This window comes from Salmo trutta, chromosome 23, assembly GCF_901001165.1.
Source record: "Salmo trutta chromosome 23, fSalTru1.1, whole genome shotgun sequence".
NCBI lineage: Eukaryota > Metazoa > Chordata > Actinopteri > Salmoniformes > Salmonidae > Salmo > Salmo trutta.
The window spans coordinates 2,638,852-2,710,940 of NC_042979.1; the positions used below are offsets into that span (position 1 = coordinate 2,638,852).

General features: G+C 41.8%; 1 protein-coding gene across 1 annotated transcript; it reads left to right on the forward strand.

Annotated features, from left to right (window-relative positions):
• Nucleotides 1-44,126: 44,126 nt before the first annotated feature.
• LOC115159095 (zinc finger protein 3-like) lies at nucleotides 44,127-47,511 on the forward strand (the record flags this gene model as incomplete). Its single annotated transcript, XM_029708483.1, has 1 exon — nucleotides 44,127-47,511. A coding segment is annotated over one exon (603 nt), but the record flags the coding sequence as incomplete, so codon positions are not given.
• Nucleotides 47,512-72,089: the final 24,578 nt, after the last annotated feature.

A 72,089-nucleotide genomic window follows, 5' to 3' on the forward strand; every position in this document is an offset into this window, starting at 1 on the left:
ACTGAAGAGATAAGTCTTCAGTAAAGACTTAAAGGTTGAGACTGAGTCTGCGTCTCTCACATGGGTAGGCAGACCATTCCATAAAAATGGAGCTCTATAGGAGAAAGCCCTACCTCCAGCCGTTTGCTTAGAAATTCTAGGGACAATTAGGAGGCCTGCGTCTTGTGACCGCAGCGTACGTGTAGGTATGTACGGCAGGACCAAATCGGAAAGATAGGTAGGAGCAAGCCCATGCAATGCTTTGTAGGCTAGCAGTAAAACCTTGAAATCAGCCCTTGCCTTAACAGGAAGCCAGTGTAGGGAAGCTAGCACTGGAGTAATATGATCAAATTTTTTGGTTCTAGTCAGGATTCTAGCAGCCGTATTTAGCACTAACTGAAGTTTGTTTAGTGCTTTATCCGGGTAGCCGGAAAGTAGAGCATTGCAGTAGTCGAGCCTAGAAGTAACAAAAGCATGGATTAATTTTTCTGCGTCATTTTTGGACAGAAAGTTTCTGATTTTTGCAATGTTACGTAGATGGAAAAAAGCTGTCCTTGAAGCAGTCTTGATATGTTCTTCAAAAGAGAGATCAGGGTCCAGAGTAACGCCGAGGTCCTTCACAGTTTTATTTGAGACGACTGTACAACCATCCAGATTAATTGTCAGATTCAACAGAAGATCTCTTTGTTTCTTGGGACCTAGGACAAGCATCTCTGTTTTGTCCGAGTTTAAAAGTAGAAAATTTGCAGCCATCCACTTCCTTATGTCTGAAACACAGGCTTCTAGCGAGAGCAATTTTGGGGCTTCACCATGTTTCATTGAAATGTACAGCTGTGTGTCGTCCGCATAGCAGTGAAATTTAACATTATGTTTTCGAATGACATCCCCAAGAGGTAAAATATATAGTGAAAACAATAGTGGTCCTAGAACGGAACCTTGAGGAACACCGAAATTTACAATTGATTTGTCAGAGGACGAACCATTCACAGAGACAAACTGATATCTTTCCGACAGATAAGATCTAAACCAGGCCAGAACTTGTCCATGTAGACCAATTTGGGTTTCCAATCTCTCCAAAAGAATGTGGTGATCGATGGTATCAAAAGCGGCACTAAGATCTAGGAGCATGAGGACAGATGCAGAGCCTCGGTCTGACGTCATTAAAAGGTCATTTACCACCTTCACAAGTGCAGTCTCAGTGCTATGATGGGGTCTAAAACCAGACTGAAGCGTTTCGTATACATTGTTTGTCTTCAGGAAGGCAGTGAGTTGCTGCGCAACAACTTTTTCTAAAATTTTTGAGAGGAATGGAAGATTCGATATAGGCCGATAGTTTTTTATAATTTCTGGGTCAAGATTCGGCTTTTTCAAGAGAGGCTTTATTACTGCCACTTTTAGTGAGCTTGGTACACATCCGGTGGATAGAGAGCCGTTTATTATGTTCAACATAGGAGGGCCAAGCACAGGAAGCAGCTCTTTCAGTAGTTTAGTTGGAATAGGGTCCAGTATGCAGCTTGAGGGTTTGGAGGCCATGATTATTTTCATCATTGTGTCAAGAGATATAGTACTAAAACACTTTAGTATCTCCCTTGAGCCAAGGTCCTGGCAGAGTTGTGCAGACTCTGGACAATGAAGCCCTGGAGGAATACCCAGATTTAAAGAGGAGTCCGTAATTTGCTTTCTAATGATCATGATCTTTTCCTCAAAAAAGTTCATAAATTTATTACTGCTGAAGTGAAAGCCATCCTCCATTTGCGAATGCTGCTTTTTAGTTAGCTTTGCGACAGTGTCAAAAAGAAATTTCGGATTGTTCTTATTTTCCTCAATTAAGTTGGAAAAATAGGATGATCGTGCAGCAGTGAGGGCTCTTCGATACTGCACGGTACTGTCTTTCCAAGCTAGTCGGAAGACTTCCAGTTTAGTGTGGCGCCATTTCCGTTCCAATTTTCTGGAAGCTTGCTTCAGAGCTCGTGTATTTTCTGTATACCAGGGAGCTAGTTTCTTATGACAGATGTTTTTAATTTTTAGGGGTGCAACTGCATCTAGGGTATTGCGCAAGGTTGAATTGAGTTCCTCGGTTAGGTGGTTAACTGATTCTTGTCCTCTGACGTCCTTGGGTAGGCAGAGGGAGTCTGGAAGGGCATCAAGGAATCTTTGGGTTGTCTGAGAATTTATAGCACGACTTTTAATCTTCCTTGGTTGGGGTCTGAGCAGATTATTTGTTGCAATTGTAAACGCAATAAAATGGTGGTCCGATAATCCAGGATTATGAGGAAAAACATTAAGATCCACAACATTTATTCCATGGGACAAAACTAGGTCCAGAGTATGACTGTGGCAGTGAGTAGGTCCAGAGACATGTTGGACAAAACCCACTGAGTCGATGATGGCTCCGAAAGCCTTTTGGAGTGGGTCTGTGGACTTTTCCATGTGAATGTTAAAGTCACCAAAAATTAGAATATTATCTGCTATGACTACAAGATCCGATAGGAATTCAGGGAACTCAGTAAGGAACACTGCATATGGCCCAGGAGGCCTGTAAACAGTAGCTATAAAAAGTGATTGAGTAGGCTGCATAGATTTCATGACTAGAAGCTCAAAAGACGAAAACGTCATTGTTTTTTTTTTTGTAAATTGAAATTTGCTATCGTAAATGTTAGCAACACCTCCGCCTTTGCCGGATGCACGGGGGGTTTGGTCACTAGTGTAACCAGGGGGTGAGGCCTCATTTAACACAGTAAATTCATCAGGCTTAAGCCATGTTTCAGTCAGGCCAATCACATCAAGATTATGATCAGTGATTAGTTCATTGACTATAACTGCCTTGGAAGTGAGGGATCTAACATTAAGTAACCCAATTTTGAGATGTGAAGTATCACAATCTCTTTCAATAATGGCAGGAATGGAGGAGGTCTTTATACTAGTAAGATTACTGAAGCGAACACCGCCATTTTTAATTTTGCCCAACCAAGATCGAGGCACAGACACGGTCTCAATGGGGAAAGCTGAGCTGACTACGCTAACTGTGCTCGTGGCAGACTCCACTAAGCTGGCAGGCTGGCTAACAGCCTGTTGCCTGGCCTGCACCCTATTTCATTGTGGAGCTAGAGGAGTTAGAGCCCTGTCTATGTTCGAAGATAAGATGAGAGCACCCCTCCAGCTAGGATGGAGTCCGTCACTCCTCAGCAGGCCAGGCTTGGTCCTGTTTGTGGGTGAATCCCAGAAAGAGGGCCAGTTATCTACAAATTCTATCTTTTGGGAGGGGCAGAAAACAGTTTTCATCCAGCGATTGAGTTGTGAGACTCTGCTGTAGAGCTCATCACTCCCCCTAACTGGGAGGGGGCCAGAGACAATTACTCGATGCCGACACATCTTTCTAGCTGATTTACACGCTGAAGCTATATTGCGCTTGGTGACCTCTGACTGTTTCATCCTAACATCGTTGGTGCCGACGTGGATAACAATATCTCTATACTCTCTACACTCGCCAGTTTTAGCTTTAGCCAGCACCGTCTTTAGATTAGCCTTAACGTCGGTAGCCCTGCCCCCTGGTAAACAGTGTATGATCGCTGGATGATTAGTTTTAAGTCTAATACTGCGGGTAATGGAGTCGCCAATGACTAGGGTTTTCAATTTGTCAGAGCTAATGGTGGGAGCCGTCGGCGTCTCAGACCCCACAACGGGAGGAGCAGAGACCAGAGAAGTCTCGGCCTCCGACTCCGACTCGCTTAACGGGGAGAACCGGTTGAAAGTTTCTGTCGGCTGAATAAGCGACACCGGTTGAGCATTCCTACAGCGTTTCCCTCCAGAAGCCATGAGAAAGATGTCCGGCTGCGGGGACCGTGCGAGGGGGTTTATACTAACGTTACTATCTGTACTTGCTGGTGGCACAGACGCTGTTTCATCCTTTCCTACACTGAAATGACCCTTGCCTAACGATTGCGTCTGAAGCTGGGCTTGCAGCACAGCTATCCTTGCCGTAAGGCGATCGTTCTCCTGTATATTATGAGTACAACGACTGCAATTAGAAGGCATCATGTTAATGTTACTTAGCTTCGGCTGTTTGAAGTCCTGACGAACCATGTCCAGATAAAACCTCCGGGGTAGGAAAGTTGAATGAAAAAAAAAGTTGAGTGAGGGAAAAAGTAAAAATATACGGTAATGAAAAAGTAAAAACCGTCAGGTAGCAAAGTAAAAACGGCAACAAAAACGCACAACAGCGTAAACAAGTCTGCAAGTTGTGACCGGAAACAGGAAACCAACGCGTTCAATGCTTCCTTCAATGCTCCTTTGTCAGTACTGTGTCTGGTGTCGACTACTCAATGCATGCATCCTACTGAATATGCATTCACCTGTATTGTGAATACTATTGTGAATAACTATTCCAAAGGCACAATGGCGAGCGCAAAACCATAGACGAAAAGTAAAAAAGTTCCATTACCATTCGTAGAAACATGTCAAACCATGTTTACAATCAATCCTTAGGGTCTTTTTAAGATAAATCATCGAAAATATTCCAACCGGAAAATAGCGTATTCATTACAGAGGAAAAATAAGAAAGGCGCGCCTTGCGTGATCGCGCAGTACCCAGCTCAATGACCTCAGCTAGTCCACTGGTTGACCCGGCTGTCAACCAGCAGTTGGTTAGGATGATATCTATGAGGAAGTTCCTTCAGGGAAGTGTAATTATAATCAAAGTTACATTCCCTTTCAGTCAGTCAACTTCGGTACAACATACTATGGGGAAATAAAATCATTCCCCAACAGACCCAAATGGATACTAAATAAAACGGCCCCTGGCAGACCACCCAGACCTGACCCTACAAGATGCGTCAGTTTGTCAATTAAAGATTATACTCAACATTTTGCTGTGTGGCAATACTGTGTTTGGATTCTGAAGGGCATTTCTACAAAAGAGGTAATCTAGACACTGTATTAATACCATTATGCATTTGAATCCCATCTACAGCTACCATCTAAGCTATTAATTTCCCTCCACAAGGGTGCGGACATGTAACGTTTCCAAAATGGGATAGTATTGTACATGAAACGTTTCAAAAATGGGATAGTATTGTACATGTAACGTTTCCAAAATGGGATAGTATTTCTTTTATTTATTTTTATTTTTTCACCTTTATTTAACCCGGTAGGCAAGTTGAGAACAAGTTCTCATTTACAGTTGCGACCTGGCCAAGATAAAGCAAAGCAGTTCGACACATACAACAACACAGAGTTACACATGGAGTAAAACAAACATGCAGTCAATAATACAGTAGAAAAATAAGTCTATATACAATGTGAGCAAATGAGGTGAGATAAGGAAGGTAAAGGCAAAAAAGGCCATGGTGGCAAAGTAAATACAATATATCAAGTAAAACACTGGAGTGGTAGATTTGTAGTGGAAGAAAGTGCAAAGTAGAAATAGAAATAATGGGGTGCAAAGGAGCTAAATAAATAAATAAATACAGTAGGGGAAGAGGTAGTTGTTTGGGCTAAATTATAGATGGTCTATGTACAGGATGGGCTATGTATTACCTATATAGAAGTAGGATTAATCTAGGATTAATCTACCTGGCCTGCACACAAATGTAGGCCTATAAATGTGCCCATTTGGGGATGTCTGATAGTATTTATCATGGTCTTAACGCACCACCACTAATGAGCTGTGGAGCTTCTCAAAGTAATTTTTTCTTCACCTCAAACAGCAAGTAAACAAAATCAATTGCGAATGACAATAGTTCCTCAAAGTATTTTCGTAAAATATTTCCAGCTCTCACCCTTTCGACAACCACAGCATAAAAGGGAAAAATGTAATGCTCTGATCCAGTGGAAATATCATAAAATACCTGATTACTTCTTATCCTTTGCACAAATAGCCTACAGCTGTGTCTGTCCAGAACTCACTGGAGCAGGAAACTGAGGGCCTAGAATATTTTATACAATGTTGCAAGCTTGCTATCTGAGTTTCCTGACCCAGTTGATACAATGTTTCAAGTTTGTTGTAGACAGGCCATGTGCAGCCAATGTGATTTCTAGGATATTTATTTTTCTCAGGATATTTTCTACCTGCAGTCTGCAATGTCTTTTATTTGTTGGCTTTATGGAGGCTATTTTTTTACAAAGTTGGCAATGGCAATAACAGTTACTTTTAGATTTGTATAATTTTCATTGAGATAGAATGTAGATTAATCACAGACAATGATTTTGAGATACTGTTATAAATTAAATGAAACTGTTCCACGAAAATGTGCATATGAAAATCATAACTGGCACACAGACTGGTAGAAATGGTCAGATAAATTGGCACTCCAACTGGAAAAGGTTGCCGACTGCTGGTGAAGTCGATTACTGAAAATTTCAGGAGCAGAACGGCAGAATTTATGAAGTCCAGCAGCAGAGGGGACGACTGGCTCCGTCCCTCTAGTCAGGTTATGTTGACGACTGGCTCTGTCCCTCTAGTCAGGTTATATTGCTGATTTAATCAAACAGCGTGCTTAAAGCATCAGACAAGTTCAGTACATATAGATTTTATAAAAACACATGGGGTGATTGGTAGAAAGAACAGATGACTCTTGGTTGACCAAGATGTATTTAAGTTGGGGACAGCACTAGAACATGATTTTGGGGCTCCCGAGTGGCGCAACGGACACTGCATCTCAGTGATTGAGGTGTCACTACAGACTCCCTGGTTCAAATCCAGGCTGTATCACAACCGGCCGTGATTGGGAGTCCCATAGGGCGGCGCACAATTGGTCAAGCGTCGTCCGGGGTAGGCAGTCATTGTAAATTAAAAATGTTTCTTAATTGACTTGCCTAGCTAAATAAAGGTTACGTTGAAATAAAAAAAATAAAAAAGTGTTTTATGACAAACCATTTTTTACACATCCGTCAAGGCACCAACTTTGAGAAGGGTTTAAAACAAAGGTTTCAAACCAATTCATGAATGTAATTGAAACTAGGCATGTCTTGCTTTTAATGTAATGGCATTAAAAAAAATAGGCTGAATATTATACAATGACTTATCAACAGCCCTAATAATTTCACCCCCACAGGAAATCGACACTGGCAATTCTAGAATATACTATATATCCTAGAAACCTGGTTAAATAAATGTGCTGTAGTAAACATTTTTTACTCGCACTAATCAATCAACACATTCCTGTCTTCGTATGTCTCAATATAATAGTTTTATTTAATTAAATCCATTTAAAATAATCTTTGTCTGAAAATAAAATATGATCCTCAACTGCGTTTCCCTCCAGTCAGCAGACGGCGGTGTGAGTCTTTCAGGCGATGCTTCCAGCGTGACGTATAATCTAGTGGACGGTTCCTCATAAACAGCTCGTCAACCACCTCGGTAGCTTGCTAGCCAACATAGCCGAAAGATTCAAGCTATTTATACGCTTTCGGTGTATATTACCTACTGTGTTTTAGACACACATCTGCCGTATCTACTTGTTCACCTATTTAATTTAATATTACATTATTTTTTATTAGTCAGCTATAGTAGCTGGCTGGTTAAGTTAGCACTAGCCTGGTCGCTAATGATAGCTAGCTAGCTAACATCCCGAACATGAGCTCCCTAAACTACTCCCCTCCTGTTAAAGAAGAGGAAGTCTGCTGGACGGAGAAAAAAGCTCAGGGGCTGAACATTGTCGTGAAAGAGGAGAAGGAAGAGGAGGATGTTACAGTAAAACAAGAAGTAGAAGGTGAGGCTGTTACAGTGAAAGAAGAGAAAGACGTTTCAGTTAAAGAAGGGGAAGATGCGTTCAGAGTGAAAGAGGAGGAGGATGTAGTTTTTGGAGTGAAGAAGGAAGGGGAGATTACTGTCACATTGGAAGATGAAGAGGTGGAGATAGGAGATCTGATTAACACCAGTAAGTACCGCCTTAAATCGTTTTTTAACTTTGGATATTCGGAGTTGGCTCGTCAATACCTCTTCAACGGAGGGCCCTGGGATGATGACTGATATGTCTAGAATCAGACGACGTAAAGAGCAAGCTACCCCTTGTTTTCTCCGTCCCGTTTCCAAAAAGTGACTTAACATATATATTTGAGAAGGGTCTATCTGGGGGGGCACGGCATGTAGTGATTTTCATGTAGTGATGTTTTACTACACACCGTGCCCCCCAATAGTGCCATGTGAGAGTTGGGTTGACCACACACAACATTATGGATATACTGACAAGAAGTCTCTCCGCCCTAACAAGGGGAGTCGTTGTCCACAAAGCTGCACTGCGGGTTGTCTCGCTCCCACCTACCCTTTCTTTGGATTGGTGGATTCATCTTATTATTGTAATCTATTGTTTATATTCTATGAGGGTTGTTATCGTCAACCGCCTGTATTCAATGGAGAGAGATGCTAAGCTACTAGCATGAATATGCATAGCGATCTGGAGACAACTCCTAAAGTGTTTTTATCAAAGTTGCCGGGGTGGCAGGTAGCCTAGTGGTTAGAGCTAGACTAGTAACCGAAAAGTTGCAAGATCGAAGCTCCCCGAGCTGACAAGGTAAAAATCTGTCGTTCTGCCTGAACACTGTTCCTAGGCTGTCATTGAAAATAAGAATTTGTTCTTAACTGACTTATTAAATAAAGGTAAAATAAAAAAATACAAAATGTCACGTGTCCACATAACTTAATCATTACAAAACTTCTGTTGAATCAGGTAAACCTAGTTGCAAATAAGCCATTCATTTGGTTGTTGACCATATTCGACACTTTCCACATTGGGTTGCTAATTGTTTCCACTTGGATACAACCTACTGTAGCCTACTGGCTTGACCTAGAGAGATACAACCTACTGTAACCTACCGGCATGACCTAGAGAGATACAACCTACTGGAACCTACTGGCATGACCTAGAGAGGTACAACCTACTGTAGCCTACTTGCATGATCTAGAGAGATACAACCTACTGTAACTTACTGGCATGACCTAGAGAGATACAACCTACTGTAGCCTACTGGCATGACCTAGAGAGATACAACCAACTGTAGCCTACTGGCATGACCTAGAGAGATACAACCTACTGTAGACTACTGGCATGACCTAGAGAGATACAACCTACTGTAACCTACTGGCATAATCTACAGCGATACAACCACTGGTATGCAAGCATTTCTAAACTTTCTCACTTTTATGGGGTGTTGTGATGTCATTATGAGGTATTGTCTGAATGACATAACAAAATGTTTAAAAAGGGAAGGGGTCTGAATGCATGTATCTTGTATGTCCCAGATTATTATTATTTTTTTGTATTTTCTTTCTACCAGTTGATTGGTTGAAATGTTATGATGTGTATTTTTTCGTAGACACACCCCATGTGTTAAATAAAATCAACTGTATGTGCGGAACTTGAACTGATGCTTCAAGCGTTTGATTAAATAATTAACACACACAAATGACTTGAGGAAGCCAGAGATCAATATAACCAGAAGAAAATAACTAACTCCCGACCTGCTGCTGACCTTTGTAAATTCTGACGTTATGCTGCTGAAGTTTTCGGCAAACCTTTTCCATATCCATTTGGAGTGCCAAATTTGGCCCCTCCCCTTCCTGGGTCGGTGAAGTGCGGTATTAAATTTAAGGAATATATCCGAGTCTCATGCTCATCACCTGTGGAAGGCGGGGCTTCCAGCGAGGCGTGGATTTAATAGTATGTTGTACCTAGTTTCCCTCCTTCAGGGAACAGTAGTTATAGTTATAACGTTACGCTTGTCATATGATAAACTTAAATACTGGATCTTGCTGTCGGACAGATTTTTGTATTCAGATCTCTGAAATGCTCTCTAACTACGTAACATTTAGTGTCTCCTTATGTTACGCTGGGAAAACAGTTTTCATGGGCACAGAAATCCTAAATCATTTCAGAGTTTGCTAAATCCAATGGTTCTAACCTAGAGTCACCTTAACTTCATTGACAACACCCAAATGGATACTGTCAATAATGCGGTTCTTCAATAATTACATAAAATACTTAATACTGTAGCTGTTTAGTTACATGTTCAACTATCATCAGATGACCTAGGAAATCATTTCCGCATGCCAGTCAAATGTGCTTCTTCATTCATTACTCTGGTAAAGCAAGTTATGCCGTGCTCCACGTTGGATCCAACATCCCTAACAAATTTATGTTTTATAATGTGTTATTGTCTGCTTGATTAACTGTAGGGTCTCGTTAGTCTGTTTGGAAACAGAGATACTTAGCTCATAATGTGTAGAGAACTGTTCCTTGATGGATAGGCTATTGCACGACACACAGAGATATTTTCCTTTATTCAGGACATTTAGAATGACAACACATTACAGAGTAGCCTAGTAGGATTATTCACAAAATTATCTAGTGATCAGGTTATGAAATGTCATGACAAATACATTTTAGTTTCCTTGTTTCACCTGAAATATTAAATGATTTATCGTCCTAGGTCTATGTTATTGTTAGGTGAAGTTATGGGTCCTACAGTAGGTCTATGTTATTGTTAGGTGAAGTTATGGGTCCTACAGTAGGACTGTTATTGTTAGGTGAAGTTATGGGTCCTACAGACATTTTACATTTAGTCATTTAGCAGACGCTCTTATCCAGAGCGACTTAGTCGTGAATGCATACATTTCATACATTTTATTTCCATACTGGTCCCCCGTGGGAATCGAACCCACAACCCTGGCGTTGTAAACACCATGCTCTACCAACTGTTGTTAGGAGAAGTTATGTTAAACACTTAGTGGACAAACACTTAGTGGACAAACCCTCATTGTCAGGCTGATGGCAAAGCTAGCCAAATAGCATTTTAAGTGTTCTTTTATAAGTATAAAGCAGTTGATTTGCAACAATAACACAAACGTTATATTAAGCAGGACATTCAAACGAGCCTTGCAATTATAATCCAAAAGTAGTGTGAAATGCACTCATAAGCAACCTGGAAATGGAGGCTATTTTTGCTGTCAGCCTATGAGAACTCCCCTGAGTTTTCCCCACAGTGGTGAATTAGTAAATAGACACAGAGGTTAATGTGAGTTTCCTTGAGTAGCACTCCTGATCTTGCGCGGTAATATTCAGAATACATTGTGAAAAACTAAAATCTTCACTCACCATTTTTGCTCCAGGCAGATATACCACATCCATAACTAGTGGTTTCCTCATTAGCATGGAGGAGTTTCTGCAATCAAATTGTGTGTGAATTGCCCTCGTACCGCAATTTTATCAAACACAGAAAATAGCCTATATTGGAGACCAAAAGTCATCTGGCACACTGCTTAGGATTTCAACATGAATAACTTATTTCTAGCCTACAATCATTGATGTTACTACTAATTTGAGAACAAGACAAAATATGACTTGTTGCAAGCTTGACTGTCTTAATTGTCAAATTTAAGATTGTTGTACAACGTCATGGGTACGCTCTAGGCATCACCTTTTACCTCAAATAAACAGTGGATTTCTGCTGTTGTGGGCCTTTAACCATCTGTCTGACTTTGTCATTCACACAGGAGAGAGACAGGACTATTGTGGATCCTCTGGGGAGCCTCAACATCATCATGATGCTGATGAGGCAGAGAAAAGTCTCTCCAGATCAGAACTCCTAAAGAAACACCAGCAGAGACCCACAGGGAAGAAATCTCACTGCTGCTCTGACTGTGGGAAAAGATTCAACTCTTCATCAGACCTTAAAATACATCAAAGAATTCACACGGGAGAGAAACCTTATAGCTGTGATCAATGTGGGAAGAGTTTTACTCTGCTACAAACCCTGAAATCACACCAGAGAACACACACAGGAGAGAAACCTTATGACTGTTATCAATGTGGGAAGAGTTTTACTCAGCTAAGCAGCCTGATAGTACACCAGCGGGGACACACAGGAGAGAAACCTTATAGCTGTGATCAATGTGGGAAGAGTTTTACTACATCTAGCTATCTAACTACACACCAGAGAACACACACTGGAGAGAAACCTTATGGCTGTGATCAATGTGGGAAGAGTTTTACTCATCTAAACAGCATGATAGTACACCAGCGGGGACACACAGGAGAGAAACCGTTTAGCTGTGATCAATGTGGGAAGAGTTTTACTACATCTAACTATCTAACTATACACCAGAGAACACACACAGGAGAAAAACCTTTTGGCTGTGATCACTGTGGGAAGAGTTTTATTCGGCTACAAACCCTGAAATCACACCAGAGAACACACACTGGAGAGAAACCTCATAGCTGTGATCAATGTGGGAAGAGATACTCTGATAAAAGATCTCTGATTAAACATCAGATAATACATGGAGTTGTTTCATGATATCAATGACAATAAATAAAATCTCAAAATGTAGAATGTTTTAACATTGTAGTAGGAGTATTTTAATGATGTCAGAATGTAGAACCCTAAACGTTTGCCCCCTGTTCTATTGATTTCAACATGATATGGATATTAGCCTACGGGGGAAAATCCAGGCTCTGAAATGGATGAGTACTATTTATGTGATTTAACAAAAAGTTACTAACAAAAAAAGAGTTGTTACACTTACCACGTTGGTGAACCACTTGAATCAAAATGTAGCTAGCTGTTTTCTACAAGTTGTCCTCTAACCAGTGATTTACACATTAATCCCTGATTCCGTGTGTTTTTTTTAGCTGTTCATTTTAACAGGACGTGCAACTTGGGCTGGTCCAGGTTCTATTTAAGAGTGTCTGGCCCAGTGCTCCAGTTGTCTTGATAGATGTAGAGTCAACACCTTTAGTTGCGCTACCTTTTTGGTTTACTTCCTGTCTTTAAGTTTGGTGTGGGTTTTTCTTTTGTTTGCCTCTTCTTGGGCAGATTTAGTGGGTCTCGTGGTGGGTGTCTTTTAGGTCCTAGTTGTTACTAGTCAACTTTCAGTGGACACCCCCAGTGTCTTTCAGAGCCCCTCCTAAAAATCAAGCTTATATTTTGGGTTGATATTGCATCCGATTTAATATTTTAATCAATGGAATTTCCTTAGGGTGCTCATTAGTCTTTCGGTTGTTAGTCTTCTGTTTGTTGTGTACTAAATATATGTTTATTTTTGTCTTTTATTTGTTTTTTCCTGTGAAGCCATTGTGTTGCATCCATGTCTGAAATGTGCTGTATAAATAAAGCTTGATTTGATTTCAACGACAAAATGTTTTTCTTTTTTAACCAGGTAGGCCAGTTGAGAACAAATTCTAATTTACCTGGCCAAGGTAAAGATAAAGCAGTGCGACATAAACAACACAGAGTTACACATGGGATAAACAAAAGTACAGTCAATAGCACAACAGAAAAATCTATACAGTGTGTGCAAATGGAGTAAGGAGGTAAGGCATAGCGGCGAAATAATTACAATTTAGCAATTAAACACTGGCGTGATAGATGTGCAAGAATCAAATCAAATTTATTTATATAGCCCTTCTTACATCAGCTGATATCACAAAGTGCTGTACAGAAACCCAGCCTAAAACCCCAAACAGCAAGCAATGCAGGTGTAGAAGCACGGTGGCTAGGAAAAACTCCCTAGAACTCTCTAGAAGTAGGGATACTGGGATGCAAAGGAGCAAAAATAAATAAATAATACGGGGATGAAGTAGTTGGGTGTGGCTATTTACAGATGGGTTGTGTACAGGTGCAATAATCAGTAAGCTGCTCTGACAGCTGATGCTTAAAGTTAGTGAGGTAGATATATATATATATGAACCCAATGGCCGACCAATCGAAAGACTCTTGGTCCCTCTTAGTGTGAAAATCAGTATCAATCCCATGTCAAAGGATTCAACTACTGAAATCAGAAACAAACAAATGGATCAAACAGATCAATCCCACATTTCAAGCCTGTTGAAGGCGTGGTGGAGTGGTAAACACCACCCCCGGCTCTACCAGGGGCTTGAGGTGGTCTCCCACAGCTCTGCTTATGTCATGTTCTGTGACCTTGCCGTTCCATTTCTTGACTGTCCCTGCAACACAGAAATAAAACACATTTAGTCATTTTATATATAAACACTCAAAGTAATGGATATGGAGCATCTACGGCCTCAGTTACACCTGGCACCTAAATGTGACTTCTGTCATCTGATCACTCCAAGCTGCATTAGGTTCAGATCTACCAGGATTGGCCTTTGACATAGTCTGGACGCAGTCAGGCCACTGAAATTAAAGAGATGGGGTGAATGAGTGGGGAAAAGTACATTTGACACAAATTACCTTCATAATATCAAAGAACAAATGTGTGTGTCTTGAGGGGAAATTAACTTTCATACAGCCAAATGGGGTGTGAAATTACACCAATATCAGTGGACAATTTGCACTAATGCAAATTAACACGGATTAAGGAACATATTCCCGTTTGCTTACGTGATGAACCGCTAAGGGAACATAAATATTTATCATCTAAACCATGTGTGACCTCTCACCTCTCTGGCTGTAGAAGTGTTCTTCCTAACCAGTCCCTCAACAGCTCTCTGACTGAGCTCCATCCTCACTGGGTCTTCAGAGGAGAGGAAGGCTGAGGAGGGATGGAAGGATGAATGGATCAGTCAGTCAATAAAGTATAGAGCTGCTGTCTATGCTGTCTGACAAAATCACTATTTTAGTAGTTCATTAAAGTAAATAAGGCTTTATGACTGCTGAATGCCAACTATCAATCATTTAGATAATGTATTTTTAGGTAGAGATACATCCTTGGGACGTCACTAGCCCGTTGAAGTTGACATTTAAAATGGTTAAGGTAGGTGTTAAGGTTAGGGTTTATGGTAGGGATGTCCCAAGGATCCCAGATAGAATAATGCACAATGGTCAATGCTGTCTCTTTTACATAGCAGGTGATGGGTTCTGACTTCTGAACTTGAAAATATGAAATTGAATGAAACAGTAATGTATGTTGATGCTAATATGATGTACAATATTCCATGATGTTTCTATATGATAACAATAGCGTAATATATTTAATATGACATATACTCTTTTTTAACAGTTTCACTAATTAATCTGAATTAACTTAATCATTATGACATGCCCCTCACTATTGTCATTGGTTACACTAATTGCACTGTTTGTCTACATAACCTGGTTCAAGTATTCATGACATCACCCTGAGGAAGGCACAGTGATGCCGAAACGTTGGTAAATACCCATTAAATTGCTGGGAGTTTATACATGGAGTGTGCGACTTTATTTTGATAGTTTATAGTTTATTCGCGGTTAGTCAGCACCTCCACACAAACTATTTTTCTGGGTGTGCGCCTGCTCATGTTTTTTAGGGGTAGGTAACAACACAGCCGCCACGCTGGGGCCCCTCAAGGGTGCGTGCTAAACCCCCTCCTGTACTCCCTGTTCACTCATGACTGCACAGCCAGGCACGACTCCAACAGCATCATTAAGTTTGCCGATGCCACAACAGTGGTAGGCCTGCTCACCAACAACGACGAGACAGCCTATAGGGAGGAGGTCAGAGACTTGGCCGTGTGGTGCCAGGAAAACAATCTCTCCCTCAACGTGATCAAGACAAAGGAGATGATTGTAGACTACAGGAAAAAGAAGACTGAGCACGCCCCCATTCTCATCGACGGGGCTGTAGTGGAGCAGGTTGAGAGCTTCAAGGTCCTTGGTGTCCACATCACTAACAAACTATCATGGTCCAAGCACACCAAGACAGTCTTGAAGAGGGCACGACAAAACCTATTCCCCCTCAGGAGACTGAAAAGATTTAGCATGGGTCCTCAGATCCTCAAAAGGTTCTACAGCTGCACCATCGAGAGCATCCTGACTGGTTGCATCCCTGCCTGGTATGGCAACTGCTCTGCCTCCGACTGCAAGGCACTACAGAGGGTATTGCGTACAGCCCAGTACATCACTGGGGCCAAGCTTCCTGACATCCAGGACCTCTATACCAGGTGGTGTCAGAGGAAGCCCCCCAACCCCCACACTCTGTTATCATCTATGCATAGTCACTTTAATAACTCTACCTACATGTACATATTACCTCAATTATCTCGACTAACCGGTGCCCCAGCACATTGATTTTGTACCAGTACCCCCTTTATATAGTTTAGCTTTTGTTATTTAACTTCTGCTCGTTAATTACTTGTTTCTTTTACTTCTTATTCTTATTTGTACTTTTTTAAACCTCATTGTTGGTTTGGGGCTTGTAAGTAAGCATTTCACTGTAAGGTCAACTTCAATTTGATTTGATAGACTCAGTACAGACTGAATGACTGCCCAGTTCAACATCAGTTCACCGTCTCACCTCATACTGTATTGGAGCAGCAGAATCTGACTGCCCAGTTCAACATCAGTTCACCGTCTCACCTCATACTGTATTGGAGCAGCAGCAGCTGACTGCCCAGTTCAACGTCAGTTCACCATCTCACCTCATACTGTATTGGAGCAGCAGCAGCTGACTGCCCGGTTCAACGTCAGTTCACCGTCTCACCTCATACTGTATTTACAATTGCGACCTGGCCAAGATAAAGCAAAGCAGTGCGACAAAAAACAACAGAGTTACATGTGGGATAAACAAATGTACAGTCAATAACACAATAGAAAAATCTATATACAGTGTGTGCAAATGGAGTACGGAGGAAAGGCAATAAATAGGCCATAGTAGCGAAGTAATTACAATTTAGCAAATTAACACTGGAGTGATAGATGTGCAAGTAGAAATACTGGTGTGCAAAAAAGTAAATAAAAACATGGGGATGAGGTAGGCAGTTGGATGGGCTATTTACAAATGGACTATGTACAGCTGCAGCAATCGGTAAGCTTCTCAGATAGCTGATGCTTTAAGTTAGTGAGGGAGATATAAGTCTCTAACTTCAGCGATTTTTGTAATTCGTTCCACTCATTGGCAGCAGAGAACTGGAAGGAAATGCGGCCAAAGTAGGTGTTGGCTTTGGGGATGACCAGCGAGATATACCTCCTGGAGCGCGTGCTATGGGTGGGTGTTGCTATGGTGACCAGTGAGCTGAGTGAAGGCGGCCTAGCAAAGAAATATAGATGACCCGGAGCCAGTGGGTTTGGCGATGAATATGTAGCGAGGGCCAGCCGACGAGAGCATTCAGGTCGCAGTGGTGGGTGGTATATGGGGCTTTGGTGACAAAAATGGATGGCACTGTGATAGACTGCATCCACTTTGCTGAGTAGAGTGTTGGAGGCTATTTTTAAAATGACATCGTCAAACTCAAGGATCGGTAGGATAGTCAGTTTTACGAGGGTATGTTTGGCAGCATGAGTGAAGGAGACTTTGTTGCGAAATAGGAAGCCGATTCTAGATTTAATTTTGGATTGGAAATGCTAGTCTGGAAGGAGAGTTTACAGTCTAACCAGACACCTAGGTATTTATAGTTGTCCACATATTCTAAGTCAGAACCGTCCAGAGTAGTGATGCTGGACGGGCGGGTGCGGGCAGCGATCGGTTGAAGAGAATACATTTAGTTTTACTAGCGTTTAAGAGCAGTTGGAGGCCACGGATGGAGTGTTGTATGGCATTGAAGCTCGTTTGGAGGTTAATTAACACAGTGTCCAAAGAAGGGCCAGATGTATACAGAATGGAGTAGTCTGCGTATAGGTGGATCAAGGAATCACCAGCAGCAAGAGCAACATCATTGGTATATACAGAGAAAAGAGTTGGTCCGAGAATTGAACCCTGTGGTAGCTCCATAGAGACTGCTAGAGGTCCGGACAACAGGCCCTCTGATTTGACACACTGAACTCTGTCTGAGAAGTAGTTGGTGAACCAGGCGAGGCAGTCATTTGAGAAGCCAAGGCTATTGAGTCTGCCGATAAGAATACGGTGATTGACAGAGTCAAAAGCCTTAGCCAGGTTGATGAAGACGGCTGCAGAGTACTGTCTTTTATCGATGGCGGTTATGATACAGTGAGGGAAAAAAGTTTTTGATCCCCTGCTGATTTTGTACGTTTGCCCACTGACAAAGAAATGATCAGTCTATAATTTTAATGGTAGGTTTATTTGAACAGTGAGAGACAGAATAACAAAAAAATCCAGAAAAACGCATGTCAAAAATGTTATAAATTGATTTGCATTTTAATGAGGGAAATAAGTATTTGACCCCTCTGCAAAACATGACTTAGTACTTGGTGGCAAAACCCTTGTTGGCAATCACAGAGATCAGATGTTTCTTGTAGTTGGCCACCAGGTTTGCACACATCTCAGGAGGGATTTTGTCCCACTCCTCTTTGCAGATCTTCTCCAAGTCATTAAGGTTTCGAGGCTGACGTTTGGCAACTCGGACCTTCAGAATTCAAAACGGTCAGTGATCTGTTTGTTAACTTGACTTTCGAAGACTTTAGAAAGGCAGGGCAGGATGGATATAGGTCTGTAACAGCTTGGGTCTAGAGTGTCACCCCCTTTGAAGAGGGGGATGACCGCAGAAGCGTTCCGATCTTTAGGAATCTCGGACGATACGAAAGAGAAGTTGAACAGACTAGTAATAGGGGTTGCCACAATGGCGGTGGATAATTTTAGAAAGAGAGTGTCCAGATTGTCAAGCCCAGCTGATTTGTACGGGTCCAGGTTTTGCAACTCTTTCAGAACATCAGCTATCTGGATTTGGGTGAAGGAGAAGCTGGGGAGGCTTGGGGAAGTATCTGTGGGGGGTGGGGAACTGTTAGTGCAGCACACCACAGGATGTTTTTGTGCTGGTCGAGGGCAGTCAGGTCTGGAGTGAACCAAGGGCTATATCTGTTCTTAGTTCTACATTTTTTGAAAGGGGCATGCTTATTTAAGGTGGTGAGGAAATTATAATTAAAGAACAACCAGGCATCCTCTACTGACGGGATGAGGTCAATATCCTCCCAGGAGACCTGGGCCAGGTCGATTAGAAATGCCTGCTTGCAGAAGTGTTTTATTGAGCTTTTGACAGTGATGAGGGGTGGTCGTTTGACCGCGGACGCATAACGGATGCAGGCAATGAGGCAGTGATCGCTGAGACCCTGATTGAAAACAGCAGAGGTGTATTTGGAGGGCCATGTTTACAGATTTAGGGTTGTACCTGGTGGGTTCCTTGATAATTTGTGTGAGATTGAGGGCATCTAGCTTGGATTGTTGGACGGCCGGAGTGTTAAGCATATCCCAGTTTAGGTCACCTAACAGAATGAACTCTGAAGATAGATGGGGGGCAATCAATTCACATATGGTGTCCAGAGCACAGCTGGGAGCTGAGAGGGGGTCTGTAACAGGCGGCAACAGTGAGAGACTTATTTCTGGAGAGATTAATTTTAAAATTAGAAGCTCGAACTGTTTGGGCTTAGACCTGGAAAGTATGATAGAACTTTAAGGCCATCTCTGCAGTAGATTGCAACTCCTCCCCCTTTGGCAGTTCTATCTTGATGGAAAATGTTGTTGTTGGGAATGGAAATTTCAGAATTTTTGGTGACCTTCCAAAGCCAGGATTCAAACATGGCAAAGACATCAAGGTTGATAGACCTACTGTAGGACCCAAAACTTCACCTAACAACAATAACATAGACCTACTGTAGGACCCATAACTTCACCTAACAACAACCTAGACCAAGGACTATAAATCAATTAATATTTCAGGTGAAACATGGAAACTAAAATGTATTTGTCATGACATTTCATAACCTGATCACCAGATAATTTTGTGAATAATCCCACTAGGCTACTCTGTAATGTGTTGTCATTCTAAATGTCCTGAATAAAGGAAAATAGCTCTGTGTGTTGTACAATAGCCTATCCATCAAGGAACAGTCCTCTACACATTATGAGCTAAGTATCTCCGTGTCCAAACAGACTACCGAGACCCTACAGTAAATCAAGCAGACAATGACATTATAAAACACTCTTCCAACCAGAGTAATGAATGAAAAAGCACTTTGGTTGTTGTCATTTGACTGTCATTCAGAAAATAATTTCCTGGATCAGCTGATGAACATGTGACTGTAACTAAACAGCTACAGTATTAAGAATTATGTGTAATTATTGAAGAACCACGTTAATGACAGTATCCATTTGGGTGGTGTCAATAAAGTTAAGGTGACTCTCGGTTAGAACCATTGGATTTAGCAAACTCTGAAATGATTTAGGATTTCTGTGCCCATGAAAACTATTTTCCCAGCGTAATATAAGGAGAAACTAAATGTGACGTAGGTAGAGTGCATTTCAGAGATCTGAATACAAAAAACTGTAGGAACAGGAAAATAACCTAAACCACAAGGCCAAATCTACACTGGAGGAGCTTACCAAGATGACATTGAATGTTCCTGAGTGGCCTAGTTACAGTTTGGACTTAAATCGTCTTTAAAGTCTATGGCAAGGCTTGAAAATGGCTTTCTAGCAATGATCAACAACCAACTTGACAGAATATGAAGGATTTTAAAAAGAATAATGAATATTCACATGAAGATCAGTCGCCTATTGGATGACATCACAATTTCCCATCAAGCCAACTCCTTGAATGTCTTACTATGACATCACTCATTCCTTTTAGTTTGCAGTTGTCTAAAAAAAACACTATTTTGCTTAAAACATTTATTTGTTTCCCTTTAGTGTGTTTATACTTTACTGTATTTATATATCACTTTTCAACAGGAAAGTTTTTTTTTTAAATCACTGGAGGACGTCATGAACAATTCATACAGTACAAAAACATATTCAAGTGTAGAATGCAGTTCAACAACTGCAGAGTTTGTGTACCTGTTTTATTAGATAGTACTCACTGTATTTACTGGTGTTAATCAGTTCTCCAGTCTTCTCTTCTTCGTCCTCCTCTAATGTGACAGTAATCTCCCCCTCTTCATCCTTCGTTCCAAAAACGTCTTCATCTTCTTTCACTTCATCCTCCACTCCAAAAACTGCATTCTCCTCTTCTTTCACAGTAACATCCTCCTCCTCTTTCACTCTGAAGGCGTCTTTCTCTGTAACGTCTCTCTTCTTCTTTCACTGTAACAGCCTCACCCTCTACTTGTCTTTGTAGTGTGACATCCTCCTCTTCCAATTTCATGACAACGTTCAGCCACAGACCCTCTTTCTCCGTCCAGCAGACCTCCTCTTCTTTAGCAGGAGGAGAGTAGCTTGGTAACCTCATGGTCGGGGATAATAGCTAGTTAGCATTAGCGACTAGACTAGTGTCAACTAACTTAACCAGCCAGCTAGTTGACTTACAACGTAAAAATGTGGTCGCTAGTTGTTTCCACATAAGTATGTTTATATCACAGTGGCAATTAAACCACGAAATCGTATAAAGAAATTGAATGTTCCGACTTTGTTGGCTACCGAGGTGGCTGCAGTTGTTGAAGAAACGTTCCGTCCACTAGATCATACGTCACACTAGAAACATCACCTGAAAGACACATATCGCCATCTGCTGTCTGGAGGGAGTAAACGCAGTTGAGGAGAGAACTTTTTTTTTGCTTCATTGTATTATATTATAAAGCAGTTTAGGGAAACTTTTTTTCTCCATTAAATATGAATATTATATCAACACGTACAAAGAGCAACAAGTGTTGTTTGATTTGTTCAGATTTTTTATGAGAATTTAAAACAAACTCTACATCTACTCCACATCTGTATTTCTGATTCAGTCAAATAACTAGATATCAAAATAAGCACCTAGTTATTGATACCCTTGATAAAGATGAGCAAAAATTACTGTATAAAATAAATAAATAAACTTTACCCATTACCAGGATATTTTTAGCCCAAAACCTGGTTACCTCTCTGCTAGGAGGCTGAAACTTGGCCATAAGTGGATCTTCCAGCAAGACACATCAACATCCACAAAGAAATGGTTAATTGGGCACAAAATCAACATTTTCAATGGCCATCTCAGTCTTCGGACATGAACTCCATTGAAAACCTGTGGTTTGAATTGAACAGGGCAGTCCACAAGCGCAGACAAAATAAATCAAGGACCTGGAGAGATTCTGTTTGGAGGAATGGTCTAAGATCCCACCCAATGTGTTCTCTAATCTCATAAAACACTTCAGTGTCGTTAGTCTCCCAAGGGGAAGGTGCTGCAGTATTGAAAACATGGTGGTTGGCAATAATTCAGACCCCTACCTTTTGAGAATTACATGTTAAACTAAATCTCTTTCTCTGAGCAATTGTATTAGTATAAAATAATATAATTTCCCTGTATTTTTGACACAAAATAGCTCAGTATTTTAATTCTTTATTTTATAGAGTCATTTTTGCTCATCTTTATCAAGGGTGTCAACAATTTTGTCCCCCACTGTACCTCCATACTGCTCCTACATGGTGTAGCAATACATCATGTAGATGTATATAATGAACAGACTAGGTCCATACTGCTCCTACATGGAGTAACAATACAGTGCATTCGGAAAGTATTCAGACCCCTTCACTTTTTCCACATTTTGTTACGTTACAGCCTTATTCTAAAATTATTTAAAAAAAAATTAAATACTCAATCGACACACAATACCCCATAATGACAAAGCAAAAACACTATATATATTTGTTTGCTAATTTATTAAAATAATAAACTGAAAAATCTACATAAGTATTGTGATCGTTTACTACTACTTTGTTGAAACATCCTTGGCAGCGATTACAGCCTCCAATTTTTATGGGTATGACGTTACAAACTTGGCATACCTGGATTTCAGGAGTTTCTACCATTCTTCTCTCAAACTCTGTCAGATTGGATGGGGAGCTTTGCTACACAGCTATTTTCAGGTCGCACCAGAGATGTTAGATTGGGTTCAAGTCCGGGCTCTGGCTGGGCCACTCAAGGTTATTCAGAGACTTGTCCCAAAGCCACTCCTACGCTGTCTTGGATGTGTGCTTAGGGTCTTGTCCTGTTGGAAGGTGAACCTTCACCCCAGTCTGAGGTCCTGAGCGCTCTGGAGCAGGTTTTCATCAAAGAGCTCTCCGTACTTTGCTCCGTCCATCTTTCATCAGACCAGGGAATCTTGTTTTTCATGGTCTGAGATTCTTTAGGTGCCTTTTGGCAAACTCCAAGCAGGTTGTAATGTGCCTTTTACTGAGGAGTGGCTTCCGTCTGGCCACCCTACCATAAAGGCCTGATTGGTGGAGTGCTACAGAGATGGTTGTCCTTCTAGAAGGTTCTCCCATCCCCAGAGAGGAACTCTGTAGCTCTGTCAGAGTGACCATCAGGTTCTTGGTCACCTCCTTGACCAATGCCCTTCTCCCCCATTTGCTCAGTTTGGCCAGGTGGCCAGCTCTGGGAAGAGTCTTGGTGGTTCCAAACTTCTTCCATGAAAGAATGATGGTGACCACTGTGTTGATGCTACAGATATTTTTTGGTACCCTTCCCCAGATCTGTGCCTTGACACAATCCTGTCTCGGAGCTCTATGGACAATTTCTTCGACCTCATTGCTTGGTGTTTGCTCTGATGTGCATTGTCAACTGTGGGACCTTATATAGACAGGTATAATCATAAACAATATGATTTCATGTGGCATAAACAAAAACACAAAAATATAAGTCAGAACACAGCGCCTTTATTCTCTCATGTGATTTCAGGTTCTGTGACTGGGAAAATGTCCTTCCACACAGAGAGAGAGCAGTGGTAGGGCTTTTTTTGGTGTGTGTCTTCTTATGCTCCTTCAGGCTCCTTAACCAGGTAAAACTCTTTCCACACTGGGAGCATTGGAAAGGCTTTTCTCCTGTGTGTATTCTCTCATGCTCTTTTAATGGCCCTTTCTTAGTAAAACTCTTTCCACACTGGGAACAATGAAAAGGCTTTTCTCCTGTGTGTATCCTCTCATGAGCTTTCAGGTGCCCTGTCTGAGTAAAACTCATTCCACAGTGGGAACAGTGATAAGGCTTTTCTCCAGTGTGTATTCTCTCATGCCTTTTCAGGTTAGCTAAAATGGTAAAAGTATTTTCACAATGGGAACATTGATAAGGCTTTTCTCCTGTGTGTGTCCTCTCATGAGCTTTTAGGTACCCTAAATGAATAAAACTCTTTTCACAGTGGGAACAGTGGTAAGGCTTTTCTCCTGTGTGTATTCTCTCATGTCTTTTCAGGTTAGCTGACACAGCAAAACACTTTTCACACTGGGAACACTGGAAAGGCATTTCTCCGGTGTGTAGTCTCGCATGCTTTTTTAGGTTTCCTATTAGGGTAAAACTCTTTCCACAATGGGAACATTGGAATGGCTTTTCATCTTTGTGTATTCTCTCATGCTCTTTTAATTGCCCTTTCTTAGTAAAACTTTTTCCACACTGGGAACATTGGAAAGGCTTTTCTCCTGTGTGTATCGTCTCATGAGATTTTAGGTGCCCTGACCAGCAAAAACTATTTTCACAGTGGGAGCAGTGGTGTTGTCTTGCATTTTAGTCATTTACATTTTAGTCATTTAGCAGACGCTCTTATCCAGAGCGACTTACAGTAGTGAATGCATACATCTCATTTTCATTTCATACATTTTTTTTTTTTCGTACTTGGCCCCCCGTGGGAATCGAACCCACAACCCTGGTGTTGCAAACACCATGCTCTACCAACTGAGCTACGGGGAAGGCTGCTGGTTTGGGCGTCTCTGTGTCTGGTTCCCCTGAAGGACTCTTCCCGCTGTCAGAGTCTGGTTTCTCTCCTGCCAAAGACAGGAGAGAAACAGAGACCTGAATGAAACCTGCACATGATAAAACTGTCTTCCTATGAGGTTTAATCTAGACTAGATCCCTCAATAAAAGAGCAGAACTGGTCATCACAGAGTGGCTGTAGTGCTTTGTAGGCTGGGTAAATCCATTTGTATTCAATACATTTTTAACAGCATCCCTTTTAATAAAAAAAAAGCTTTCCTTACATGTTTGACTATGGAAGAAGTGGTAAGAAAGTTACTTTTTGTAACTGAATGCAAAAACATCCATGAGATATACAGTATCAGTCAAAAGTCTGGACACACCTAGTCATTCAAGGGTTATTCTTATATAAAAAATTATATTTTCTACATTGTAGAATAATAGCGAAGACATCAAAACTATGAAATAACACATATGGAATCATGTAGTAACCAAAAAAAGTGTTAAACAATTCCAAATATATTTTAGATTTTTCAAAGTAAGCACCCTTTGCCTTGATGACAGTTTTGAACACACTTGGTATTCTCTTAACCAGCTTCACCTGGAATGCTTTTCCAACAGTCTTGAAGGAGTTCCCACATATGCTGAGCACTTGTTGGCTGCTTTTCCTTCACTCTGTGGTCCAACTCATCCCAAACCATCTCAATTGGGTTGAGGTCGGGTGATTGTGAAGGCCAGGTCCTCTGATGCAGTACTCCATCACTCTCCTTTTTGGTCAAATTGCCCTTACACAGCCTGGAGGTGTGTTGGGAGATTGTCCTGTTGAAAAACAAATCATAGTCCCACTAAGCGCAAACCAGATGGGATGGCTTATCGCTTCAAAATGCTGTGGTAGTCAGACAGGTGTGTGCCTTTCCAAATCATGTCCAATCAATTGAATTTACCACAGGTGGACTCCAATCAAGTTGTGGAAACATCTCAACAGTGATCAACGGAAACAGTATGCACCTGAGCTCAATTTCAAGTCTCATAGCAAAGGGTCTGAATACTTATGTAAATAAGGTATTTCTGTTTTTTATTTTTAATAAATGTGAAATTTTTTCTCCAAACCTATTTTCTCTTTGTCATTATGGGGTATTGTGTGTAGATTGATGAGGATTTTTATTTATTTAATCCATTGTAGAATAAAGCTGTAACGTAACAAAATGTGGAAAGACTTCAGTGACAATAAAAGGGGGTTGAAGACGTAAAAAATATAGATATCATTTTTTATATCACTCAGATACAGGACAGACACTTCAGAACAAACTTCCTTTAGATGTTTTTGGGGAAACAATGTTACTATAGTTACTGTTGTTCCATGTTGTGAATGTTATGCAATGCATTAGTATAAGGGTTATAGCAGTATGGCCAAATATTTTTTGTTGATACTTCCATGGGTCTTACAGTTCAAAATCAAATAGCAAAATTATCCTTGGTATAACCTTCTTAAACCATTACTGTACTTGGGAATCCCTTCATGTTGTTTAAACCTTCTTTTAAAAATAATTCCATATAGCTTAGAAGGACCCTCCCCCTCAGACAGGGCTTAGACTGTAATGGGTTAAAACTATCTGAGACTTACATTACCCTGAAACTAGTTATCCTGGGGTCTAACATCTTACATTACTCAGACTAGTTATCCTGGGGAATAGTTTTAATAAATTTGCAAAAAATCTAAACCTGTTTTTGTGATGTCATTATGGGGTATTGTGATGTCATTATGGGGTATTGTGATGTCATTATGGGGTATTGTGTGTAGATTGATGAGGAAAAAAATGCATAATATAATCAATTTTAGAATAAAGGGATGCACCGATATGACATTTTTGGCCAATATTTTCCTTGACCCAAAAAACAATACCGATAACCGATATACATTTTTTTTGTTGCCTTTTAAGCATTCTAGTACAGTTAAATAGTTAACACACACGGACGCAGCGGTCTAAGCCACTGCATCTCAGTGCAAGAGGCATCACTACAGTCCCTGGTTCGAATCCAGTCTGTATCACATCCGGCTGTGATTGGGAGTCCCACAGTAGTTGTCTGTTACTGGTGTAGAGAGGACGACAAGGAAGACACAAATTATCATTATTATGGAAAATATTCATTTAAAATCCAGGAATTTTAAAACTTTAGCTTTCTAGGTCATGCCAATAGGTTACAGTAGGTTGTATCTCTCTAGGTCATGCCAGTAGGCTACAGTAGGTTGTATCTCTCTAGGTCATGCCAGTAGGCTGCAGTAGGTTGTATCTCTCTAGGTCATGCCAATAGGTTACAGTAGGTTGTATCTCTCTAGGTCATGCCAGTAGGCTACAGTAGGCTGTATCCAAGTGGAAACAATTATCAACCCAATGTGGAAAGTGTCGAATTTGGTCAACAACAAAATGAATGGCTTATTTGCTACATGAGTTTTACTTGATCTAACAGAAGTTTCGTAATGATTAAGTTGTTATGTGGACACGTGAAATACCGACAACTTTGATAAAAACACTATAGTAGTTGTCTCCAGATCGCTATGCATATTCATGCTAGTAGCTTAGCATCTCTCTCCATTGAATACAGGCGGTTGACGACAACAACCCTCATAGAATATAAACAATAGATTACAATAATAAGATGAATCCACCAATCCAAAGACAGGATAGGCGGGAGCGAGACAACACGCAGTGCCGCTTTGTGGACAACGACTCCCCTTGTTAGGGCAGAGATACATCTTGTCAGTATATCCATAATCTTTGGTGTAGCCAACCCAACTCTCACATGGCACTATTGGGGGGCACGGTGTGTAGTAAAACATCACCGTGCCCCCCAATGCCTTTTATGAACTAATGAGCATAACATTTGAGATACTAACAAAAATAAAAAAGGTGAAATTGTACAACCTTGTCGTATTCCTTTGTAAATGTTAAACCTCGAGGATGTTCCATGACAGTTTGATACAGCTATAGCCACCATTATACAAAGTTCTAATAGCATCAACAAAAAAATGACCAAATTTCAAATGCTTAAGACAATCAAAGATAAAATTGTGACTTACTGTATCAAATGCTTTCTGAAAACCCAAAAATAGGATAACAGGGAAGTCATCTAATAGATCACAATACTCAACCAAGTCTAACACCAGCCTCAGATTATTAGATATATGGCGCCCTTTCATAAACCCTGATTGACATTCATCAATCAGATCATTTAAGCAAGACTTTAACCTTTTTGCAAAGATTAAGGCTATAATTTTGTAGTCGTTGTTTAGGAGTGTGATTGGACGCCAATTATCAATACTTAGGAGATCCTTGTGTGGTTTAGGTATAAGAGTAATAACCCCTTGCTTCAGAGAGGCAGGTAGTTCTCCCTTCTTTATAGCCTCCTTAAAGGTTTCAAGTAAAACAGGTGCTATTTCTTCAAAGAAGGTTTTGTAAAATTCAGAGGTTAATCCATCACAACCTGGAGATTTGTTATTTTTTTAACTGAGCAACCCCGTACTGGATGTCCATAATGGATAAATCTTGGCAACAAGACTGATTGAGTTCTTCACTAACCGAATTAACATTCTCTATAGAATCAAGGAGATCCTTAGAGTCACTCAAATTGTTATCTAAGGAGTAAAGATTCTCATAAAACTTAGTGGTAAAGTCTGATAACAACTCTCTATCCTCAGTGGTAACCCCATTGTGTTGAGTTCCCCTCTCCTCTTCTCCAAATTAAAAAGTATCTACTGTTCTTTTCACCTTTTTCAAGCCATTGTTTTCTGGATCTTATGAAAGCTCCTCTAGCCTTTTCCTCATACAATGTATCTAGTTGATTCTGTAAATCATTCAATTTAGCTTTCTCATTAAGATCAAGATGCTCAATCTCTGTGATATCGGCAATTGTTTTAGAGAGTTCAGCTACCTCACATCTCCTTCTTAAAGCAAGCCTTTTTCCATAAGTAATACAGGCTGAGCAGATTTTAAATTTCAGCAGTTCCCAATATTTCCCATATTCTGCATTAGATGTAGCTAAACTCCAGTAAACAGAAATTAGATTCTTAATCACATTTTTTTAAATCATCATGCAATAACAATGAGTTATTTAATTTCCAGTTACCACCAGAGAATTTCTTACCATCATTAATGCACATTCTTACAGTCAACCATATGACTTTATGATCCGTCAGGACTGCAGGCAGTATTTTTACCTCTACAGTGTTGGGCTCAAGACTAGAGGTTATCACCCACAAATCAATTCTTGATTGTAAGGGACGATCTCTATTACTCCATGTGTATTGTATCTCTCCAGGGGTTTTTACTCTCCATATGTCAATTAAGTCCAGGCTTTGGCAGAAATTCACCAACTTGTTCACACCAATGTTAGGCCTATGAGGCAATCTATCAGTCTCATTACAATAAACCATATTAAAATCTCCACCAACTATAATCTGACTGGATGGATATTTTCTCAGAAGATTTTTAAGAATTTCTTCATTCCTCCGGATGTCGTACTAAATTCACCAAAATATGACGTAAATACGCAGTTCGTTAGGGCCCATAATGCAATTCTTCAGGAAATGGGGGTGGCTTCACATTGTTTTTAGATTTGAAGAAAATGGCGGAAAATATTCAGCCGAAGTCCAACGAGAGCCGATACAAATTCATTGTTTTATCTAATTATGACAAATGTTAAGAAAATGTTGAGCAATGTAATAAAGTAATGACTTTCCAAATAAGTTACCTTACACGTTTTTTTGGCTGACAATTTGTTAGCATGTTATTACAGCGGTATGTACCGGTATGTTAACTAGCTACCTAACGTTAGTTGGCTACTTATTCATCAAACTTGCCAGTATATGTACTATATTCTAGCTAACTAACTACCCAACGTTTATTGACTTAATCCCATCTTTCTTAGCTTAGCTTTAGAGTCTATGTTATTAGGTCTATGTTGTTGTTAGGTGAAGTTATGGGTCATACAGTAGGTCTATGTTATTGTTAGGTAAAGTTATGGGTCCTACAGTAGGTCTATGTTGTTGTTAGGTAAAGTTATGGGTCCTACAGTAGGTCTATGTTGTTGTTGTTAGGTGAAGTTATGGGTCCTACAATAGGTCTATGTTGTTAGGTGAAGTTATGGGTCCTACGTTGTTGTTAGGTAAAGTTATGGGTCCTACAGTAGGTCTATGTTGTTGTTGTTGTTGTTAGGTGAAGTTATGGGTCATACAGTAGGTGTGTGTTACTGTTAGGATCTTCCAGTAGTTATTGATGTTACTACTAATGTGAAAACAAGACAAAATATGACTATTGTTGCTCACTTGACTGTATTAAGACAATTGTCAAATAATTTAACAGACGTCAATTGTTGTGCAACTTCATGGGTATGCTCTGGGCATCACCTTTGACCTCAAATAAACAGTGGATTTCTGCTGTTGTGGGACTTAAACCATCTGTTTAACTTTGTTGTTCACACAGGAGAGAGATGTGACTATCCTGGGTCCTCTGGGGAGTCTCAACAACATCGTGATGCTGAAGAGGCAGAGAAGAGTCTCTCCAGATCAGAACACCTCAAGAAACACGAGCAGAGACCCACATTGAATAATCCTTACTGCTTCTCTGACTGTGAGAAGAACTGCAAATCTAAATCAGAACTTGAAATACACCGGAGAATCCACACAGGAGAAAAGCCGTACCACTGCTCTCATTGTGGAATGAGTTTCTCTAGATCATATTCATTGAAAACACACCTGCTAATTCACACAGGAGAAAAATCTTATAGCTGTACTTAATGTGGGAAGAGTTTTACTACATCTTCCAATCTGACTAAACATCAGAAAACACACACAACAGAGAAACCTTATAGCTGTGATCAATGTGGGAAGAGTTATGTTACATCTAGATATCTGACTTTACACCAGAGAACACACACAGGAGATAAATCTTATAGCTGTGATCAATGTGGGAGGAGTTATGTTACATCTAGCTATCTGACTTTACACCAGAGAACACACACAGGAGAGAAACCATATAACTGTAATCAATGTGGGATGAGTTTTACTCAGCCAAATGGACTGATATTACACCAGCGGACACACACAGGAGAGAAACCGTATAGTTGTACTCAATGTGGGAAGAGTTTTATTCAGGCAAGCTGCCTGAAAGTACACCTGAGAACGCACACAGGAGAGAAATCTTAACGTCTTACGGCTCATTGGGACACCACTGTCCCACCTGGCCAATATCCGGTGAAATTGCAGAGCGCCAAATTCAAATTTCAGAAACCGTAATATTAAACATTCATGAAAATACAAGTGTCAGACATCATTTAAAAGCTTAACTTCTTCTCAATCCTGCAGCGTTGTCAGATTTCAAAAATGTTTTACGGCGAAAGCACAGCATGCAATTATCTGAGGACAGTGCCCCGCACACAAAAGCATTCCATACATTTTACAACCAAGCAAATGCGTCACGAAAGTCAGAAGTAGCGATAAAATAAATCACTTACCTTTGAAGATCTTCATCTGGTTGTAATCACAAGGGTCCCAGGTACATAACAAATGGTCCTTTTGTTCGATAAAGTCCTTCTTTATATCCAAAAAAAGTCAGTTTCAATGGCGCGCTTGACTCAGTAATCCACCGGTTTCCCTCGTTCAAAATGCATACAAATGAATCCTGTAAGTTACCAATAAACTTCTTCTAAACAAGTCAACCAATGTTCCTAATCAATCCTCAGGTACCCTATTATGTAAATAAACTATCAAATTTAAGACGGAGAATAAAGGAGACCATTACCGGAGATAAATAACGAAGTACGCACACTCACTCAATACCAATCGGGACAAGTTCTTCCAGTTTAAAAGTATTTTGTAAGGCATTCCAAGACGATGGCGCAGAGTACATAAAAGCTCTTTTACCAAATTCAGTTCGGACATTTGGAACAATTAGCAGGATAAAGTCCCGTGAACGAAGAGAGTACCCACCACATTTCTGAACAATAAAAATGCCCAAATAAAAAGGTAGTAAACCCAAAATGGCTTTGTAAATAAAAGTATACCAGTGACTGAGCCTACGAGTGACTAGAGAAGGCCAGCCAACCCTGGTATACAAAGTGCAGTGGTGCGTAAGGGTTTTGCAATTTAAAATAAATCTCAAAGTGCCATGGTAAAGGGTGTCAATTGATCTCAAACACTGAGCGGAAGCATTCATATATAAAATATCCCCATAGTCTAGTAAAGGCATAAATGTAGCTGATACTAGCCTCCTTCTGGCTTCAAAAGAAAAACAAGCCTTATTCCTAAAATAAAATCCTAATTTCAGCTTCAATTTTTTTGTAAGTTGTTGAATATGCATTTTAAAAGAGAGGCCATCATCAATCAAAATTCCAAGATATTTATATGAGTGTCATGACGTTGGCCTCTTTGGGTACAGGAAGGACAGTTGACCCCCTCCCCTTTGTACCATCACCCAACCTACCTTCCCCCCCAACCCAGGGTTGTAAAAATTCCAAGAGGAGAATCTACTACAACATGTTTCATAGAGAGACAAAGTAAATTCTTCCAACTCATAGAATTGGAGAACCTAGCGACATGTGTGTTCTGGAGAAGATATGGAAGATTGATGAAGACTCCAGCTACGAACTGATCCGCTTGGTACAATTTTGTGATACTCAGAAGAGACAATATAGCCATATTACCCTAAAACGGTCTACATGATAGCCTCAGCGATGAGACTGAATCCACATGGGTGTATACAATGTATTATTAAGGATAAAGCTATTTGTAATACATTGAGATGCTATGTACTGATGTTAATGTGATAGAATTATATTTCTGTAACCAAGTCTAGCTCAGTCATAGGCATGCCCCCAGGGACACATACAGGACCAGGCGTCATTTGACAAGCCTGTTCTCTGGGTACTATAAAAGACCCCCTGATTTACATTTCTACAGACCAGGCCTACACTCCATCGTGAGTTTGGCCCAGAGGTTTGACCAGCCAAGTACTCTACTGAAAGTGAACTATACCACGTGGTTAACTTTTACTATCGAGACCGACAGAATAAGAACAAGTCTTTGATATTAATTATTAGTCTGCAGCTAAGTAAATTATATCATCGAACGCGAAGACCAACCACATCCATTCTATGACGACATTCATGAATGTCGCTCTGACAGATCCATTCTAACCGAGAGAGAGAGAGAGAGAACGCTGACAAACTCTCCATCAGAACAAAACTCTCCAACACGAATCCCGACGACACATGAGCGTAAATATATATTGATATTACAATTGTTCCCGAATGAGTGAGCCTTCAATTGTTAATATTAATGAACTCTGTGTAACTTCTCAGCTTACCGTTTTATGACCCATTGTCTAACAGACCAGCCATGCTTGTTAGCCAGTAGGGCACATTCCCCTACCAATCCTGTGTGACGATAATTACTGTTTGTATGTTTTCTGTTAATTACTTAGTGTAGTAAATAAATGATTTTAAGACAATTGATGTATGGATGATTTTAGTAAAGACTGGGTTCGTGCAGATAACCAAGAATTACAACTTTCATGATGAGACTGAAACAACATACGGGTTAAGATTGACTGCTATTGATGTAAAATATTACTAAGTATTTTAAGAGTTTATTCAGAGGATAACAGCTCTATAAACGTTCTTCTGTGGTGCCCCGACTTTCTAGTTAATTACATTTACATGATTAGCTTAATCAGGTAATATCAATTACAGAGAAATAATTGTATAAATTAGCATGTCATATCACTTAATCCGGCATAGCCAAAGACACGACATGAGGTTACAACCTCAATCTCCTTGCCCTGACAGGTAGTAATAGGTGAAAGGTTCAGAGGTCTATTTTTTGTAGAATGTTTTAACATTGTAGTAGGAGTATTTTAATGATGTCACAATGTAGAACCCTAAACGTTTACCCCCTGATCTATTGATTTCAGCATGATATGGATATTAGCCTCAGGGGAAAAATCCAGGCTCTGAAATGGAAGAGTACTATTTATGTGATTTAACAAAAAGTGACTAACAAAAAAACAGTTGTGTTACACTTACCACGTTGGTGACCCACTTGAATCAAAATGCAACACTTCAAAATGTAGCTAGCTGTTTTCTACAAATTGTCCTCTAACCAGGGATGTACACATTACTCCCAGATTCTGTGTGGTTTTTGAGCTGTTCGTTTTAACAGGATGTGCAACCTCATCTACCTCCTCTCGCACAATTGATTTCAACATGATATCGATGAGTTATGACAAATAAGTGTTGTGTTCCTTTGTTTAGCGACCCCTACATTTAAATGTATCACTCCAAAATGTAGCTGACTGTCTTCTGCTGGTTGTCCTCTAACCAGTGAGGTAAAAGATATCTCCCATTTCCATGTGTTTTTCAGTTGTGTTAGTTTCAACAGCATGTACAGCCTGATTTCCCCCCTAATCGATATCAGTGATTTATTGCTACTTGTCAAAACGACAGCATTTTTTATGCTTGTGCATTTTAAAAGGTGCAAGTAATATGATTATTGTGGCAGATGTTTGTGTATATTGCACATTTTATGTTTAGGTTTTCAATATATCACAAACTGTTTCTGCATATTGGTTATTGATTTAGACACTTTAAAACTGTGTTTTGACATTGGGCTATCCCACCTAGCATAATGTAATTGAAGAGCCGTTGAAAATAAGACGATGCAACCAAATATTTCATTTTTACTGTTCATGTAACATTTAGTAATGAAAATTATTTATGCAACCAACTGACAATTTTTTTGTACAATTATATTGACATTCTTGCCCTGCTTTTAGAATATCAGGGTTAATTCTCACATGTGCAAACCCAAATGTACTAGAGCATGACATTGGGGACTGGGCCCCGATCCAGCAACATGCCTATCTAGTGAACCCTGAAAAGAGAGAAGCTCTGCAGTGAGGTGGAAAGTTACGACGGATATTGCAGGACTTTCCTCTTGAAATCAGACATGTCCGTGGTAAGGACAACTTGATTGTCTCAAGGGTGGGCAGTCAAAAAGTTTTGTGTTTTGCGTTTAGCCAGTGCGTTGCCATGGATCAGAATTTATTTTGACTGCATGTTTTTCCGTTTTGGAGATGAGTTTTGTTTGGGCTCATTCCAAGGGGACCAGAGTTCTAGAAGCTAGTGAGTTTTAGGAAGACGAGAGTTCTAGAAGGTAGTTTAATTGTTGACAGCCAGTAGACACCATATTTATATTGTAGAAGGTGAAGCATTGTAGTTGGTTATAATGTGAAATGGAAGTTGTTTTCTTTTGGTGGTGAGAACTTGTCCAACAAAAATATAGGATATATTTGTTGTCTTAAGGGGGAAGGTGTTACAGGCTTTGGTTTTTCCATTTATGTTTTGAGGTTGGACTTTAGCACGTATAGCTCGTTAGCACTGTGAGGGAATTTTTTGTTAAACCTTACTAATGCTTGTGTAGTAAAATATAATTCTTTAAGCCGAGGCATTGGGCTTGAGATTGGTAAAGAACTTAACTCCTATAACATAGAAAAGTGTGTTGATAGAGGCCTGTTCTAACTGTTCTGGGTGTGTAGAATGAGCCCATGATGTTCGGACACTCAGCCAAGAATATGACAGAAACTGACTGGTTCCTCTTGATCCTCGACAGAGTAAAGGTTATATCCTGCACACCAGTAACAGAGCTATTGTTTTGGAGCCTGTTTCTGGGGAAAGATTGTGGTGGAGAAATCAGAATTAGCTAAGTAACATAGATAATTAAGATGTCTTATCTGCAGAATATGCTGATATGAACTATTCAAATCAAATGTATTTATATAGCCCTTTTTACATCAGCTGATATCTCAAAAGTGCTGTACAGAAACCCAGCCTAAAACCCCAAACAGCAAGCAATGCAGGTGTAGAAGCATGGTGGCTAGGAAAAACTCCCTAGAAAGGCCAAAACCTAGGAAGAAACCTAGAGAGGAACCAGGCTATGAGGGGTGGCCAGTCCTCTTCAGGCTGTGCCGGGTGGAGATTATAACAGCACATGGCCAAGATGTTCAAATGTTCATAAATGACCAGCATGGTCAAATAACCATAGTAGTTGTCGAGGGTGCAACAAGTCAGCAACTCAAGACTAAGTGTCAGTTGGCTTTTTCATAGCCGATCTTTGAGAGTATCTCTACCACTGCTGCTGTCTCTAGAGAGTTGATAACAGCAGGTCTGGGACAGGTAGCACGTCCGGTGAACAGGTCAGGGTTCCAGCAGGTCTGGGACAGGTAGCACGTCCGGTGAACAGGTCAGGGTTCCAGCAGGTCTGGGACAGCAGGTTTGGGACAGGTAGCACGTCCGGTGAACAGGTCAGGGTTCCAGCAGGTCTGGGACAGCAGGTCTGGGACAGGTAGCACGTCCGGTGAACAGGTCAGGGTTCCATAGCCGCAGGCAGAACAGTTGAAACTGGAGCAGCAGCATGGCCAGGTGGACTGGGGACAGCAAGGAGTCATCATGCCAGGCAGTCCTGAGGCATGGTCCTAGGGCTCAGGTCCTCCGAGAGAGAGAGAAAGAGAGAATTATAGAGAGCATATTTAAATTCACACAGGACACCGGATAAGACAAGATAAATACTCCAGATGTAACAGACTGACCCTAGCCCCCCGACACATAAACTACTGCAGCATAAATACTGGAGGCTGAGACAGGAGGGGTCAGGAGACACTGTGGCCCCATCCGATGAAACCCCCGGACAGGGACAAACAGGCAGGATATAACCCCACCCACTTTGCCAAAGCACAGCCCCCACACCACTGGAGGGATATCTCCAACCACCAACTAACCATCCTGAGACAAGGCCGAGTATAGCCCACAAAGATCTCCGCCACGGCACAACCCAAGGGGCGGGCGCCAACCCAGACAGGAAGACCACGTCAGTGACTCAACCCACTCAAGTGACGCACCCCTCCCAGGGACGGCATGGAAGAACACCAGTAAGCCAGTGACTCAGCCCCTGTAACTATTGACCTCTTGCTATTAGAATGTCTCCTTTCTGACTCTGGTGTTGGCAGCTGGACTTCCTCCCTCAAATGGGCCTCAGTCACTTTGGGTCCAGAGAGGGGAGAAGTCAGGCTTATCGATCACATGTCCCTGTTGCTATGCAGAATATCTGCATTGATCACATGTCCCTGTTGCTATGTAGAATATCAGCATCTATCACATGTCCCTGTTGCTATGCAGAATATCTGCATTGATCACATGTCCCTGTTGCTATGTAGAATATCAGCATCTATCACCTGTCCCTGTTGCTAGGCAGAATATCAGTATCGATCACATGTCCCTGTTGCTAGGCAGAATATCAGCATCGATCACATGTCCCTGTTGCTAGGCAGAATATCAGCATCTATCACATGTCCCTGTTGCTAGGCAGAATATCAGCAGGGTGTAAGGCAAAGGAGATCAGAATGAAACATTGTTTCCATGTGAACTGTGTGTTTATTACAAACCATGTGAAGGGGTGGCGCGAGTAATGGGGTGGTTCCCCATTACTCGCGCCACCCCTTCACATGGTTTGTAATAAACACACAGTTCACATGGAAACAATGTCACTTGTCTCCACACTTGTCTCCACAGTGTCTGCACGTCAGTCCCCTCCGCCTGGGGGGAGATTGTATTAGGGGCCCAAGGTCTGGCACAGGATGTGGGGGGTTGGTGTTTGGAACCATTGTACGTCATCTCTGAACTTGCACCTATCCTGAGATAGTATATAACCCAGAAGCAAGCCTCCTTGTGTTAACAAGTCTTTTATTAAAAGTGAAAACCTAGATTGATTATTAATTTAGCCTCTCCTCATTATTGATTAAGGGTAGATTTTTTACCACAGCACGTAGGGCAAACCGATTGGTGTGACCTTGTTAGTCAGAATATGTTACACCTGTGCTGGCTTGTCCATTTTCTTGGGGTTGGATGTTGCATCCAATTGTTAATATTGTAATCAATGACATTTCCTTAGGGTGCTCATTAGTCTTTCAGTTGTTAGTCTTGTTTTTTATCATCTTATGTTTCTTGTGTAGTAAATATTTGTTTGTTTTCATTGTTTTTTATACATTTGTTCCTGTGAAGCCATTGTGTTGCATCCATGTCTGAAATGTGCTGTATAAATAAACCTTGATTTGAACATATTGCAAAATAAATGAACCCAATGACTGACCAATCAACACACTCTTGCTAAACCAATGAACAAATATGTGCAAAAGCAACATGTATCGTGGTCAATCTTAGTATGAAAAACAGTATATATATATTCAGTATATCTTCCACTGTCAAAATAGTGCATTGTATGTACAATTAGTATCACTTTTCAACCAACCCAGTTCATTTGTTGAATATGAAAAATGTTGAAATCAACAATACGTCAAAGGATTCAACTACTGAAAACTGAAACAAACAAATGGCTCAAACAGATCAATTCCACTGGACATTGGGTTTGATTCAGACCCTGCCATCATTGCCAGAGATGTAACTTTTAACCAACACAGACCTTTCATGAATGACTAAAAGCACCTAAGTATTAGATTTACTGCCATGGCCCGTCACCGCCTCAGACACCATTCAGAATGCTGGCTGAGGTACGAGTAAAACATGACATTATTTCCTAATTGTCAAAAAATCCCCACTCCTTCATCAACTCGTCTCTCACTGTTTAACAAGAATAACATTGTTTGCTGGGCTCCCCGTTTGTGCCGCAGCCCGCCTGGTGTTCAACCTTCCCAAGTTCCCCCATGTCACCCTGCTCCTCCGCACACTCGAAGCTCGCTCCCACTACTGGACATACCGAGCAGCAAGAGGACCTGCCCCTCCCTACCTTCAGGCTCAAACCCTACGCCCCGACCGAGTAGTTTATAGTTTGGGTTCTGACGGGGTACGACAGTTGAACTAAACTCATGAAACAAGTTATATTCTTCTATAATCAATGGGTACATATAATGAATTTATGAGTGGAAAAAAACTGATGTAGCAACTGCATTTCACCACTTTATTTAATAAAAAAAAAGATGACAAAGTTGTTTTTGTCTTTTAGGCGATGCAGTCAGCGTGTGACGTATAATCTAGTGGACGGGACCCTTCAACAATAACAGCTAGTCCGCCGCCTCAGTAGCTAGCGAACCAATATAGCCGACCGATTCAAGCTCTTTAGACTGCTTAGGTTGATATTAGTCACAGTGTTTTAAACCCACTTCTTTCGTATCTACTGGTTGCCCATTGAATTTAATATTTACGTTGTTGTTGGTAGTCAGCTACATCAGCTGTCTCGTTAACTTAGCACTAGCCGCTAATTATAGCTAGCTAGCTAACATCCCCGACCATGAGCTCCCTGAACTACTCACCCGCTGTTAAAGAAGAGGACGTCTGCTGGACGGAGAAAGAAGCTCTGGGGCTGAACATTGTCGTGAAAGAGGAGAAGGAAGAGGAGGATGTTACAGTAAAAATAGAAGTAGAGAGTGAGGAGGAGGAGGGAGAGATAACTGTCATATTGAAAGAGGAAGAAGAGGAGGAGACAGGTCAGATAAACACCATTACGCACTAATCTCAATAACGGGCACAAACTCTGCAGTTGTTGAACTGATGTGTGGTTTTAAAACGGCATTATGCACTTCCTACATCCATTTATATATACACCAATGCCATGTATTGTTGAACAAAGTAACTTATAAATGCTAAATTCAACTGTCGCACCCCCATCAAATCCAAAAAAGGTTGTTTTACTCCAATGTTTGTAAACAATACGGAAACAAACCCTGTAGCCTATATTCTAATGGTAAAACTATAATGTTGATATCATGGATGGTCGGTCCTTGGATCCATAGTGGTTACGTTTCTCCAGCCACATCCCTCAGCTTATTACCGAAACAGTTGTGGGTTGACCACTTTGGAAAACCCACGATTAAGAAAAATCATGAATGATGAGTGAGAAAGCTGGGGGTGTATGATCTTTGTGCCTCTTTGTCACTCATCATTAATCATGAATCCATTCATGATTATCCATAATCATCATGGTAGTGTCCAGAAACATCTTCTATTCTGACTGAAAATAAAAGTGACCTAAATGACAGTTCATTCAGTTTCTATGTGCAAAACACAAACTGCAAGTGCATGCAACATGTTTGTAGTCACAAGCTTAACTTTTGACTATTTTTCCAAAGACGTATGACTTCTCCAAATGGGGGGTACTAGATACATAAAGTGCTATCGTCGTTGTTTTTCAATGTTGGAGTTTGCTTTCACTGTCTGCTGCTGGTGAAGAGACATCAGAATTCTCGTCTATCAATCACAGACGCGTCATTTGATTTCCCGTTGTCTAGTTTAATGGCAATGTGCAAAACCGATGTCAAAACTGACGTGCATACCTATATAACGTAGGTAGATGACGTAATGACGCCACAAAAAATGTTGCGCTACACGTGCAACACAGCATTCCTAACCTAGCCCACAATGTCTGCTGTGTGGATCGAGCAGTCAACAAGTCCAGCAGTCATTTGAAAGAGTAAGAACATTTCAGCGAGACAACTCAAAGGCGAAATACATTAACGGCAAGATAATGGAATTCACTGCCCTTGACAATCAACCGTTCAATGTCGCGGAGATGTGGGCTTTCGTCGAGTTCCGGTTCACACTACCAAGTAGGAGGTATTTTACAGATGTGAGCACCGGTACACACTACCAAGTAGGAGCTATTTTTCAGATTTTGTCTTAACGGAGTTACACAGTATTGTTGAAACGCACATCCATGAGCTACTTGCTATGGCCGTCACTGCTATTAGCTTCACGACTGACATTTGGACCTGCGATGTCAGCCCCATGAGCATGCTGAGTCTGACAGCACAGTGGGTCCACCAGGATTTCGTACTGAGAAAAGCCGTATTGCTCAAGAATGTGCTGGTTCTCATACCGCTGCTGCCATTTCAATGAGAACATGTTTGAAACTTGGAAACATGAACACACTCCTAGCTCCATTCAAACAACTGACTCGAGAAATAAGCTCATCAACTGCATCTGCAACAGACATGGTACCCTCAGTCATGGCATTGAAACGCTCAACAAAACTGCCGACACAGACTATGGGGTTAAAACTTATAAAAGTACTCAAGGCTGTGAACACGCGATTTGGTGGCATTCTCTCTGAGCCTCTTTACTGTGTCGCCACCATGCTCGATGCTAGGCACAAGGACCGCTACTTCGAATACAGACAAGAAACCTGGTTTACGTGAAATGTTAGATTAGCTGGGAAAGATGGAAACGGACACAGTGACAGTGCGCACCGAGGAAGAGATGGAAACGGACACAGTGACAGTGCGTACTGAGGAAGAGATGGAAACGGACACAGTGACAGTGCGCACTGAGGAAGAGATAGAAATGGACACAGTGACAGTGCGCACCGAGGAAGAGAGGCCACGGACAGACCGAGCGGAAACTTCACTGCTTGACATGTATTGAAGAAATCCTGGTTGAGAATGAAACGACTGAATAAATGAACAACGGAACAGCACAGCAGCAGAAGAAAGTCTGGACTAAAGCCCTTGACAACCTGGCACACTGTGGTGGTGAGTAAAACCCTTCACAACCTGGCACACTGTGGTAGCGAGTTAAAGCACTTGACAACCTGGCACACTGCTAATGAGTAAAAGCCCTTCACAACCTGGCACAATGTGGTAGTGACTAAAGCCCTTGACAACCTGGCACACTGTGGTAGTGAGTAAAGCCCTTGACAACCTGGCACACTGTGGTGGTGAGTAAAACCCTTCACAACCTGGCACACTGTGGTAGCGAGTTAAAGCACTTGACAACCTGGCACACTGCTAATGAGTAAAAGCCCTTGACAACCTGGCACACTGCTACTGAGTAAAAGCCCTTCACACCCTGGCACACTGTGGTAGTGACTAAAGCCCTTGACAACCTGGCACACTGTGGTAGTGAGTAAAGCTCTTGACAACCTGGCACACTGTGGTAGTGACTAAAGCCCTTGTCAACCTGGCACACTGTGTTAGTGAGTAAAGCCCTTGACAACCTGGCACACTGTGGTAGTGAGTAAAGCCCTTGTCAACCTGGCACACTGTGGTAGTGAGTAAAGCCCTTGTCAACCTGGCACACTGTGGTAGAGAGTAAAGCCATTGACAACCTGGCACACTGTGGTAGTGAGTAAAACCTCCCAAAATCCTAAATAAAGGCACTAGAGCATCATGGTAGTTGTAGGCTAAACGTGTTTGACATGAATGTATGAGGCTATTTATTCAGATCCGTGTCGTGTTGACACCACCATTTTCTTTTTCTTCCATTTAATAGTTGTTCAACAGTTGTCTGTATCATCTTAACTTGTTTTCCCAAGATGAAAGACGAAACCCCCGACCCCACAGAAAAGACCCACTCCAACGGACCAATGCTGCACTTCTACCAGAAACTCCCAGAGCAGTTTATTTAGGGTCAGAGTTGAGATAGCCAGGGATTCCAGAACCCTGTGGGAGCAGAGTCTGTGTAAATACCTCTAAGTATTTATTTCAGCACTAATGGAACATTGTACAGTTGATTGATCCACATAATGAATGTACAGTATGTATTTCATGATTCATGTGACATTGCAAACTAAATCTATCCAGTTACGTTTTTGAATGTCAATCTGTCAATGCTTTGTTAGTTTGATGGAACAGCAAAATATAATTTACATGTTAAATGAAAAATGTGTTTGTTGTATGAGTGGAATTGCTGTCTCAGATCAGTCAATGAATGGCTGTGGTATTGGTGGACAGAATGAAACAGGGCCCATGTGTTACTATGGCTGCGGTATTGGTGGACAGAATGAAACAGGGCCCATGTGTTACTATGGCTGCGGTATTGGTGGACAGAATGAAACAGGGTCTACTGCATGTGTTACCATGGCTGTGGTATTGGTGGACAGAATGAAACAGGGCCCCATGTGTTACTATGGCTGTGGTATTTGCTACTATATTCTGCTGCTGTAGTGTGCAACTTCAAGGTAGACATTTTTCCTTAGAAAGATGGGACGTTTGGTTTCCATGAGTGTTGGAAGGAACTGCATTTCAGGACTGGTATAAACCAGCTGATCCAGCGGAGGGGTTGATCTGTGTGTTTAAGGGGAAAAAGCTATAAAACGCATTGCTCTCCAAAGTAAGTATTTCATAGGCAGAATGCTTATTATAATAGACATGTTGTGTCTGTCGGTAGGGAGAAAATAAATCAGTCTGCCTGACCCCTCTGAGTTTATTAGTGGTCTCAAGTAGAAGCCTGCAACCATAGAGATGGATAGAGGACTTATCTTTATATCTGTGCCATTATAGAGTCTGTGACAGCATGGGCAGCTCCATAGAGATGGATAGAGGACTCATCTTTATATATGTGCCATTATTGAGTCTGTGACAGTGTGGGCTGCTCCATAGAGATAGATAGAGGACTCATCTTTATATCTGTGCCATTATAGAGTCTGTGACTGCATGGGCAATATCCATTTTAAACTAGTCAATTTTCTTCATCATGATTGGTTGATCCCTCCTGATGGTTGGACATGACTCCAACAGGGTCGACCAGGAGGGAGCAGCCATTGAAGTTGGAAGTCCCACCCAGTTGCCTACATCAAAATGGTGGAAGCCCCTCAATGGCGCTGCCCATGCTAATACACTCTTTTGGCCACTAGAGGCCTCTTATCATTCTCTATGGCATTAACGCACCTAGCAAGCTATATCATGGTGCCTGGTGCTCTCTTCAGCTAGCCAATCAGGAGGATTATCCAGACTAGTGGTGAGTAACCAATCGCAGCACTTCAGTTTCAGTGGGCGTGTTTTGCCGAGAAGACAAGTGGGGAAATCAAAATAACGCATCACAGACACCCAGCGCCCTGTTACCACGGTAATGGCCCTAATGACTCCAATACTTTCATTGAACATGGAACACTCACAAAAGCTTCTAAAACACTCCAATACTTGTGCTCCTAAATGTATTTGTGTGCTCTTAACTTAGGAGCACATGTACTCCTTGTAATAAATGTCAGCGTAGAGCCATGACCTATAATAATAAATCATCTGTATCAATCAGCAGTTTATCTGTCAGGACCGGCGCTGTGTTGATTCTTGCTGTTCAGTTGTACCACTGTTCATCATTACTATTGTATCTAAATGAATTATTTTAACACATTGGTTAAGGGAGACGGGTCAAAAAAACATTACATGGAGCAAATATCCCACATTACTTCTTACTACTAATACATTTCCGGGTTTAGAAACATTACAACGCCTGCTCATTCGTCTTTTGTGGGGGGTTTTCATCTACCTACCGCAGTGGCTGGTGGACCAAAAACTAACCAAAAACAGACTTAGAAGACAATTGTCAAAGTGTGTAAAAGTATTTAAACATTCACTCTATTGACTATCTGACTTTGATGTTCACACAGGAGAGAGACGGGACTATTGTGGATCCTTTGGGGAGCCTCAACAACATCATGATGCTGACGACGCAGAGAAGAGTCTCTCCAGATCAGAACACCTCAAGGAACACCAGCGGAAACCCACGGGGAAGAAACCTCACTGCTGCTCTGACTGTGGGAAGAGTTACTCAAGATCTGATTCACTAAAAGTACACCAGAGAATTCACACAGGAGAGAAATCTTATAACTGTGATCAATGTGGGAAGAGATGCTCTTCTTCATCAGAACTTACAATACACCAGAGAATCCATACAGGAGAGAAACCTTATAGCTGCTCTCAGTGTGGAATGAGTTTCTCTAGATCATATTCATTGAAATCACACCTAAGAATTCACACAGGAGAGAAACCATATGACTGTGATCAATGTGGGAAAAGTTTTGCTACCTCAGCTAACCTGACTGCACACAAGAGAATACACACAGGAGAGAAGCCTTACCACTGCTCTGACTGTGGAATGAGTTTTATCACCTCAAGGGAACTACTCCTACACCAGAGAACACACACAGGAGAGCAGCCTTATAGCTGTGATCAATGTGGGAAGAGTTTTACTCAGTCAAACAACCTGATATCACACCAGAGAACACACACAGGACAGAAGCCGTATAGCTGTGATCGGTGTGGGAAAAGCTTTACTCAGTCAAGTCACCTGAAATCACACCAGAGAACCCACACAGGAGAGAAGCCTTATAGCTGTGGTCAGTGTGGGAAGAGATACTCTGATTTAAGGGATCTGAATAAACATACTAACATACATGCAGGAGATCCAGAGTGTGGAATGACCTCCAACACCAGACCTGGGTAGTAGAACAAAGAGTGTGGAATGATCTCCAACACCAGACCTGTGTAGTAGAACACAGTGTAGAATGATCTCCAACACCAGACCTGGGTAGTAGAACACTGCATCGTGAGTTTTTATATAGTACTTGCGCAGAGCGTTCTATGTTGGACATTTAGAAAAAGTGTGTTTGTGTTGGAGGGGTTGTTACTCACACTCATCTTTATTTTATTTTAATCTTCAGTTTTTCCTCACCATATGGAATGAATGTCAGAATCCTCTCAACTTAGACTCCCCAGTGTCTTTCGGTCACTTCAGGGATTTGGTGAGAAACCTGGTCACAGAGGAATGGACGTGTTTCTCAGAACTTCTGATGACGAATATGATGAGTTGGTCTTGATGAGTTGGTGAATTCTGATATTCTGGTTGATTGTAGCTGGTTTCCTGTCTGTTTCTTTGTATTTATTATCCCCCCCCCATCCAGTTTACATGGAAATGTCTGAATCACCAGAGTAACTAATAAGACTGAAAAAAAACAGAAATTCACCAATCAAAATACACGTTTTATCACAGTGACAATATTATATTGGTCTATTTGATTCTGACATTACGTTTGTATCATGTCTATGTTTATTTTGATGCTGCATACTTTCCTATTTTCCAAACTCACTTCACTCCAAAGAGGAAGACTTGAGGATGTGACACGTTTGCAACACTGCTATTGTCCATCCCATTCCTTCGTTCAAGCCACTGCAACAGTTGTCTTTGAACATGTTGACTGGCAAAAGAGACGTACAAAACCCCTCCTACCTTGAGGGGAGCCTGCTCCTTATTGGTCGCCTCGCAAACAGATCTCCACCTGAAAGGGGCGGGGCTAGTCCTTTAAATGCCCCCACATGCAGCCATTCTCCCTCTTTCAACCAAACCAGAATGGAACCACAGAGATGTTCATTGACTGTGGGGATCATATGAACATGGCAGCCTAGTTGGCGGAAGCTACATGACAGACCCATTACATTACATCCCACCCATCCTTCCCAGACTAAGATATTTTACAAGATGGTATTCAATGCCTGCCAACTGGCTATATGGCAAAAGTTTTATATATAAATCTTAGCCAGGTTTGTGCACTGTAGGTTGTACCCAGAGCAATGGTCTATGGATGCTATTTGTTGTTGGTATGCCCTGGTCGGAGGACGCTACATGTTGGTGGTATGTCCTGGTCGGAGGACGCTACATGTTGGTGGTATGTCCTGGTCAGAGGACGCTACATGTTGGTGGTGGTATGCCCTGGTCAGAGGACGCTACATGTTGGTGGTGGTATGCCCTGGTCGGAGGACGCTACATGTTGGTGGTATGTCCTGGTCAGAGGACGCTACATGTTGGTGGTGGTATGCCCTGGTCAGAGGACGCTACATGTTGGTACTATGCCCTGGTCAGAGGACGCTACATGTTGGTAGTATGTCCTGGTCAGAGGAAGCTACATGTTGGTGGTGGTATGCCCTGGTCAGAGGACACTACATGTTGGTGGTGGTTTGTCCTGGTCAGAGGAAGCTACATGTTGGTGGTAGTATGTCCTGGTCAGAGGACGCTACATGTTGGTAGTATGTCCTGGTCAGAGGAAGCTACATGTTGGTGGTGGTATGCCCTGGTCAGAGGACACTACATGTTGGTGGTGGTTTGTCCTGGTCAGAGGAAGCTACATGTTGGTGGTGGTATGTCCTGGTCAGAGGACACTACATGTTGGTAGTATGTCCTGGTCAGAGGACACTACATGTTGGTAGTATGTCCTGGTCAGAGGACACTACATGTTGGTGGTGGTATGTCCTGGTCGGAGGACGCTACATGTTGGTGGTGGTATGTCCTGGTCAGAGGACGCTACATGTTGGTGGTGGTATGGCCTGGTCAGAGGACGCTACATGTTGGTGGTAGCATGTCCTGGTCAGAGGACGCTACATGGTGGTGGTATGTCCTGGTCAGAGGACGTTACATGTTGGTGATATGTCCTGTTCAGAGGACACTACATGTTGGTGGTGGTATGTCCTGTTCAGAGGACACTACATGTTGGTGGTGGTATGTCCTGGTCAGAGGAAGCTACATGTTGGTGGTGGTATGTCCTGGTCAGAGGACGCTACATGTTTGTGGTATGCCCTGGTCAGAGGACGCTACATGTTGGTGGTATGTCCTGGTCAGAGGACGCTACATGTTGGTGGTGGTATGTCCTTGTCAGAGGACGCTACATGTTGGTGGTGGTATGTCCTGGTCAGAGGAAGCTACATGTTGGTGGTGGTATGTCCTGGTCAGAGGACGCTACATGGTGGTGGTGGTATGTCCTGGTCAGAGGAAGCTACATGGTAGTGGTGGTATGTCCTGGTCAGAGGAAGCTACATGACATGTTGATGGTGGTATGTCCTGGTCAGAGGAAGCTACATGTTGGTGGTATGCCCTGGTCAGAGGATACAGTTAATAAATTAATTCATTTCATAAATACAGTTAATAAATAAATAGTTAATAAACATACAGTGCCTTTGGAAAGTATTCAGACCCCTTGAATTTTTCCACATTTTGTTACTTACAGCTTAATTCTAAAATGGATGAAATTATGTTGCTTTAGTCAAATCCTTCTACTCAGCACCTATAGCGGACTGGTGTGTGTTATGTGCATGTGCTTGTAATTGGTGTATAAACTTTAAATGTTTCAAAAATTATCACTTTGAATTTGCATTAATCATTGTATGTTTCCCTCTATGTACGTTTCATATGATGTTATATAATATTCATTAAATAAAAACAATGGTTGAAAGGGAAACTTTTTGAATCAACTGCTTTACCCACTCCAGTCAGCAGATGGCGATGTGCGTTTTTTAGGCGATGCTTCAAGAGTGTTACGTATAATCTAGTGGACGGGACGCTTCTTTCAACAGTAACAGCTAGTCGGCCACCTCAGTAGATTGATATCCGAAACATGAAAACGCTCTAGACGCTTTCGTGTATACCTTGTTATTTAGTAAGCTAGCTGGCAGGTGAAAGTATTAGTAGCACTAGGCTAATCGCTAACATCTCCGACCATGAGTTCACTAAGCTACTCTCCTCCTGCTAAAGAAGAGGAGGTCTGCTGGACGGAGAAAGAAGCTCTCGTGAAAGAGGAGGACGAAGAGGGGGAAAATAACTGAACAAATAAATCTCCAGCTAGCTAGCTACGTTATTTCATCTATCTTCAAGGCAAATATCAGCAAAGCAAGCCTACAAAATTGTACACTCAATTTGCAGTAAGTTATTCATCTAGCAAGATTCTATACATCCACTGTTTCACAAAACGACAGCCAGGTTTGCTGGTTGTTTCAGGAGTCCCTAAAACAACCAGAATTACAATTTCATACTCATGTCACAACACCCATAAAGCTAGCCCAGCTAGCTGGCTAATGTTAGCTAGCCAGCTAGCTGGCTAAATCGCGATTTTCGTAAATGAACTTTATGATTAAAAAAATGCATAAATGTTTGTCTCTACATTAATTAACATTCCTGTCAACTGTACATGTTTTTGCATGATTCGTTATGACGTTATAATCCCTTACATTTGCTTCCATCCTAGTATTTTCGTCCGCCATCTTTGATTCAGATCAGTTCTGTGTAGGGGTACACCTCTCTCCTAGTATTTCTGTCCGCCATCTTTCATACAGTTCTTTTTTTTTTTTTTTAAGTTTGCACAAATCTTTATTTAACTTGTTGTAAATAACAGTAACATGCAAAACATAAACATAACATAACAGCCAGAGGGAATCAAAAAGAAATTAGAGAAAAATAAAAAAAACTATTATATCAAATCAAATACAGACATATATCGAATACATTTTTTTGACATATTGTTTTGTATACGTTTTAAAGATTCTACGTACTGTTCCACATCAGATAAAAAAATTAAGAAAAGGGGCTTTTTCTTCATAAATTTTGATTTGTGGATGAAAGATTTTCCTAATAAAATAAAGAGATTTATGACATACACACGTTCAATTGTGGAATCAGTGTAGTAAAATAATATGTCAAACTTAGTAATATCAATGGTTGTATGCAATTTGCGGCTAAGATATAGTTTTACATCAGTCCAAAACACTTCACTATATAAACAATTACAGAACAAGTGTTCAATAGATTCAGTTTCTAGTTCACAAAAACTGCATTCACTGGTAACGTCAAATATATATTTAGAAATTAAGCTATTACACGGATAGCATCTATGGATTATCTTAAAGGAGATCTCCTTTACTTTATTGGTCACCATAAATCTGTGTGGAGTGAGCCAAGCACGGCGCCAGTTTACATCAAACGATGAAGCCCAACAAAATATCGCAGAGGGAATAGACTTCCTGTAGAAAATATCCCTTATTAAACGATTGTTGAATTTCGTATCTAGTAGACCAATGCCATTCAACTGAATATCGCTTACAATCAGAGATATTCCAAAATATGCATTATTCTGAAGTAAAGTTTTTATCCCACTAGGTATAGCTTTAATAACAATGTCATATTCCTTGCTTGAAACCTCAAAGTTGTATATTTCCATAAATTCTCTCCGTGTAAATAGATTCCCACTGTTGTTAACCAATTGGCTGACAAGAACAATGTTTTTCGAGAACCATTTATGGTTAAATAACATCTTATTTCTATGTAATATTGACCCATTGTTCCAAATAAAACATTTATGAGGTGAAAAGTTGTGTTTATACAACAAAGCCCAGCACATTAAAGCCTGCTTCACAGGAATTTTACCCACAATATATGGACATTGTAGTAAAAAATTAAGCCCGCCGAACTTCTGAAAAACAAAATGATGTATAATATTCCAGAAGCTATGAGGATTTTTTATGTACCTTTTAATCCAGTTGACCTTTGATATTTGATTGAAGAGAGTGAAATCTAAGACATTTAGACCGCCATCACAAACCCTGTTGGTGATAACATCTCTTTTTATCTTATGTGGCTTGTTTTTCCATATGAAGTTGTACAAAAGCCTATCTAAGGTACAGCAAGTGGATTTGGGAATGTCAATAGATGAAAAAAGATAGGATGCACGAGATAGCCCCTCAGCTTTGGATAAAAGCACCCTTCCTTGAAGACTTAAATCCCTCCCTAACCATGAGGATACATTTTTTTGACAGATTCAGTTACAGGGTTCAAATTAAGATCATTCATAGCCTTAAGATTTTTGGTGATCTTTACACCGAGGTAGGTTACAGTATATTTTTCAGAGATGTTACAATCTGCTGGGTTGACAGCTCCTTTCACAACAAACAACTCACATTTGGAAAGATTTAAAGTCAAGCCTGAGATTTTGGAGAACTGCTTCACGATATCCAATGCTAATCTAGCTTGAGATACATTTTTCAAAAAAAGTGAGGTGTCATCCGCCAGTTGGGATATCTTGATCTCTCTGGACTGGAATGTAATGCCTTCAAATGGACTTTTATGAACTAATGAGCATAACATTTGAGAAACTAACAAAAATAAAAAAGGTGAAATTGGACAACCTTGTCGTATTCCTTTGTAAATGTTAAATCTTGAGGATGTTCCATGACAGAGTTTGATACAGCTATTGCCACCATTATACAGAGTTCTAATAGCATCAACAAAGAAACGACCAAATTTCAAATGCTTAAGACAATCAAAGATAAAATTGTGACTTACTGTATCAAATGCTTTCTGAAAATCCAGAAATAGGATAACAGGGAAGTCATCTAATAGATCACGATACTCAACCAAGTCTAATATCAGCCTCAGATTATTAGATATATGGCGCCCTTTCATAAACCCTGATTGACATTCATCAATCAGATCATTTAAGCAAGACTTTAACCTTTTTGCAAAGATTAAGGCTATAATTTTGTAGTCGTTATTTAGGAGTGTGATTGGACGCCAATTATCAATACTTAGGAGATCCTTGTGTGGTTTAGGTATAAGAGTAATAACCCCTTGCTTCAGAGAGGCAGGTAGTTCTCCCTTCTTTATAGCCTCCTTAAAGGTTTCAAGTAAAAAAGGTGCTATTTCTTCAAAGAAGGTTTTGTAAAATTCAGAGGTTAATCCATCACAACCTGGAGATTTGTTCTTTTTTTAACTGAGCAACCCCGTACTGGATATCCATAATGGATAAATCTTGGCAACAAGACTGATTGAGTTCTTCACTAATCGAATTAACATTCTCTATAGAATCACGGAGATCCTTAGAGTCACTCAAATTGTTATCTAAGGAGTAAAGATTCTCATAAAATGTAGTGGTAAATTCTGATAACAACTCTCAATCCCTAGTGGTAACCCCATTAATTTTAAGTTTCCGAAGTGTGTTGAGTTCCCCTCTCCTCTTCTCCAAATTAAAAAAGTATCTACTGTTCTTTTCACCTTTTTCAAGCCATTGTTTTCTAGATCTTATGAAAGCTCCTCTAGCCTTTTCCTCATACAATGTATCTAGTTGATTCTGTAAATCATTCAATTTAGCTTTCTCATTAAGATCAAGATGCTCAATCTCTGTGATATCGGCAATTGTCTTAGAGAGTTCAGCTACCTCACATCTCCTTCTTAAAGCAAGCCGTTTTCCATAAGTAATACAGGCTGAGCGGATTTTAAATTTCAGCAGTTCCCAATATTTCCCATATTCTGCATTAGATGTAGCTAAACTCCAGTAAACAGAAATTAGATTCTTAATCACATTTTTTAAATCATCATGCAATAACAATGAGTTATTTAGTTTCCAGTAACCACCAGAGTATTTCTTACCATCATTACTGCATATTCTTACAGTCAACCATATGACTTTATGATCCGTCAGGACTGCAGGCAGTATTTTTACCTCTACAGTGTTGGGCACAAGACTAGAGGTTATCACCCACAAATCAATTCTTGATTGTAAGGAACGATCTCTATTACTCCATGTGTATTGTATCTCTCCAGGGTTTTTTACTCTCCATATGTCAATTAAGTCCAGGCTTTGGCAGAAATTCACCAACTTGTTCACACCAATGTTAGGCCTATAAGGCAATCTATCAGTCTCATTAGAATAAACCATATTAAAATCTCCAGCAACTATTATCTGACTGGATGTATATTTTCTCAGAAGATTTTTAAGAATTTCTTCAATTTCCTCTAGAAGTAAGTTATTTGGAGGACTAGAACAGTATCCATATACATTACACAACACAAATAATCTGTCCATGTGGTTGATGACCGCTACTAGCCAATGTCCATTGGAGTCCATTTGAGTAAACAAAAATTTCCCTTTGAAATTGTGTGCTAAAATTGCAACCCCAGCTGAATAATTTGTCCCGTGGGCCAAAAAAATGTCACTGCCCCACTGATTTTTCCAATAATTATAGTCCTCTTTGCATGAATGTGTTTCTTGAACTAAAACAAGATCTGCGTTGCAGTCCTTACAAAACAAAAAAAAAGCTTTTCTCTTCAACAGGTTACGTATCCCCCTGGCATTGATTGACATAAACTTCAAGTCCATATCTATAGAATAGAAAGAAAAATCCTATGCAATCTCAACTTTACCCTCTCTATAAAAAGTTGCTTCATATATGAATCCTACAGACGAAGAACCATATATGTGACAATTTTTCCATTTTAAGATAATCAGTTATTTTTATATTATTAATTGTGTGTACCACATTAGGTGTTTTATGGTTGACAAATAATTCACCATACTCATATCTTCCAACAACAATTGATATTATTTTGTTATTTCAAAAAATACTTATTTTATTGCTGTTTTAATTTTTAGAATGTGGAAGAACAGTATATCTCCAGCGATGATTTCAGTTTGTGGAAGAACAGTATATGTGACATTTTGCATGACACTTGTAAAATGTCCTTTTTTAACACCTGATATGATGTTTTAAGTACTTTCAAGTACAGATGCCCTTCATGTAAATAACTTAAATGCAATATGTAGTTAATTAATTCTTTCTGCACGTCGTGGAACACGCTCTTCCCTGCAGGATACAGTGTAACGTTACATATAACTAGCTAGCTACTATAGCCATGTCGAATCATCCGGTGGATGGACAAAAAGTAGCTAGCTATGTTTCTTCTATAATCTAGCAATAACATTTGTAACGATAGTGTATAAATTAGTAGCCAACGAACTTTAGCTAATATATTTTCTCTATAGTTACAAATTAGACAACCCAGAACATACATGTTAGTTACTGTACTCTATAGCTAGCTAGCTTGATTGTTTGATATACGGTTCTTCCACATACCTCTTTTGGACAGCTTTTCACTGTTTTTTCTTGACCCTTACGATTTGTATAGGGTTTTCCCGCATTCCGTAAGATCTTCCTTTGCCTGTCTTTCCATTCTTTTAGTTTTGTTTTACGTTTCTTTCCCACATTTCGGCGATTTTCATCAGCAACAGAAAAGTTGTGCGCTTGTCCGTCCATTCTGAGTGGTGCACATAAACGGTTATTCCACGAGAGCCTATCTTTAAATTAAAAAATATTGTTAATTAGCGCGTGGAAAGCTTGTGAAACCGGTTCACTATAGAAAAAGGGTGTCCAATAATGATTTTTCATGTATATCTCTTTTTTTTGAAAAATGTCACATATACGGTTCTTCGTCTGTAGGATTCATATGTATTAACAGAATTCTTAACTTGTAAAATAGTAGAACGTTCAGTTTGCAGTGGGGAAGGAACTACCTTGTAAACCTACCGACAGAACAAATCAAATCACCCCGGTCGTATTTCTTTACCGTTGGCGAAAAAAGCTCTGATTCCCCTGTAGTATCCACCGTTTCCTTGATTTCGGGCCTGTTGTACGAGAGGCCACAATTTTGCCTTTGCTGCCTTGTCTGCTGCAGTCAAGTCCTCACCGAATCTAAGTTTTCTTTCTTTCAGAAAGGCGCTTTCCTTTGCTTTCTTCCAAACTGCATCTCTCGCTGTGCGAAAAGCAAACTGGATGATGATCGATCGGCTGACGATGGCATCTTGTTTCTTCCCAATACGATGAGCGACATCCACAGCCATATCCATATATCCATCGGGAAAGTCCGGTGCCACACGGTTACAGATGTCTCTTACTAAGCGCTTCACATTCTCATCCTGGTCCTCGGGGACACCGTAAAGCCGTAGCCCCCACCTTCTCAGGTATCGCTCTGCTTCCGATAAGCGCTCTTGCATGTCTGCGATGGTCTTCTCCTGAGCAGTGCATTTCTCAGATGTAGCAGTGTTTGCAAGTTTAAGCTCTTCGATACTCTTGTATGCATGATTCAGAGAGGTCTCGAGGTCAACTATTTTTGATGTGTTTTCGCGTATCATTTTCTCCAGACCGTCGGCTCTTTCGTTTACAGCATTGATTATGTTGATCTGTAGTTCGCGCAAAGACAATTCTTTATGTGTCTTCTTGGGTGCAGGACTATTGACTGCATTTTCAGAATCAACCGAATGTCCAGAATCCTCCATTTCTTCTCCTGAGGAGTCAGGTGGCGGTTTTTCTCCAACGTATGAGTGCTCAGCTAGCAACTGCCTTCTCCTCCCTTTGCTCTTTCGCACATTTTTTCCTTCCATTTCTCAAAGTTATGAATCAAATTATCGGTCAACTAAGTGTAGTTCTCTATTGTGTTTACTATAAGCCAAGTTCCGTTACATTTAAGTAAGTTTGAGAGGCATAAAAGTTAAGGTTACTCGGAGCAAGCTGAAATCTCGTCTACACTCGCCGCCATCTTCCAGCGCCTCCAAAAAGTATTGCTTTGCATGGTAAAAAAGCTAATTAGAAAAAATGTTTGAAAAAAAAACTCTCCTCTTGCACCTCTACAGAGTCTCTCTGATATATTAACTAAAGTTGGTATGTTTTGACAAATGTCGTGGGTGAAGTTCCTGTTTCATTAGTCTTTATTTTGTCATCCAAAGCAAACGGGGATTTCAATGCAAATCGAAGAAGGCTGGCTTCCAAATGTCTCTTTCATCCAATTCAGTTCTGTGTAGGGGTACCCCTCTCTCCTAGTATTTCTGTCCGCCATCTTTGATCCAGATCAGTTCTGTGTAGGGGTACCCCTCTCTCCTAGTATTTCTGTCCGCCATCTTTGCTGAAGAAAGTCTAACAGTCACTAGTGCAGCAGCAGCCTCCCCGGTCCTAGTGCTGGCGCAGTAAGAATTTTAAGATGCGATGGAACGGTTGACGAAAAAAAGAAATCACAGAAAAAATATATTGACTGATATTGATTTATTTAGGGGGGGGGGGGGGGGGAGGTTAACTTTTTCCTGAAAATACAATATACATTTTACTCAACTGCGTTACCCACGCCAGTCAGCAGATGGCGGTGTGGGAATTTAAGGCAATGCTGTTGGTGTGACGTATAATCTAGTGGACGGAACCCTTCTTTCATTAGCAGCAACAGTTATTCAGCCACCTCGGTAGCTTGCTAGACAAAATAGCCGAACCAATAAAGCTCTTTAGACGCTTTAGCCACTGTGTTTTAAAGCAACTTCTGTCGTCTAGTTAGTTATCCGATTTTATTCCATATTTACGGTGTTGTTGTTATTGGTCAGCTAGCGGGCTGGTTAAGTTAGCATTAGCCTAGCTAGCTAACATTCCCGACCATGCGGTCACGAAGATACTCTCCTCCTGCTAAAGAAGATGAGGATATCACAGTAAAACAAGTAGAGGGTGAGGCAGTTAGTGTGAAAGACGAAAAAGACGCTTTCCGAGTGAAAGAAGAGGAGGATGTTACTGTAAAAGAAGAGGAGGATGCAGTTTATGGAGTGAAAGATGAGGGGGAGATGACTGTTACATTGAAAAAGGAGGAAACTGGATATCTAGGCCCGGTTTCCCAAACGCATCTTAAAGCGTCCAATGTTTCGGGAGAGTATAATTTGTGGAACGTTCCAACAGGAATCCGTTCCAAAACCTCCGTAAATGTCAAGGTTGCCAACCAACAACGCATACAAAGTCGTATAATGGTAGAATGAGATACCGGGTAGGGAGTGAGCAATGTAATAACGTTTTTCACTCACCACGTTTATCCCGAAAAATGTCTCTTCGTTCTAGTAGCCTCCACCATTCCTCGTTCGTTGGTTTAGTTATTATTTCCGGTGTCCCTGCATTCGCCGGTGAACTCTGTTGCGCCTCAATTAGGGAATCGCTATTGGTGAAATGTAACTAATGACTGCCAGCCCCAGTATTTTATTAGCTAGGTGGATTGTACACAATTGTTACCGATGATACCAGCCTACTCTTATTACAGAAACATACATTGTATTTTGCCAAATTCTCTGTGTTAATCCTGTTTCCCAAATATCAGCTAACTTGTCTGTGTCGATGTTGTTTAGTTCAACTTGCCTAGTTAAATAAAGATTAAATAAATAAGAACGTATAAAATATGCTTTGACCTATTTCAGGTAACCTAAAGATGCTTGATTCACTATAGTTGCTTTTGAAGAACTTTCCAGTCGTTTGTGCTTTACATTACGATTTTTGAACGTCTGTTTATTGGACATATATATTAGTGTCTTATAAAAAAGGGCAACGTATGTAAAGCATCCCATCTGTTTTAAGGTTATAGTGTGTATGTGTGTGGTGTAGTTCCTCTTGATGTCCACTAGGTGTAATCACAGCTTCAATAATGTCACACCAGGGTCACAACATGTTTTCATGTGTAACCTTACAGTGAAATGCTGACTGACAAGCCCTAACCAACAATTTCGTTTTAAGAAAAATATGTGTTAAGTAAAAAATAAGAAATAAAATTAACAAATAATTAAAGAGCAGTAGTAAAATCAAAATAGCGAGGCTATATACATAGGTACCGATGTGTCGAGGTAATTGAGGTGTTCCTTTCAATTCCAGTGGTGTAAATTACTTAACAAAAAATGTATTTAAACTACTCCACTACATTCCGTTTATATCTGTTTATTTTGTATCTGTACTTTTACTCTTTCTGTTTCTTTACAACTTGAAATTTTACTTACATTCTTTTATTTAGAAATGTAGTTATTTTTTGCTCTATACAGTTTCCCTGGCACACAAAAGTACTTGTTTCATTTCAAATGCTGATCCGGACAGGAAAATGGTCCAATTCACACACTTATCAAGAGAACATCCTTATCATCCCTACTGCCTCAGATCTAGCGGACTCACTAAACACATGCTTCATTTGTAAATTATGTCTGATTGTTGGAGTGTTCCCCTGGTTATTTCTTAAATAAAATAACAACAGAATCGTGCTGTCTGGTTTGCTTAATATATGGAAGGTCAAATAATTGATACTTTTACCACTGATACTTAAGTATATTTTAGCAATGACGTTTAATTAGTATTTTACTGGGTGACTTTCACTTTTACTTGAGTCATTTTCTATTAACGTCATCATCTTAATATTGTAACTTTTTCCCTTCATTTGCCTACTACTGTCTATAAGCCATCATACCATGTGGGTTTTTTCTTGGGGACCAGGTATCGGAAAGCCTTTGAAGGGTCTACAAAGCATGCCCCCAGGTAAAAGTTGCCTTTTGCAGACAAGGATTGTATTGTTACTCCACGACATAATATGTTATCACAACTCTATTAAAAGGACATTCTACACAAAGTGTCACTTCATTCCTTTTATTTCATGGGAATGAGCCCCGACACACCTCAAGTTTGCTCTTTCATGCCAACAAAAGGCAACATCAAAAATGGATCACTGTTAATTGTTCCTCGGGGATTTGTACTCGCACGCTTCTTGTTTGGGGAGCAAGTACCATAACCACTACTCTACCAGACAGACAGAGGCAGAATGTTGAGGGGAACTAGAAAATGCACACATTCAACACAACATTTCAGAGGTTGGAGAACGGTGTGGGGGCTTATACTTCTTGGACCTATCAACCGTTCCTCAATCTTCTTCTGATGACTACAATCAGAGATTATGAATCTTCAAATCCTACACTATAGGATGGATGTGTTTAGGAATGGGGGACGAAATTCCAAAGGGACCTGTTTCCAATTACCAGCAAATAGACCCTAGAAATGTTATACCATCATCTTAATATTGTACCTTTTTCCCATAATTTGCCTACTACTGTCTATAAGCTATCATACCAAGTGGGTTTTTTCTTGGGGACCAGGTATCGGAACGCCTTTGAAGGGTCTACAAAGCATGCCCCCAGGTAAAAGTTGCCTTTTGCAGAGAAATTTTGTATCAAATCCATCTTAAAGTTTGTTACTCCATGACATAATCTGATATCACAACACTATTGAAATTACATACTTTACAATGTGACTGGAGTCTTAGACCATTTTGTTTGCCCTTCCTCTGACACCGCCTAGTATATACAGTAGATCCTGGATGGCAGTAAGCTTCTAGTCAATGATGTAGTCGGCCGTACGCAATCAAATTTTATTCATTAAGCCCTTTCAACATCAGCCGATGTCACAAAGTAATGTACAGAAACCCAGTCTAAAACCCCAAACAGCAAGCAATACAGATGCACGGTGGCTAGGAAAAACTCCCTAGAAAGGCAGGAACCTAGGAAGAAACTTAGAGAGGAACCAGGCTCTGAGGGGTATCCAGTCCTCTTCTGGCTGTGCCGGGTGGAGATTATAACAGAACATGGGCAAACGTTCATAGATGACCAGCAGGCTCAAATAATAATAATCACAGTGGTTCAAGAGGGTGCAACAGGTCAGCATCTCAGGAGTAAATGTCAGGTCCGGGACAAGGTAGCACGTCCGGTGAACAGGTCAGGGTTCCGTAGCCGCAGGCAGAACAGTTGAACCTGGAGCAGCAGCATGACCAGGTGGACTGGGGACAGCAAGGAGTGATCAGGCCAGGTAGTCCTGAGACGTGGTCCCAGGGCTCAGGTCTTCCAGGATAGAAGGGAGAAGGAGAGAGTGAATTAGGGGGAGCATACTTAAATTCACACGGGACACTGGATACGACAGGATAAATACTCCAGGTATATCTGACTGACCCTAACCCCCCTACACAAACTATTGCAACGTAAATAATGGGGGCTGAGACAGGAGTGGTCGGGAGACACTGTGGCCCCGTCTGATGATACACCCTCAGTAGCGCCTTACGGTCGGATGCCGAGCAGTTGCCATACCAGGAGGTGATGCAACCTGTCAGGATGCTCTCGACGGTACAGCTGTAAATCCTTTTGAGGATCTGAGTATCCATTCCAAATCTTTTGTCTCCTGAGTGGGAATATGTTTTGTCGCACCCTCTTCACAACTGTCTTGGTGTGCTTGGACCATGTTCGTTTGTTGGCGATGTGGACACCAAGGAACTTGAAGCTCTCAACCTGCTCCACTACAGCCCCATCGATGAGAATGGGGGCATGTTCGGTCATCCTTTTCCTGTAGACAACAATCATTTTCTTTGTGTTGGTCACGTTGAGGGAGATGTTGTTGTCTTCGCCCCACACGGTCAGGTCTCTGACCTCCTCCCTATAGGCTGTCTCATCATTGTCGGTGATCAGGCCTACCACTGTTGTCATCAGCAAACATAATGATGGTGTTGGAGTCGTGCCTGGCTGTGCAGAATTGAGTGAACAGAGTACAGGAGGGGACTGAGCACGCACCCTTGAGGGGCCCCCGTGGTGAGGATAAGCGTGTCGGATGTGTTAACTATCCTTACCAGCTGGGGGCGGGCCGTCAGGAAGTCCAGAATCCAGTTCCAGAGGGAGGTGTTTAGTACCAGGTTCCTTTGCTTAGTGATCAGCTTTGTTGGCACTATGGTGTTGAACGCTGAGTTGTAGTCAATGAACAGCATTCTCACAGAGGGGATCCTTTTGTCCAGGTGAGAGGGTAGTGTGGAGCGCAATAGAGATTGCATCATCTGTGGATCTGTTGGGCCAGTATGCCAATTGGAGTGGGTCTAGGGTTTCCGGCATGATTGCTTGATGTCAGCCACTACCAGCCTTTCAAAGGACTTCATGGCTACCAATGTGAGTGCTACGGGGCGCTAATCATTTAGGCAGGTTACTTTTGCTTTCTTGGGCACAGGGACTATGGTGGTCTGTTTGAAAGATGTAGGTATTACAGACTCGGTCAGGGAGAGGTTGAAAATGTCAGTGAAGACACTTGCCTGGTAATCAGTCTGGGCCCGCGGCTGTGGGAATGTTTACCTGTTTAAAGGTCTTGCGCACATCGGCTATGGAGAGCGTGATCCCACATTCATCCAGAACAGCTGGTGCTCTCGTGCATGCTTCAGTGTTGCGTTGCTCGAAGCGAGCATAAAAGGCTTTTAGCTCATTTGGTAGGTTCTTGTCACCGGCCAGCTCGTGGCTGGGTTTCCCTTTGTAGTCATGAATATTTTCCAAGCCCTTTCACATCCAACAAGCATCAGAGGCGGTGTAGTAGGATTCAATCTTAGTCCTGTATTGACACTTCAGGACAAGTCTCTGAATTTCCTTGAGTGGGCCAGCCAGAACTGTGACTTGAACCCAATCGAACATCTCTGGAGAGACCTGAAAATAGCAGTGCAGCAACGCTCTCAATCGAACTTGACAGAGCTTGAGAGGATCTACAGAGAAGAATGGGAGAAACTCCCCAAATACAAGTGTGGCAAGCTTGTAGCATCAGACCCAAGGCTGTAATCGCTGCCAAAGGTGTTTCAACAAAGTACTAAGTAAAGGGTCTGTATACCTATGTAAATTTTGATTTAATAAATTGGAAGTCATTTCTAAATGTCACACCCTGATCTGTTTCACCTTTCTTGTGATGGTCTCCACCCCCTCCAGGTATCGCTTATTATCCCTAGCCTCTGTGCCAGTTCGTCTTGTTTGTCAGGTTAAGCAGCGTTTTGTGACTCAGCTCCTGCTTTTTGAAGTGTCTCTTCTTCTCGCCCTCCTGGTTTTGACCCTTGCCTGCCCACCTGAACACTCTGCCTGCCCCTGAGCCTGCCCACTCTGCCTGCCTGCCCCTAGGCCTGCCCGCCTGCCCACTCTGCCTGCCTGCCCCTAGGCCTGCCCGCCTGACCACTCTGCCTGCCTGCCCCTGAGCCTGCCCACCTGACCACTCTGCCTGAGCCTGCCTGTTGACCTGGACCTTTGCTTCCCGTTTGATTTCTGACCTCTGCCTACCCCTACCCTGAATCTGCCATCTGGTACCGTTGCCCCACCTCTGGTTACTGACCAGCCATACCCGGGCGTTGGACATGCTGCTAGAGTAATTCCCCGGGTTCTCTGGAGGTTAGCCTGCCACGGGGGTAACCCCACCGCTCCTCAGTCACTCGCCGGTTAGCAGCGCCTTCCCACCGGCCACTCTACCTTCCCTGGAACCCCGGGTTACCTCCTCCAGAACGCTTTAATGGAGAGCCGAGCACCTGTCAGGCGTTTTTAGCCTAGTGTGCCCTCATTTTCGAGCTTCAGCCCTCCTTCCCCTCAGATCACTCCAAAATAGCCTACCTCATCACGTTAATGTCTGGAAGGGCTCTCACCTGGGCTACCGCCGTATGGGAACAGCAGCCAGCCATATGCGTGAGCCTGGAGGGGTTCGTGGGAGAGGTGAGGAAGGTTTTTGATGCCCCGTTCTCCGGGACAGAAGCTGCCTGTAAGTTAATTCATCTCCGGCATGACGCCCGCAGGGTGGCCGACTATGCAGTGGATTTCCGCACGTTGGCAGTGGAGAGTGCATGGAACCCGGAAGCATTGTTTGACATGTTCCAGCACGGCGTCTCGGAGGAGGTTAAGGACAAGCTTGCTGCTGGGGAGTTATCCACTGGTCTTGACTCTCATCGCTTTGACATCCCTACTCAGCCCCTCTTTATTCCCATTGATGTTCGAGCGTTGAACGTGCGCTCTATATGTCGGGTCACCCATAACACCACTCCCATCAACCTATGGTTGTCAGGGAATCACAGCGAGACCATTCAGTTCCTGCTGATTAAGTCCCCCCAGATTCCCGTTGTTTTGGGATTCTCCTGGACCAAACGGCACAATCCACTCATCAACTGGTCTACTGGTGCTATCATGGGCTGGAGTCCGTTCTGCCACGGCCATTGTCTGAATTCGGCACAACCTGCCCCAGGAAGGCTTCCTGGGTCCTCATAGGTGGTTACGGACCTCTCCGTCATTCATGAAGAGTACCGGGACCTCTGGGAGGTTTTGAACAAGTCCCGGTCCACTTCCCTTCCGCCGCACCGCCCCTATGACTGCGGGATTGACCTTCTCCCTAGCACCACGCCGCCCCGGGGACGTCTGTACTGGTTGTCGGGACCAGAGACGAAGGCTATGGAGAACTACATTGAGGACTCTCTAGCTACAGGATTTATCCATCCCTCTTCCCCTCCCACTGGCGCAGGCTTGTTCTTCATGGATCAGACCCTGTGCCCGTGCATTGACTACAGGGGACTCAATGTCATTACTGTTAAGAACCGATATCCGCCACCACTCATTTCCTCGCCCTTCGAGCCTTTCCAGGTGGAAACTGTATTCTCCAAGCTGGATCTACGAAACGCCTACCACCTGGTGGGGATACGAGAGGGGGACGAGAGGAAGACTGCCTTCAACATGGCCAGCGCCCACTAAGAATATCTGGTCATGCACTTTAGCATCACCAACTCCCCTGCCGTGTTCCATACTCTGGTGAATGATGTTATCCGTGACATGCTGAATCGGTTTGTCTTTGTCTACCTTGATAACATCCTTGTCTTCTCCCGCTCCCCTCAAGAACACATGCTTCATGTCCAGTAGGATCTCCAGCGCCTTCTGGAGCAATTTCCATCGCTCCACATTCCCTTTCTGGGCTATATGATCTCTGCTGGGAGTGTCCAGATGTATCCCGAGAAAGTGAAAGCGGTGGTGGATTGGCCTCCGCCTACGTCCAGGATGCGGCTGAACACCTCCTGGGGTTAGCCAACTTTTATCGCCGCTTTATCTGGGATTACAGCATCCTTGCCTCCCTCCCCCTGTCTGCCCTCACCTCTACCAAGGTTCAGTTCACGTGGTCCACGGCCGCTGACCGGGCATTCCGGGAACTGAAATAGCGATTCACCACAGCTCTGATCTTGGTTCATCCGGACCCTTCCTGTCAGTTTGTGGTGGAGGCAAATGCTTCTGATGTCAGAGTGGGGGCTGTTCTGTCGCAACGTTCTGCCCTGGATTGGAAGTTGCATCCTTGCGCTGCCTTCTCCCACCGCCTCAACGCCACAGAGGAATAATGATGTGGGGAATCGGGAGCTTCTAGCAGTGAAGATGGCAATGGTGGCACTGGCTTGAAGGGGCGGAGCATCCGTTCATTGTGTGGACAGACAACAAAAATCTGGAGTATCTCCGCACCGCCAATCACCTCAACTCCAGGCAACTGAAATGGGCACTGTTTACCCAGTTCTACTTTCCCCCTCCTACCGGCCGGGGCCCAAGAACGTCAAGCCAGATGTTTTGTTTCACCGCTATAACCCCACGGCTAGCACCCCGGAGCCCGAGACAATCCTTCCTACCTCTTGCCTGGCGACGGCACTCAGCTGGGGTATAGGGGAACAGGTCCGGGAGGCGCAGCGGTCGTAGCCGAAACCTGGGGGGGTCAAGATAACCAGATAACCACACACACAACTGTCCTGAGTGGACAATAAACAATCCCGCACGAGAACCCAAACTGAAAATACATACTAAATAACCCCCCACTAATGACAGACACGAAACAGGTGCGGGATAGACAGACAAAACCAACAGACACAGAAACATAGATCGGTGGCAGCTAATAGGCCGGCGACGACGACCGCCGAGCGCCGCCCGACCGAGGAGGGGCGCCACCTTCGTTGGATACTGTGACAATTATTTATAAAAACTAACAATAATAAAAAAGAGAAATATTTAAAAAATATATCTATATATATAGACTAATTATTCAAATAGAAATTATATGTATAAGACTTGCAGCAGCACTATCAAGGTTCTTATTAGCTATTTCCAGCCTAAGCTGAGACGACGAGCAAATCTTTAGTTTTTACAGCACCTTACACAACATGTTTCTGCTCATTTTCCTAATCACCCCATTCACTCTATCCAATTTGAAATATAGTTGAGTAGTTGAGACCGGAGTCTGTCAAACTTGGCCTGTCTCTTGCTGAGGTCATAAGTGAGCTTTGCAAGAGGGAGAAAGTCAACAATCTGGTCAATCCACATTTTAAATGTAGGAGAAGTATTAGAGGCCCACAATAGAAGAATGCATTTCTTAGCAAAGTATGTAAGAGTCATGAGCAAATTTTCTTTGTCAGGATCAAGAACAAAGTCCTGCTGGGCATTAAGAAGATAGATACACGGGATCATATCAAACTGTACATCTAGTATTTTGTGTGCAGCAGTATGTATAGATTACCAAAATCTAGCAATCTCTCTACAGCTCCAAAAGAAATGCATATAGGTTCCATTTTCAGCGGTACATCTTCTACGGTTAGGAAAAATGTATGTTTTCATTCTGTGGAGTCTCATTGGAATGTAATACAATTTGTAATTAGATTCTTTCATTTTTACATTAGTAGAGGAGCAGTATACCCTGTCGCAAACCTCCGTCCATAACTCATCACTGATAGTCAGACCAAGGTCCTTTTCCCAGATTATTTTCAAAGGAGTAAAGGAGGAGCCTCCTTTCTCAGAAAGGAGTCTATAGATATAAGATATTTTGCCTTTAATGGATTGTGCTGTGACAAGAAGGGTTTCAACTTCATTCAGCTGAGCTCTAAACCTCCTCTTGGAAGTAAATGAGTGAATGACATGTCTAATTTGAATTTATATATATATATTTTTTAAATGGGATCTTGGCACATTGAATTCACTGCAGAGCTCTTGAAAGGATTTCAGTGTAGTGATTTTCTGATGAAATAGGTCTGAAAAGGTCCTAATTCCAACAGTATGCCAAAGATCAAAGTTGGCATCACTCTGGGCTTTTGGCAAGTCTGGGTTGCCTACTATAGGCGAGTGAGAACATATTTTGGAGGAAATGCCCAGGTATTTCTTATTCCCTCCACGCTAGTAGGGTGCTGTAAATCACAAAGGTTTTGGCTATGTTGCCCACTTCACTAAAGTTATTAATGAATATAATTGAGCTTAGGGGCAATGAACCACAGGATTGGGCTTCTATCTGAATCCACGTTGACTCTTGTCTGTTTGTGATCCATGTTAGCATGTTGCGGATTTGGGTAGACCAGTAGTGCAATTGAAGGGAGGGAAGGGCAAGACCACCCTTAGATTCAGGTTTCGATAGAGTGGAGAAGTTGATCCTAGGTTTTTTTTATTGCCCCATATAAATTTGGTGAAGCTTTGGTTAGTTGTTTTGAAAAAGGAAACTGGGTGATAGCATGGGAGCATGTGAAATAAATAGTTCAGGCTACAGAGGATGTTCATACGGATGACATTAATTCTTCCGACTACGCTAATTGGGAGGGAGATCCAGGTTTGGAGATCGTTCTTGATTCGATCTAGGAGTGGAAGATAATTTTCCTTAAAGGCTATTCAGACCTGGTGTTATGAAGATCCCAAGGTATTGAAACCCCTGTCTTCCATTGAAATGGACATAGTGTCTTCATAGAGCTGGTGAGTGTAAGATTGAGAGGGCAGACAGTGGATTTGCTAAAATTTATCTTATAACCTGAAAACTTGCCATACTGAGCAATTGTGTATAAAATGGGAGGCAGGGATTTCTCAGGGTTGGATATGTAGAGCAAGACATCATCCACGTAAAGCGAAATCTTGTGCAGCAGGCCGCCTGCAGAAACACCCATAATACTTGAATTGCTCCTTATCAACTCTGCCAGAGGCTCCGCCCCCAACAAATAGAGCAGGGGGGACAGAGAGCATCCTTGTCTTGTGCCCCGTCCCAAAGAGAATCTGTCAGAGTTCAGTCCATTAGTAGTCACCATGGCATTTGGATGAGAGTATAGGGACTTAATCCATTTAATAAAGTTTGGCCCCATATTGAACTTTTCTAAGACTGAGAACAGAAAGCTCCACACCATCCTGTCGAACGCCTTCTCAGCATCCAGTGAAGCCAGCAGGACAGGGGTCTTCTGTGCGTTTACTTGATCAATAATATCAAAAAGACAGCGAATGTTATCAGAAGAGTATCTGTCTCTAATAAATCCAGTTTGGTCCGCTTGTATTATTTTGGGAAGAAGAGTGTTTATTCTTTTGGCGAGCAATTTGGTAATTATTCTGTAGTCGAAATCCAACAAGCTTATGGGCCGGAAGGACGAGCAGGATAGAGGGTCCTTGTCTTTTTTGAGCAACACTGTAATGCGAGCTGTGTGCATTGATTCTGGGAGAACTCCGTTTTTGTAAAAATCATCCAGCATTGGCATGAAAATAGGGCTAAGCTGGGGCCAAAAAGCTTTGTAGAACTCTCTGGGGAATCCATCTGGGCCTGGGGACTTATTAGGTGGCATGGAGGTAATTGCCTCCAAGATCTCCTCAGGAGTGAAGGGGGAGATGAGATCTTCTCGGTCGGTCTCTGATAGTTTAGGTAGCGAGATTCCCTCTAGGAAGGAGTGGAGTTCTGCCTCTGTATGTTTTCTCTCAGAGGTATATAGTTTGCAGTAAAAATCATGAAAAGTTACATTTATCTTTTTTGTGTCATATGTGACCTGGTCCTCTGCTGTTCGGATAGCCATGATTGTACACTCTGACTGCTCTATTTTTTAATTGGCAAGCAATCTACTCGGCCTATTGCTATACTCATGGTATTTCTGTTTAGTGAAACTTTTTTTATCTCCCGAGTATAGTCCAAATTCAGCTTTAGCTGCTTTAAGTTGACTCCAGGAGGTGCTGTCTGGGGATTGTTTATGTACTTTTTCACAGTGTTCCAGCTCCCTCTCAAGATCTAGCCTGTGTGCTTCCATTGCTTTTTTCTTAGAGGAAGCATATACAATTAGATGACCTCTTAGTGTGGCTTTGGCAGCGTCCCACTTTGTGGCCAGAGAAACAGGAGAATCTTTGTTGTCTTGTGTGTAGTTGTCTATCCATGTAGTTACCAATGTATGGAATGCTTCGTTTGATAACACGGAGGTGTTGAATTTCCAGCTCTTTGACCTCGGAATGTTGTTGCAGAGGTCAAAGCGGAGGTGGACAAAAGCGTGATCTGAAAGTGCTATGGGTCCGACTGTACACGTGGCTGAATTTATGAAACTCTTTGGGATGATATAAATGTAATCTATATGGAAGTAGGTGTTATGGACATTACAGTAGTATGTATAGTCCATAGATGAGCTATTAGTCTCTCTCCAGATATCTATCAGTCCCATCTCTTTAGTAAGAGACTTCAACATCTTTGCAGATCTAGGATTTGTGGTGGGGACTTGAGATGATTTGTCCAGGGTTGGGTTGAGGGTACAATTAAGATCTCCGGCCAGCCCTCCAAGGAAGCACAATGCTCATTGAACAGGGTTATCATTTTTTACATGAAAGCAGGAGTATCTGTATTAGGGGTGTATAAGTTTAAGATAGTAATTGGTTGCCAATAAAGTGACCCAGTTTTCTAAATAAATCTCCCCTCCGGATCAGATATGTTTTAGTCAATTATGAGTGGAACATTCTTATGGCTAAGTATGGCTGTACCTCTACTGTTTGATTTGAAAGATGAGAAATACACCAGTCCCACCCAGGCTCTGCGGAGTTTGGCATGTTCGGCATCACAGAGGTGTGTCTCTTGTAATAGCGCAATGTCTGCTTTTTCCTTTTTTAGAGCAAATAGTATCTTTTTCCGTTATATTGCATGACCTAGACCATGGCAGTTCCATGTCAAGAGATTTAAGGTACTAGTCATCGTCATCGAACTTTAGTGCAAGTCATCTCTGGGTAAAGGTGGATAATAGTTACAGCTGCGTTCACATAAAATAACAATCTCTGAACACCCCAGCCGAGTTCCCAAACAACTCGACATATCCCGTTGGATCTATTACCCCCCCCCGCTCATTCTCAATTCTGTTCCCAAAAAAAGGGAACAGTTAGCAACGCACAACGTCTCCCCCACCCACCAAAGAAATGCCTCATCCTCTCCTCTCTGCCCCGCATTGAGTAAATGACAACGTGGCCCTGTCCAGACAAAGAGGGATAAAACAAAATCTATAGCCTAGCCTACATATACCTCCCCCAAGGGACATAGTAATAATAGCACAAAAAAAAGGGAAATAAAAGTAGGTTGAAACGTTAGTAGGCCTAGGTTAGGCGATAGAACCTATCCCTCTCAGCTAAAGGAAAATAAATATAGATTAGACGGCTATTATGACATTTAGCGGGGCGGGTGGGTTTTTGGATGTCAGCTATATGTTGTCTTCCCTCCTTTTAGTAATAACAGTAATCGCATTTAGTCATTGGTCCATTTCTCATTGACCAGGATTGTCTTTCAAAAAACGTTTTGCCTCCTAGAGTTTTGAAGTGTCGCAGGGCTCCTTGGTGAAGAATCCTGAGCTCGTTCGGGTATTTGAATCCCCTAAAGATGCCTCGGTCAATGGAGTATTTCTTCACCCCGTCAAACTCTCGGCGTATTCCAGCTGACACGTCCTGGTGTAAAGTGAGTTTGGCGTTTCCCACTGTAATGGTGTTGATTTTCACCGCCTGTAGGACTCGTTCCTTGTCGGTGAATCTCAGGAAACGTATGGTGATTGGGCACGGTGGTTGTCTGGCTGCTGGTGGGGGCCTCAGTGCTCGGTGAGCTCTCTCGAGTTCTATGGGCCTGTCAGTGGACAGGTGGAGCCACTTGGGGAGTTTGTCTTGTAGGTAGCGGATCATTGGCATGTTTCTCTCTTCTTCTTCGGCCTGGTTTAATAGAGCACTGTTATTCCTTCACCCTCTGTTTTCCAGGTCCTCTGTTTTCTCTTCCAGATGCTCTATTTTGTTTTTAGCATATGCTGTTGTTTCCATGGCGTCTGCCATTAAGTTTTCCATGGATAGGATTCGCCCCTCTGCCTCGTCCAGGCGCCCCTCGTTGATGGTTCTTGTAGTTGATGTCAGGCAAAGCATTTTCCAGGATTGTCACGTTGCACCCTATCGCACTGAGCTGAGCGTTAATGGCATCTAATTTAATGTTGAGTTATGTACGTTGGGATCTCAGTTCAGAAAGGATGTCTTCGACAGAGTGCGAGGTTGGCATTTGTTGGGCCTCGGAGGGGAACGTGTCCTCTTGCTCCTGGCTAATTGCGCTAGCTTTTTCTAAAGCTAGCTGCTTCTTGGAGTCTTTTTCCGCCGCTAATGCTCGAGTCAGGGTAAAAATGTCACCTGTAACATCGCCTTTTGTAGGCGCCATGACTTTTTGACTAAAGCTAAAGGAGTTTTAACTTGAAGTGGAGGTAAGATTAGGAATTGGAAACTACTTGTGCGGAGCTCTTAGTTCATGCAGCCATCTCGATCAAGGGTCACGTGATTTCCCTCCGGTAATTTTTTTATAGTTAAATGTAATTAAAGTAACAGTACCCCGATAATGCCATAATATTGCAATACTGAACTGTCTAGATGGATTATGGTTAAGCTGGCATAAGCGAATGATAGTGGATTTCAGTGAACTTGTTTTTTTGGTTTCGTTTTGAGTTATCTGACTGAAATTTACCCCTAGGTTCTTAGAGAAATGCACATGCTAGTTTAATTTGTAATTTAAAAAACAACCTATTCTTATGGTTTTTTGAGTGACAATTGGCAGCCAGCAGGAAGCCTACATAGCTACAGTAGGTATTTTCCTTTCTGCAACTTCTACAAAGAACCTTAACCATTATATTGATGAAAAAAGGAATTTTGTGTTTACCATTAGTGGCATTAAAAAGCCTTAATTATCATAATGGTATTAAGATATTGACTCTTGATTAATCTAATGTATTGGAAGACTGTACTAAATGTCTTGGGTATGATGGGATAAGTTATACTATCCTGACTGTATTAGTCTCAACCTACCATTTCTGAATTTAACTATATGGTTTAAAACATATTTGGTACTGTTGGGTTCGCGTCAATTCGAATCTGGTATCAGAACAAAAATAGTCAGCACAGAGTAACTTCTGATTTCTTTGTACTTTAATTAATGCAAACACTTGAATGGTAAATATGATGTTCGTATATACGGGCTCACTGTGACACCACGCAGGGCAGACAGAGAACTGGAATGACATCACAAGTTTTTCTTTAAATACTTCTTGACAGACTTAGTTCCCTCTCCCTGAGGGCCTGTCATAGTAGAGGCTTGGGTGTGGTTTAGACTTACTCCATTACACATTGTGTGTGTGTGTGTGTGTCACGAGTCTACTCAGCCTACACTCCAGTAACCCTCCAGTTAGTACAATACAAACCTGTTATGTTTAACATTAATTTACTCATAAGCTATGCATCACACTTAGTTTAAGAAAATATAACCCAACAGTACAAGGTGACTTATCACTATTTACAGTGCTTCGGAACGTATTCAGACCCCTTGACTTGTTTGACATTTTGTTACGTTACATCCTTCTACAATTGATTACATTGGTTCTCTCATCAATCTACACACAATAGCAAACAATGTCAAAGCAAAAGCAGGTTTAGTATAAGAGCACAAAGCGAGACCCAGATGCAGACACGGAAGGCAGATGGTTTGAGTCTTGATATTTATTAAACAATCCTAAAGGGCTAGGCAAGAGTGGTCGTGGAAAGGCAAAATGTCAACCAGTTCAGAATCCAGGAGGTACAGAGTGGCAGGCAGGCTTGAGGTCAGGGCAAGCAGAATGGTCAGGCAGGCAGGTATGGAATCCAGAAAACAGGCAAGGGTCAAAGAAAACGTGAGGACTAGCAAAAGAGAATAGAAGCAGGAGTAAGGGAAACGCTGGTTGCCTTTAAAAGCATACAAGACGAACTGGCACAGAGGCTAGGGATAATAAGCAATACCTGGAGGGGGTGGAGACCATCACAAGAAAGGTGAAACAGATCAGGGTGTGACATTTAGAAATGATTTCCAATTTATTAAATCAAAATGTGATCAAATTTACATAGGTATACAGACCCTTTACTCAGTACTTTGTTGAAACACCTTTGGCAGCGATTACAGCCTTGAGTCTGATGCTACAAGCTTGCCACACTTGTATTTGGGGAGTTTCTCCCATTCTTCTCTGTAGATCCTCTCAAGCTCTGTCAAGTTTGATTGAGAGCGTTGCTGCACTGCTATTTTCAGGTCTCTCCAGAGATGTTCGATTGGGTTCAAGTCACAGTTCTGGCTGGCCCACTCAAGGAAATTCAGAGACTTGTCCTGAAGTGTCAATACAGGACTAAGATTGAATCCTACTACACCGCCTCTGATGCTTGTTGGATGTGAAAGGGCTTGGAAAATATTCATGACTACAAAGGGAAACCCAGCCACGAGCTGGCCGGTGACAAGAACCTACCAAATGAGCTAAAAGCCTTTTATGCTCGCTTCGAGCAACGCAACACTGAAGCATGCACGAGAGCACCAGCTGTTCTGGATGAATGTGGGATCACGCTCTCCATAGCCGATGTGTGCAAGACCTTTAAACAGGTAAACATTCCCACAGCCGCGGGCCCAGACTGATTACCAGGCAAGTGTCTTCACTGACATTTTCAACCTCTCCCTGACCGAGTCTGTAATACCTACATCTTTCAAACAGACCACCATAGTCCCTGTGCCCAAGAAAGCAAAGGTAACCTGCCTAAATGATTAGCGCCCCGTAGCACTCACATTGGTAGCCATGAAGTCCTTTGAAAGGCTGGTAGTGGCTGACATCAAGCAATCATGCCGGAAACCCTAGACCCACTCCAATTGGCATACTGGCCCAACAGATCCACAGATGATGCAATCTCTATTGCGCTCCACACTACCCTCTCACATGGACAAAAGGATCCCCTCTGTGAGAATGCTGTTCATTGACTACAACTCAGCGTTCAACACCATAGTGCCAACAAAGCTGATCACTAAGCAAAGGAACCTGGTACTAAACACCTCCCTCTGGAACTGGATTCTGGACTTCCTGACGGCCCGCCCCCAGCTGGTAAGGATAGTTAACACATCCGACACGCTTATCCTCACCACGGGGGCCCCTCAAGGGTGCGTGCTCAGTCCCCTCCTGTACTCTGTTCACTCAATTCTGCACAGCCAGGCACGACTCCAACACCATCATTATGTTTGCTGATGACAACAGTGGTAGGCCTGATCACCGACAACGATGAGACAGACTATAGGGAGGAGGTCAGAGACCTGACCGCGTGGGGCGAAGACAACAACCTCTCCCTCAACGTGACCAACACAAAGGATATGATTGTTGTCTACAGGAAAAGGATGACCGAACATGCCCCCATTCTCATCGATGGGGCTGTAGTGGAGCAGGTTGAGAGCTTCAAGTTCCTTGGTGTCCACATCGCCAACAAACGAACATGGTCCAAGCACACCAAGACAGTTGTGAAGAGGGTGCGACAAAACATATTCCCACTCAGGAGACAAAAGATTTGGAATGGATACT